At 36.0% G+C, this 72,089-nt stretch overlaps 1 protein-coding gene and 1 long non-coding RNA gene across 2 annotated transcripts; one reads left to right on the top strand and one right to left on the bottom strand.

Annotated features, from left to right (window-relative positions):
- Positions 1–11,820: 11,820 nt before the first annotated feature.
- Positions 11,821–12,919, top strand: LOC125490695. Its single transcript, XR_007267845.1, has 3 exons — positions 11,821–12,007; positions 12,188–12,308; positions 12,755–12,919. It is a non-coding gene; the product is annotated as an uncharacterized LOC125490695 (long non-coding RNA).
- A 13,447-nt stretch (positions 12,920–26,366) lies between these two features.
- Positions 26,367–53,243, bottom strand: LOC105383435 (homeobox protein XHOX-7.1). The gene is made up of 3 exons (XM_048630657.1): positions 52,407–53,243; positions 35,511–35,698; positions 26,367–26,992 (listed from the first exon to the last, which is right to left on the bottom strand). Exons 1-3 carry the CDS (start codon positions 52,759–52,761, stop codon positions 26,744–26,746), a joined length of 792 nt encoding a protein of 263 aa, XP_048486614.1. The 5' UTR covers positions 52,762–53,243; the 3' UTR covers positions 26,367–26,743.
- Between the last annotated feature and the right edge of the window lie 18,846 nt (positions 53,244–72,089).

The raw sequence follows: 72,089 nt of genomic DNA, 5'->3' as shown, positions 1-72,089 counted from the left end.
CTTGATATTCTGAAATTAATTTACAGTTATCCATAATCATTTACTTAAATTCGAATGATTCAGCACCTAGCTAGACTCTTCAACTACCTGTGTGATTTTTTTCAAGGCTGTGGAGCATCATTTACTACATAATTCTATGACAATGCCAACCCTCGATTCCCTATTGCAGACCCTTAAACCGACTTTTCTTACTTTTTAGTGGTTTTTTGAAGTCGGTTTTTAATTTTTTTAATTATTATTTTTTAACCGACTTCAGAAAAGGAGGTTCTCAATTCGTCGGTATATTTTTTTTATGTATGTTCACTGATTACTCCACCATTTAGGGTAACGTAACGTACCTTGGGACGCTTGTACCTCGGGACATTGATTGTATTTTAAAAACCGGCTAAATAAACACATTAAAATTCTACCCTAGGCATAGTATTTTACTCGCTTGGCAAAACTAGTGAGTCTCGTGATCATACCAGCATCGAGTGTGTGGTGAAGACAATATGAAGTTTTTTGGAGTCAAAAGTAGCTTTTTTATAGTTTTTTGTGTTGCTTTATCTCATTGAGGCATGCTCAAAATAAAGACATGGATGTCACGTATAACTTTTCAGTTATTTAATTTTATGACATGGCAATTATCTGAAAGATTCCTATTAATTAAAAATAAAGATATTTAAAATTTTGGTTAAATATTGCTTTTTCGTACCTTGGGACACGATTAAATTTGTACCTTGGGACACTGTTTCCTATGGCTTTGTACTATGGAAAATGCAAACATCTAAATAACGCCTTATATCTCTGTTCTTATTAGTGCCAGAGTGAAACTAGACAGAAGAGATATGCAGTAAATCAATAAGAACGGAGATATAAGGCGTTATTTAGAAGTTTGCATTTTCCATAGTACAAAGCTATAGGAAACAGTGTCCCAAGGTACAAACGTGTAACGTACCTTGGGTCAAAACAAGCATTTTTACTTTTATCTTAATTTAATAAAATCTGGCCACACTAAAGCTTTAGCACAAATACTAGTGATAATAGATTATATATCCTACCGAATAAAGAAAATTTCACATTAATATCTTAGTTGTACGCTGCGATAGCTTCATTCAAAGTTGGGGTAGTCGAAAATGTCCCTAGGTACGTTACGTTACCCTATGGATCGATTTTCAGGGGTGGTCCCATTTTTTTCAGAATTTTATTCTACCCCCAAGGGTGGTAAAGGGTTTCTTATGACCAAAAAAATATGATGGTGACCTTGAGCTGATCTGATGATGGAAACGGAAGGCAGTCAAAGGAACTTCTCAACGGTATATATTATACTCGTGTTTAGGCTTGATTGAATGATTCGTAATGACTAGTAGGACTTATTGGTATCATTTGCATCTTACTTTTGATTGTCAATTATTGCAAATAAAGTAAAAACAATAAGTTAAAAAAATAAAAAAACCGACGTTTGGTTTTTTGAAGTCGGTTTTTTTTATTGTAAAAATCGTCGGCGTGGAAACTGGAAACAAAGTTTACCAATGAGGAACTATTTCTTCTATTGCCATTCCCAAAAATCAAACCGTACACGATCAAAGTGGACAAAAAAAATTGCTGTAAAATTGAAAAAATCATTCACATGTTAAACTACTCAAGGATTTAAGAGAAGACTCTAATGAATGGCAAAATTATTAAAATTTCAAACATGTCTAAAAATGCGCAAGCCGCGCTTTGGGGTCGGCGCGGTATACAGTTTTACCACCCATTCGCACAGTATTCCAAGAGTATTCCATGTACAGTACAAGCCGGCCTGCGCAGGCAAAGCTGTGGTGATACTTACGCTTGGGGTAGGACCTTTAATCAGAGCAATTTCATTCCCCCGACATATTGTGGATGAATAAAATTTAGGTATAAAATGAAACAGTAGCAGAGGATGGGGCCCCTGGAGGCCCGGGGCCCCAAGCACGTGCTTGTCGTGCTTATAGGTTCATCCGCCACTGTTCAAAGCACTACATTTAAGACCAATGTGGTTATTAGGTTTCATTCCACGTCAAATCAACTCTAACGGATCGGATGTAGATATGTTTCTATATGTATTGGTAGCTCTAAGACCCGATTGATTAGGTTTTTACAGCATTGATGATAATGTTGATTGTCAAAAATGGGAGCGATTTTGATGACAGACTATAACAACATAAGAGTATTATTTTTTTTGCTTTCAGTCAGAATTAGCTATGGATTGAATATTATCAGTGAACTATCCAATAGCTTTTCCTACATTTCGTAAGTCGTTCTACTAATAACACTTTGTTATGCTGGCGAGCTACTATCACTACTGACTAATCAGTTTCATAAGTTATTTATTGTGCGTCGGCGTAGAATTTATTAATTTAATTAATTGTCCGGCCGCGGCTCGCCGACACATGTCATGGAGGAACAGATACATATTTGTCATGGGCGCATGCCACGCGTGACAGAGCTATCGAATCGATCACATCAATGTAGTAGGTACGTACACATACATCATCAGCTAATAATAATTTACTGCTGGACATAGGTCTCTCCCACGGAGCGCCACAACACTCGGTCCTCGGCCTTCCTCATCCAACCACTACCGGCTACCTGCCGTCAGTCCAGTGGGCAGGAGGGCGTTCCACGCTGCGTTTGCCTGCGTAAACTTACATATTCGAAGTGCACATATTTTACTAACTCTAGTAAGTATCTACCTTAGCGCCACCGAACATTAGCTCACAAGTCACATGTCTCACAACACCCATTGTATCAGACAGATGTTTGACGGATAAACGATCCTGCCAAATCCTGCTTGCTTGCTTATGTATCGGTGGTACTGGTGGTTGAGCTAGACCCTATAGTACAGGTTTGATAGTTCGTCGAAAACTATAAAAGTTTCAGTTTTCTCACATACAAATTTAAGTAGCATTGCTAGCGGAAACTATTATGGAACTTTCGACAGATAATGTATGCAGGTGACAGAAGAAAACCAAAACATTTTCGTTTACATAAATTGCAAAACTCGTACTAGAGGTTCTTTTGAATGTTTTGTATATGACACCGTTAATTTTAAACCTATTCTAAAGTAACAAAAAGCTCTATTAATTCGGGGGTTAACTTTTTATAAATTTCATAAGCTAGAGAGATGAACGCCTCAAATACCAGTCAGGAGGAGGTACTGTTACTCTGAGTTTGTTTTAGATTCTTTTAGTATGGGGACTTATGGGAGAGGTTATTTTTTTTGCGGTAAGTAGGTATTCCTATTTTTCCGGGCGGGACTATAGATACCTAATAAATGAGATAGCAATTATTATATTACTACTTATAAGTAGAGTTTACATTATTTCCAATCTTTTAGTGGTGGGTAAGTACCTAAGTATTATACTTAATACATAGTACTAATACTTTCAGGTCTTCTTAACTTTAAAAATAGGCTACCTCTCTGAAACTATAAAGGTAAGAAAAGCAGCTCTCAGGTGGGTACTTAAATCCTAACTTAATATTATAAATACGAAAGTAACTGTGTATGTCTGTCTGTTACTCTTTCATGCCAAAACTACTGAACGGATTTGAATGAAATTTGGTACAGATATGGTCTAGAAGAAAAAACATAGGCTTTTTATCCCGGAATTCCCACAGGAAAACTTTTTACGGCGAAGCTAAGCTCGCGGGAACAGCTAGTACCTATAAGTACTATAAACATAACAATAATATATCTTTTAACCTCTCAACAGCGTGTAAGACGGTAGCTTGTTATTGCTTTCAAATCGCTTGAAAGATAGATTTCTGAGTACTTGAACAACCCAAGCAAGATGTGGACCCCCGATAGGGCGCCAAACTTATGTCATATGTCAAAATACACGTTAACAGAGTAGGCAGATGAAACGACTCGATAACGGCACAGAATAATATTATGAGTGGATGTCACAAGGCATGCTACCTGTCATTTTATGACATTGTTTATACACAGATAATGATACGACTCATTTGAATGCGTTGGTGGTCTGTAAAAAAAGCGAAGTTTTATTTCCGTTGCCGTCGTCGTCGCTTGTTTTTATTGTATTTAAGCGTTGTTGGTGTACGATGGTATGTAATAAGTAGTAAGTACCTACCTACCTACTTACATTGTTGTCCAAGGGGTGAAAATACGCTTGTGTGTGCGAGGTTGGTTCGAGAAATGCTACAGGTACGCGTAGGTTATTTCTTAACTACCTTGTTTTTTAAAACGATAAAGTGAGTAAGTACTTACCTAATTAAATGATATTTCAAGAGAACTTTATATACAGGGTGCGTGCCGTATAGCCGGGACGGTGCGTTAGCGTGCCCTTTCAAATTTCAAACTTGGAAGAAAAAAAGGCGGTAACAAAATAATTATGCACGTTCCGTTTCGTAATGGGCGTCGCGCTACCGTTTCGGTTTAATAGCCCGCTTGTTCTCGGAATTTAATTATGCCCAGAGACGCCGAGATTAGCCCGACCCATGCCCAGCCGCGCTTACCGTGTTAATAAGTCTAATAATGGATGACGTACATCGCACTTTTTATTAAAGCTTCGGATGATGATTAGCCATTTGTAGACCGGTAACTTATATCAGTACCTACGAGGTAAAAATCAATAACCCCGCACAAAGGCTCTTTGTTCAATAAAGCACCTTTTGTTACAACAAACATCATATCAATCGGCTGTTACAATATACTTTATCATTATTAATAATTCAGTAACGAGCTCCCAAAAACAAATTGTCTATCCGATAAGACAATGGTCCAACTTTAATAAGAACCGGGTCCAGAGATGAATAAGAAAAAGATAGCCGCCTATTGTTTTTTATCATGTTGTCAATATCGCGCGGCCAAATTTTCAATATTGGAATGCCACGATTCACCAATAAGAAGCGGGAAGGAATTGATTTATTGTCCAATTAGCGTCGGTCAGGTGTGCCAACTGCCAAGATAGCATCAGGCTGGCCAACCTTACTCGGCTGCAGCTACTATTTCTTTTGGCGCGTTCCGTTTAAATGGCATATTGGAATCAAAAAAGAACGTTTACACCGTGCTGCGGTTTCTGGAAGCTGCATTTGAAATTCTGATCGTTTGCGGCAGCCGTTTGCGTAAGTGGAAATTGATTTGAATTAATTGTGGCAACCCAAGTTTTTATCTTTGGAGAACTTTAATTTGATAAGAATTGGTATTGGCTTTGCTGTTTACTGATACAAAATAAAATAAAACGGCCATTATTGAGTGTAGGTGCTGATATAAAATCAATTATTGGCGCCCCAACGCGGGGGAAGTGATATCATTTTAGCGTGTGAACGTTAATAGGTTATTAATGTTCCCAGTATCGAATAACATGCTCTATAATATTATAGTATATACGGCGGATGCGAGTAATATGTGTTTGATTGTTTCCATGAAAGTTACTAAAAGGCCATAAGTAATGCAAACACATAAATTACATTGCATGATTATTATATATTTTTTATTGTACCTACTTATGTCAATTTTTCAGTTGGTTCACCCTGTATATACGTGTCGCAAAAGTGGTATAGTAACCAACCTGAAACCCAGTACCTAGAACCTACCTATAAGAAAGGCTCACTAGCTACCTCAATAGTTTATTAATAACCAGAATATAGAGAGGGTATAGGTATGTATACAATGTTATTTTCAACAGGTCAGAATGTTGAAAATAATACCTTTAGCCTTTAGTGATTACAATTAATTTACAATGAAATACTTAATCCATTCGTTACTCTATAAGTACTTATCTATTTAAGTACTAACCTACTTGGTAAGTACTTAGCTGAAATTTATAAATAGCCTTCACTTGTGAGTCCGAAAGCGGGACCGCAAATGCGCTATTCCAACCCTCTATTAAATAGTAAAGCAACCGGTATGTTAGAAGAGGACAGTGATAGCCACCCCAGCATCCGCGCTCTCAACAAATGTGCGGGAAAGAAAGAGACGTAGTAATAGCCGGAAATTAGCACTCGTCTATCTTTCATTTTACACCCCAAATTTTCTTATTCCAATTTCCTCTCGCTACGAGCTGCCCCATTTTCCGCACCATAACTGCGACGACACGACGCAGTGGAAAACAATCTGTAGCCAGGTCGCATAAAGTTGTTATTCGGATGTATAATTCGTCAGTTTTTGCGACGTTCAGCATTCGGGAGCATTTTAGAACACTCTGTCATTTGAAATGAGTCATTTTCTGATAAGAATGCCCTATTGGGTGAGACGTGTGCGCCTCGGCCGAGTTGCCGATAATGCCATTTCCGAACGAAGATAGCGAATCGCTTTCGGTGTCGGTTTTTGCCGTGGAGTTTTAATAATAAAGCATAGGGGGGGAGCGGCCGAGATATGGAAATGAGCGTATGCAGGAGAGGAAATTTGAATTTATACACCAGCTAGTTTTATTCATGAGGGTTCGGTGCGTTCTGAAACCATTGAAGTGATATTTTCGTTTAGTCGAGTCGGCGTAGGGTTTTTGTTAACCCCGCGAATGTGAAGTTTGGCGTTCAGAAATTAATAGCTCGTAAAAATACACAAAGCGTCAAAAATGTCCATCGGTCAGGTGAGATTCGTTCACAAAAGGTGCCGCGTTTTTAGATCGCGTGGGAAGTGAGTTTCAAGCACCTTGTATCAGACACCGAATGTTAGTGGGTCCTTTTCGTGTCATTTAGCAATTGGACGAATAAAAGTCGTAACAAATTTGAGGCTTTATTAGGTGATGATGCTGAGTGGATGGTGGGAAACTTACGCATGCTACTTAGACATTTATAACAAAATTAAATTAATTTTAGACATTGCCATACGGATAAAAAGTAAACTATCTAACCGGGCTCAGGCAACTCCTTCCAGCGAAAAACCCTTTGAAAGGGTTATGCAAACAATAGTAAGTAGTGTAAGTACATTGTTCGTAGGTATGTTTACTAAACCATGTAGAGTACCCATAATGCCGAAGAAGCGAAATCTTATGAAGTGGAAATTGGAAAAAGATTCATACCATACCTAGCTAGGCATACTAGTGTTTTATGTAAATTAATGGTTTTAACATGCAGTTATAATAATTAACATTGAAGCAACCCAATGTCTATTAAAAATGTTAAAAGGACATAAACTCTCTCAACTCCACTGTTAAACTAATATGATATGTCGTTATATTTTTTTCATAGGATTCCGTAATCGTTATTGTTAATAATAATGTCCATAGTAAAAAGGCTTCCAAGCCCATAAATAATAAACTTCAACAATACAAATTTTTGGAGTCCGAAAACTAGCTTCATTGACACAGGTTGCTTGTAAAAAAGAAAAATAATATTCGTTCATTCATGAATGAAAGGTTTGTGAGTTTCTCAATGAAATAGCAAAAAAAGGTCATTTTGAGGTAACACTTAAATCCATTATTTGTGAGAAGTTAATCTATTACGTCTTCATTCCATTATCCCGTGGGATTTCGTAAAGTGATGATGAATATCGCTTTTATTATTCACGGACAAATAACTGACCATGAAATAGGCGGTCCATATATTTCATTGATCATTTGAATTTTTTATAGAATACCGTGTCTTGTCGCCAAAATGTCTGCGCGGGTGTGAACCGTATCTTTTTTTATTTTATTTTTGTAACTTATCTTGTTGAAGGCTATATAAGATTTTTGTTGTTATATGAACTCATTTTGTAAGTACGCAGCACGTTATTATTCCGTGGTTATAGGTTGGTATAGCGACTTCCATAATAATATACTTACTTAGCTATTATTGTTGATAATAAATTGTAACCCATGTAAAGGCCAAGTAAGTACATAAGAATTCATTTCTTAATACCGCAAAGAAAATTAAGCAAACAGCCAGCTAGAATGCTTGTTTTTAATTTGCCAATAATACGGCACAGGCAGACGTCGGCAGTAATTGATGTAATTATAATTAAACGTGTAATTGCGGCATTATTTGCTGGAAAAAAGCAGTCTGTAATTATAAAGGCGGTCCCGGGAAATGAGCCACCGTGCCCGTTATGAAATTGATATTTATTTTTATGTCACTCCGTATTTGGAGAAACAATTTTATTATTTTGCGACTCTCGTTACAATGTATGGCTACTGGTTGCGTGGAAGTTGAAATAAATTTATTTATAAAAAGGTACTGTAAAACTATTACAGTTTTGACAAAAGTTCTGACTACTATTTAAGGAGCATTAATAACTTTAATCATAAATTTTTTTCCGTACTTAGTTATTTCTAGATTTCAAATGCAATATAAATTAATTTAGATCATCTTGAGTTTCTACTGAAATATGTTCTCTGCAGTGTGCTGAGTGTGCATACCTTCATAGAACAATGAGACACCATTAGCCATAAATTAAGAGTTTTTTGTACTGAACATTTATTTAATAAACCGCTGTGCCATTAAAATATTAGCTGTGTGACTTTTATTGTCTTGAAATTGAATTGAAATGGTAAAAGCAATTAATTAACTGTAACAAACGATACAAAATGCCGCAGATCTGGGGAATTTGCTATTGTACATTGTCGCATTACGTTTTTCTATCAACTTACAGGCATCCATGAAAGTGCATCAAAGTAGAGTCAGCCTACATACTCATTGCCTTGCAAAAAAGGTAAAATTTGGCAATTTCGCTAAGACTTTATCATTGCTCGTTATATAGGTAAGTACTTATAGTTAAAGGTATGTATTTATTTATTTAATTCTTTATTCCACAAACATATAAATGTACTGTAAAATATTATATACCGATTGAAAATCTCTATTTTGATTGTTTAAACTTTACTACTGAGTAAAATACCTAATTAAATTCTAATTCTATAATTTATTTATTTATTAAATGCAATAAAATATTAATAAATAAATATGCAATAAAAATAGTCTCTAAAATAATTATTCTGTTTCCATTTCCGTTATCTACACCTATTTGCTAGAATATTATAAACATGATAACTATGCCTAGTCTAAACTTATATTATATATTTTTGTACATCTAATTTGGTATTTAACATAATATATTTTTTAACTGTGAAAGAAAGCGAAGTGTGTTTTAAATGTACCTAATACAATTAATGACTCTTATTATATTGAGTAAGTATTTTTTTCACTTGTTCCAATAACTGAGCATGGAACCTGCTGAGTAGTATGTTTGTCAGTGCTACTTCATTCACAAGTGTGTAATGTCGGTATGTAAACAGTCTTGATAGTTATACTTAATAAATAAATATGACCTTTATTTAAGAGTTTTATGGAGAATTCCGAGATAAAAATGCTTATGCAGTTCAGGGATAATAATGATGTAGTTTTGAAATCGGTCCATTAGTTAAAGAGTTTATTACAGTAGAGCCTTATCCGGAAACTACAATTATATGTATTATCATGAATAATACCTACATTAAAATTTTGACTACTTCTTAGAAACCTACAAACAGAAGTACATACTTACAACATATTAAATTATAAAGTATCAAGATCGAATCGGCACCAAAGACACAAAAACTATACGGCAACTTTATTCGCGAAACATAAAAATAGCATTTTTTTCAAAAGATTTCACAAACCATGTTTTGACTGGGACTACCCACAGAGTTGCAATGAAATCGCAATAGAATTTTGACTTATGCTTTGCTCCTTTCAATGAGAAAGGTTTTATTCTGTCAGTTTATTAAAATATCTATATTATCCAGAAGAGGTCTATTTGTTATTTATGTCCCAAATTTGTATTTATCAATCTAAAATAGACAATGAATAAGTTTTCAAGAGAACAAAATTAATAACAGTACTGACTGTAATGTTTTACGTGCGTTGTGAAATTAAATGGAATATGCCTTCATAATAATTATCATTACAGCTATCTCTAATAATATTTAAACAATTTGGTTCATATATGCAGTGGTCAAAATCAAAAACTCAATAAGTACACATTTACGTTACACCAAAACATGACACCACCATTCTTTCTCTATCAGAGCGATACTTTCACCACGTGGTCCTTGGTCCATGGCTATTGGTCCGTGGATCTTGGCCCTACCGACCGGGAAACAATAAACCGTTTTGGAATCCCAATTTGAGGGTATTCCGTCTCATTGTCTGGGGGGTAACTCTATATGACGAAAAACTAAGTTTCGTAGCGGTGCTGCGCGAGCCACAAAACTCTATGTCCTTATATTAAACTAGCCGATGGCACGACTTTTGTTCGTTCGTTTTTCGGTAGTATAGAGCAACCCTCCTGAAGCCGGCTGATGGGAGATCACATCCACTTTATTGACCATATTGACGAGCCTTTGTTTGCAAATGTCCTTATAACAATAACGAGTAATAGCTACTTACGATTACGACCTTTATATAGTTATCTTGAGGAGGGGTAATTGTAAATAATGTATTTGTAAGAGCAACTTTAATGTGAGTAGAGAAATGTGGGGCTAAGTTGATGAAAATGCCCATACTATAAGGCCATAGACTAATATTAGTCTATGCTAAGGCTGAAGCTGCTTGAATTTTGTACATATAAGTAGGTATATTTTTTTACTTTACACTACCAAACTACTAAAGTTATAGTAGGTAAGTAAGTACATGAAAAGTATTTTAATGTTATAATTTATAATAATCACCAATGTTTATCCAATTTCGCAGATGGGCAACTCATTAGATTAATAAAAAAAATATGAAGACAGTTTAAAAAGACTAAGTATTGTGTCTAAAAATAAATATTATAAGTTTTTGTGAGTATACAATACAAAAACTCCTCACGATCATCTGCATTGAATTAATGATGTTTTCATTCGAATCCATTCCCGAATCTCGATTGGTGATTTTTTCCCCAAGAGCTCGTATGCAAACGAGAGAATTTGCATCCCAACCACATTCGGCCTAATTTGGGAGACCCGCTATCTGCGCCGAAATCATTAAACGAACGCACGGTAGCAGGAACGGCACAAAACACAAAACAATAAATAAATAACGAGAACAATAAATATAATTAAAAACGACAAAAAGCGTCCATCCGCATGACGCGGGTACAAACGGTTGCGCGTTCGCGACGACTCTATATTAACGATTCCGGTATTCCCATTCATCCAGAATGCATATTACACTCTATTGGGCCGATTTAAGATTCACATTGCGACGTTGTAAATCGAAATCCGTTCAACATTTTGTCACCGGCACGTCACGTTTCCGAACGCTCCTCATTAGAGAGATTTTTATTTTTAAATAGTGGCTGTAGGGTTTAGTATCCAGTGTCTTCAGCTGCGTTTTTTGAATTCGGAATCGGAATTTAAACGAGATGACATTTCTTTATTGCGTCCGCGCTCCTGGACGCGATTCTGTTCACGTCTCCTCATTAATTGGCGCCGATAGAGATGAGAATCGCTTGTTCGTGGAACTCGAATTTGACAGATTCTCAGAGTTTGTTTGTAAGTTTTGTCGATGGTCTATGGCGGTGTTGTTGCGAGAAGGTCGTAAGTGCAGTAGTGGTTTAAGAGTTCAATGGTATCGATTCTGAAGGGCACACTTCCTAATTTTAAAATGAGCTAAAATTTCTAAATTTAACTGACAGCGCTAATTTTTGCTATTCTGAAGGCAACGATTTTAACGGCCAACTAAATTTAATAGGCTGATTTGACGTCTTTAAAATGAGTGTTCCCATACTTAGGACAAATACCAAATGATGGCAGCGAAATATAGATATCATGGAAATATAGTCGTTATTTTATATTTTTAATCTTAATTTACTTTAAATACATAAAAACATGTTAAAAATATATTTTAAAATATACTAAATGCATTTACAGCCTATTATTATCGTGAAAAGCATAACTATTAGTGTTTCCAGTGTGACTCATTATAGGTAATTTAGAAATAAATTACTGGCAACCCCAAAAAAATACATTGACTTTTTCATTGTTTTCTTTCTCCGATTGCCGGGAAAAAATTCGATGGTGATAAATACGATACGAAAGATCTTAAATTATCCGTGATAGCTACTTGCTTACAAAGGTTTTCATTACACAAGTTTTCCTATAAGGTAAGCCATAAACATAGTGAAATGTTTAAGTACATGTAACTTGACGGATTCGTCTTTGGAATTCGTGTTGATTGTTACGAAGATTTTGTTCAAATCCATTATATAAAATGAGAAATTCGCACCTTATTCATATTCTGCATATTCGTGTATATTTGCTTACGAAATATTTTATAATTTCAGATGCAAACATAACCTTAAAACATCAGCCAGCAAGTTATATGAAACACAACACCTGCATCAACAAGTATGAAAGGATCCAGTCGCATTCCCGTTCAGACTATCTAAGTTACCTAAACAGAAGGTTAGTATTTATACTTACTATGTAATAGAGTGAAAAAAAAAGAAAAACCCATGTAAGTACTTACTTACAAAATTAAATGATTGAGTGTTAAAGATACTTAAGTACTTCAATCTCTCTTAGCGGTGAAACGATTCATCATCAGCCCATAATCATCCACTGCTGGACATAGGCCACTCCTAAGGAGTGCCACAACACTCTGTCCTCGGCCTTCCTCATCCAGCCACTACCGGCTACCCGCCTAAGGCTGTCGGTCCAGTGGGCAGGAGACGATTAGCCAGTCTTATTAATTGTCTACCGCTGATTGCATCAAAGTCTATCTTGGTACCAACCTACCTATACATACAGTTTGTTTTATGCAGTGCACTATGTGATGTAGTGAAAAATATTATAAATTATTCAATTTAGTTAATGTTATTCATATACTTATCATATTATTATTGTTACAGAACTAAATTGAAACCCAGGAAGGATTATAAAATCTTGTCTACTCGAAGCGACCTCTTCCAAGACTCGTCAGTGCATATAATAAACAAGATTATTATATTTCATACAAAAGAACTTTGATAGATACATGTGACTATGTTATAAAATGAAATAAAGCTTCTCTAAATTGTGTTACTTTCATTTTCTAGTGGTAATAAAACTTAGTTGGCAGTGAATAAACTTAGTTAGTAAAGCTAACAAACCCCCTCTATTAATTATTTCAAAGATTGACTTTTGGTTACTTTAACAATGCAAAAAGTTTTATTGCTGCCAACATCATAACCATTAATTTGTTTGGATATAGGGGAGATGACCTGATCAGTATAGGTTCCTATTACTTTACTCTTTAGTTCCTATGTTATGATAATCATTATACTTAGGTAAGAATACTCAAATTGAGCCAAGTACATCTACCTGCTTTATTATTAGCTAGTTAGAAAGATATGTACTGATCATAATCATTACAATTATTAAGAATTAGCCCTACTGTTCATCTTATCATAGGCAACAGGATTTTGATAAGAAGTTTTGTAGTAGGTAGGTAAGTAAGTAGGTACTTTTCTTTGAGAAGATATGTAGAGTCCTATGATACTTACATAAGTAATAATAAAAAAACCTACTTACCTAGGTACTCACCTCTATTTCAGTAATCAAGATAGGTAACCTAAACTTAATGATTCCTCCTACTTACATACCTTTTTAAAGTACCTACGTAGCCTGTTGATAGTAAGCAACTTCTTACCTATACTTAGATACATAGTTTAATCCATTTTCAGCTTTATTTTTGGTTTATAACCATATTTTAGGTTAGTAAATAGATTAAATATATTCTACCTGTACACAAGGAATAATTAAGTTTTATTGTACCTACCTAATAAGGTACTTACATAAGGAAGCATCCTATCAACAAGAGCCCTACTTTGGTTGATTTTCGTCACAATTTGTACTCTCAGGGTTGGTAAAAATAACACAAATAAGGGGTAATTTCACATATTTATTTCTCCATAAAACAGTACACTTATATCACTGAAATTTGCTTAACTTACTTAAGGAAGGCCTAAACTCCAGATTAAATCCATATTTATGCACCTACAACAACGATTTCCCATATATTTCACGGTTTTACTTTTAGAAATTTTAGTATAATTTTAAGAGGCACCTTTCCAGACCCCTTTTAAATTTAGGAAGAAAGTTGCTAATTTTACGTTGACATCGCTAAAAATGCGACCTTCAGAATACCAATTCGACCATCTAACCTAAGTTGAATAGTTTTAACGCTGTCAGATTCAAAATTTAAAGTGACGTCTCTAATTTTGGAGATAAACGGTGCCTTCAGAGTGCCAAATAAATTTAGAGGGAATGTAAGCGTTTTTTGACAGCGTTAAAATTAGAATGTGCCCTTCAGAATCGATACCAATGTCATTTTAGTTTTGATGCGCTCTTAAATTTATTGCGCCAATTAGTAAAGTCCACATGAAGGGGTTTATCAGTAACATCGATCGCACTCTATTTGGGAGGTAGATATCGATAAGGAAGAGAGTCCAATTTTAAGAAACGCCTGACCATTGTCGGTTGGTATTTTTAGAGTTCCATACCTCAAAATAAATAAAACGGCACTCTTATAAGTATCATTTCTTTTTTGTCCGTCTGTCCGTTACAATACCTATTATCTAAACAGAGCAATAAGTTTTCACCATTATAATCAAAATAAATGTAGAAGAACTTACATGTACATTTAAAAAAAATCGTTAAAGTAGGTATAAACAAAATAAGCTTAAAAGTTACACAGTTGTGTACATTTTGTAAAAACAACTTTGTGAATACGATTTAATATCTTATATTATACAAATACATTATACCTAAATATTAAGTTTGCTGATAAGATATATTTAAAGAGATAGGTACAATACCTACACACATACTTATCTCCTATGCTAGTCCGACACGCACTTGACCGGTTTTTTCCACAATCCGCTGTCCCATTAGAAATTTTCGGAAGCGAGAATGTTATAAGTTAATTGGGTTGAAATATTTGATCATAGGCGGCAAGCAGAGATAATCTGTGTGCTATGGATATTGCCGAGATCACATTTTAATTAGGATGCCACCGGATTCTATCGGGAGCTACCATCTATTGATAAGATTATTTTAATTACTTACAATTTATTTAAAGATTATAGCTGTTACAATGTTTGAGATTCTTGTTAAATACTGTTATTGGCTGTGAGGTAGGAAAGGTCTTTTTTATTATTTTTAATCCTTAATGACGAGAAGTCTGTTTTGAGGTTAGTGCGCCAACGTACACCTTTTTCTTATACAGGGTGTTGCAAAATTGGTATACTAAGCCAAAACCTACATGTGCAGCATGGTATATCTAAGCCCGAAACTGAAATCTGAATTTGGAAATTCGCGAAAAAAAAAATCATTTCCCATAGTAAAAAGTCACGTGACAATAAAGTTTCTATGGAAAATGAAATATTTTTTTCGCGAATTTTCAAATTCTGATTTCAGTTTCAGGCTTAGATATACCATGCTGCACATGTAGGTTTCGGCTTAGTATACCCTTTTTGCAACACCCTGTAGAGTTTAGTCAGTGCATCAGTGTTTCCAGCCAGACTCGAAAGAGGTTAAAAAGAAATGGCAGAAGGAGGCGACAGCTGCTGCTAAGATCTGGCTGCGGATTTCTAAAAACTGAGACTCAATAAAAACAAACAATACGATTCCACGGAGATGCATTTGTAAATTACAAGTTGTACGGTTTGACCGTTGTGGCTGGATGAGGAAGGCCGAGGACCGAGGATTGTGTTGTGGCGCTCCTTGGGAGCCATGTCCAGCAATAGACGACTAATTACGGGCTAAGGATAAAGTTGTATGGTATTTTTAGGAATATTTAAATTTGTACCCTTCATTAGATAAGTTTCTCAAATAAACGTGTAATTTTATCAATATGGCTTTGTCGGCACCTTGTGAGTATGGAGTAACTTTGTTTCAGAGAAAAATAAATTAAAAGAAACAATTTTAATTTGGGCGTACAGCTTTAAAGTGATACTTTTTCCCGATACGGCAGGTTGGCCTGTTGCAGGCAATTTGTAAGGATTTGTCAATTATGTATAATTATTTCAGATTTCAGTTGCACAGTCAGTGGACCTTAGCACTGGTGCCTGAACAATATTTAAAAATTGAAGTCGTGGACTTTTTAATATAGTGAATTTAGAATGGGTACAACCTATACTAAATATTACTAAATAAGACTGACTCTTACTGTACACCGCAAACTTATAACTACATCCAGGTCCAGACTATCTTAAAAAACACACCCATTAGGTATTTTTATAATTTTTTAATTTGTATTTTTATATACAGGGTGTTGCAAAATTGGTATACTAAGCCGAAACCTACATGTGCAGCATGTTATATCTAAGCCCGAAACTGAAATCAGAATTTGGAAATTCGCGAAAAAAAAAAATTTTTTTCCATAGTAAAAGTCGCGTGACCAACAAAGTTTCTATGGAAAATGTAATTTTTTTTTCGCGAATTTTCAAATTCTGATTTCAGTTTCGGGCTTAGATATAACATGCTGCACATGTAGGTTTCGGCTTAGTATACCCTTTTTGCAACACCCTGTATACATATTTATATTTTGTTACATGATTATCGATGCTTCTGCTTAAAGGGACTAATTGTTTTTGTAGGACCAACTGTGGTTTAAATAGTAGATAGAAAAGTCAGAAAAAGAAACAACCTTGAAAGTCAATCTGTAGAGAAATCTGTGTACTAACAAATTCAATAGATTAAAACATGATCGGTCATCATACCAACCACAGTCTTATCTTTTCCATCCCACCCAACCCAGCATAACAATATCCAAGACATGGCCATTTTCAAAACGAACGACTTTTGATAACAACTACAACATCAACACTGACCAAGATAGTCTTTTTGTCGCGACCGGTCCCGATGCAACCATATCGCATTAACGCGCGGCTCCACGCAGCGGGTTCTCCATACAGGATTTATGTGGTTTGAGACCGACAAGGTGGTATCGGGGCTGAGATGTCGATCTCAAATCAGGTAGCTAAAAGCAATTTGTGAAATTACTTTCGTAGAATCGGAGTCAATTAAGGGGGCATGTACACGCGTCCACTCGCCCGGTTTCACCGACTGTCGTTTGTTCCTTTTTTAAGAGATAAAAGTTTTTAAGCTGCGTCTACACTGAGCGTATAGTTGTTCTACATTTTAGAATTTTGCAGGTTGGCGTAAAGGGTTTGTTAGTTGCTGACTCGCCACTGACTGAATTTGGTCATGACGTGACGTCATAACTTGGTAACTTGTGATTTTAAAACAAAGCACCGTGCGCGTAAGCCTACCGGCTAGTGGTTCTTTGCTTTAATCTAAGCCACCCTGTTAGTACAATGTGCCTGGCAAATATCTGACATTAAAATGTCAGATATCTGCGTGACCGACTGTAGGTTATTGTTACCTATGGTTAAGTTTGGTACGTAATTGAATAATAATTTGGGTTTCATACTCGTAGGTAGATACATGTACGTGATACTAGTAGCTGTAGGTGGCCTTTAAGTTATATAACATAAAAAGCTTATTATAGCCGGTTGGCCAATTACCGAAGAGCATCAGAAACATTAATTAATTAATAATTTAAAATACAGCTGTCGTTTACCAATAAAACATGGAAAAATGTTGAGACTGAGCTTTAATATGGTCATAAAATAGAGGCTGATCAGGTTTTTGTGTGAAAACTCAGAGCTGTGGAGGAAATAATGACTTGTAATGTGAACCGGTAAGAAATAGTCGACAAGTAAGGACGCATACTGACTACAGGGTGTAACATAAGTGTTAGTGTGAAAGGGGTCATTCGGAACAGCTTTTGTTCTGCGTCTTTTTGAAACACGTTTTTGGAACACTCTGTATAACTGAAGTACATCAATAGCATTAACATAAGTACCAAATTTTATTTAATTTTAATAAAAATATGTAATATGTCGGGTACTATTCTAATAAATTGCTGTAATATTTTGATGAACACACAAACATATATAATGTATTTTTCTTACTTGTCGTAGATTTTGAGCAATCTTGAAGTGTCTTTTTATTTGAATTAATTTAAAGACTAAGTTATAAAATAAAACATAATGACAAATGAAATAGGGTAACGTAACGTACCTAGGGACATTTTCGACTACCCCAACTTTGAATGAAGCTATCGCAGCGTACAACTAAGATATTAATGTGAATTTTTCTTTATTCGGTAGGATATATAATCTATTATCACTAGTATTTGTGCTTAAGCTTTAGTGTGGCCAGATTTTATTAAATTAAGATAAAAATAAAAATTCTTGTTTTGACCCAAGGTACGTTACACGTTTGTACCTTGGGACACTGTTTCCTGTAGCTTTGTACTATGGAAAATGCAAACTTCTAAATAACGCCTTATATCTCTGTTCTTATTTATTTACTGCATCTCTCTTCTGTCTAGTTTCACTCTGGCATTAATAAGAACAGAGATATAAGGCGTTATTTAGATGTTTGCATTTTCCATAGACCAAAGCCATAGGAAACAGTGTCCCAAGGTACAAATTTAATCGTGTCCCAAGGTACAAAAAAGCAATATTTAACCAAAATTTAAATATCTTTATTTTTAATTAATTGGAATCTTTCAGATAATTGCCATGTCATAAAATTAAATAACTGAAAAGTTATACGTGACATCCATGTCTTTATTTTGAGCATGCCTCAATGAGATAAAGCAACACAAAAAACTATACAAAAGCTACTTTTGACTCCAAAAAACTTCATACTGTCTTCACCACACACTAGATGCTGGTATGATCACGAGACTCACTAGTTTTGCCAAGCGAGTAAAATACTATGCCTAGGGTAGAATTTTAATGTGTTTATTTAGCCGGTTTTTAAAATACAATTAATGTCCCAAGGTACAAGCGTCCCAAGGTACGTTACGTTACCCTACTTACAAGCAAAAATGATCGATTTCGTAATGAAACCATTTATTTTGGCCGTAGCTTAATTGTTTAATAGTATTTTAATTAAAAAGACACACTAAGTTTGTTTACCATTTTCGACAAATAAGAATGAATACAGTATAGGTATACGCCGTCACATACCAAGAAGTGATTTTATATTTTTTCCATCGAAACAAAATTAACCAATAAAAGATTAATCGCAATCGATCTAAATCGAGAACTTGATTAAAATCCGCGAATCGAAAAACAAATAAGCATAATTCATTTGCGGGACACCGATCGGTATCGGATATTAAAATCGAGAGTGGATTCGATTCGATTAATCGGATCGAAATGATTCAGCGAGTTGGATGCTGTTAATTGCCTTGCGCCGATCTACAGCTCCCCTTGATAACTTACTCTGACCTGCGCGCGCAAAACACACTATGTATAGCTTCCTATGTTTTCATGGTTATTTTTTGTTTCGCAAAGACGCTGGATTTATTGTATGCACTGAAGTATAGGTATAGGAACTCTGACCTCTTTGCAGCTGTGCGAAAATAACCTATTAAAGTCCAGTTTGGTAACCGTACACCAGCACCATGCAGTGCTGTCGATACGTCAAATATGTGCCAGATCCATATAATATGTACCTATGTTATATCAGGTTTGCACGTATTGTAGCTGTCCACGGCTCTTCCAACCGGTGTAGGCTCGTTGGTCCACCTAGGCTGGAGGGTCTCCACCCTTTAGTATCTGCCCTCACTAGAGAGGGAACTTTAGCTGCTTACCTGCGAGTGGAGGCCTGCGGAGTGGGAGTATTAAGATTGAAAAGAAAACGCTAATTTGTATGGCGCGGAAGATTCGCCACTTAGCGGTATAAATGGGCTATCTTCAGCATTATACAAATTCGCGTTTTACTTCTCACTGCTCAAACACTACTAGATTTTTTTGTAAGTACATTTATTCCTGTTTTATGTATCTGCACATAGCAAGTTTTACCCGCGCACATGTGCACTATAAGGTTTCAATTTACCTGCTCATCTGGGAGGCAGCGACATCGGAAAGGCGTAAAACAATCTCCACAGCCCGCGGCGACCGCAGGGCTGACAACCGCTAACTTATTACTTTATTACCGCTAATACGCAATCACTCAATGAGGTTGATGTATTTGATAATATTGAAGCTAAGGGAGTTGTAATCATTGTCTTTTAATAATTCATTCTTGAGACAATCAGTGTAACAATGCAACGGCTTTCTAGCCGTAATAAGGTTCTTACTTCAGGTTGCACTGGTCGAAAGACCATACTCACGCAATTTAAAGTACTTACCATAAATGTATTCTAAAAATGATAAGTAGAATAAATGAATAGGTCTCAGTTAGCAGAGCTTGTGTGAATAATCGAATAAATATTCATTTAAACCTACCTACTTCAATTCATTTAAATTTAATCTGCCTTCTTGTGTTTTATGGAAAAGCTGAAAACAAATTTTCCTAAACAATATATCTAAACTATAATTATGATCATAACAAAATGCTCTTGTACCAGATCTAGTGTTTGCTTGTTATAAATCTATATAATAATATGCAAACTGTTTCAATTTTCTATCGCTGCTTATATCTTTGTAAATTACTGTACTCACTTTTTAAAATCTACATACACGGTGGCAGCCCTGTGCGTCTCACAAAATTTACACTCCGGCTAAGTATCGAAGCCTCGAGGCAAATTAAAACATTAAGCCGAAGCGAAGCCATGTCGCGGCCGACAGCCCATCCCTCATATTTTGTCTTCGGCCGTGGCTCTGGGCTAATCGAACATCACTAGTCATAGCAGGCAAGGGTCAGCTTCGATGGCTATATTAGGAGCTTTGAAATAGAGGTGTAAATACAGATATAAGGATATTTCAATTGAAGTCTAATACTTAGGTACTTAAGTATGGAAATGGTCGCTAAAGAAAAATAATGATGTCGGTATGTATCTAAGTTGAGTTGAATACCTACATGAGCAAATCAAAATTATCGTTTGATTGTATCGTTAATTAAACTTGAAATAAAAGAATTCATCTCATAAAATGAAAATACTTTCTGAAAATATCAATATATCGCCATGAAATCAAATTAAAATAATTATAGGCAATTCATTTCTCACATATTAAAATACGCAATTAAAGACCGCTGATTGCGAGTGACAACCAATTCTATTTTCGAATTCATTTGCGCGCCTCGCTGTAAAAAAAGAAAACAAAATTTCCTCTCTAGCGGCCAGCATCTAGTAATCGATTCAGCAGGCGTCTCGCATCGCGATTCGCGCCCATACATAAGGGATATTGACAAATTAATCGAGACTTGGATGGAAATGGGCGGGACGGGTTACTTATCGGTGGCACTTGGCAATTATTGCGGCGCGCCCACTCATAACTGAATTTATAATTAACTAAGACTCATTCGCTGAGGTACTATGGGTTCTCGATACAGAGTCTAATATGTGTTCAGTGTATTTAAGCCTACAATCTAATCTAGTACTTTATATAGGTACTTGCCGCTGCCACTGGCGCATGAGATTTCCTACATAATTTGAAAAAGGTCAAAGAATTTTCCACCATTTAGGTACAATTTCAGGAGAAGAGCAATTCCTATAAATAAACAAATAAAAAGTTTCAGGAGGTTACGTTCAGTCATTGAGACTGAAGTATTGTATAATTTTTTTTAGATTAACACCCGAATCCTTATTATTTAAATCATTCATCATTTAAAGACGTAATTCTATCGTTGTACGCGAACTGCTCTTACTGATAGAATCATATTATAAGAGTTTAATTCGCATATAATAATATTCGAATGAAACTCGATTCGATTCCGTTTTTCATTAGTAGCCATTTCTACTTGCGTTCTGTTTAACAATTAATTGAGATAGCGATGGGCCGTGGGCGCTCGTGATTTAGTGCTTAATCGTTTTAATTTGAGCCGCAGACCAATTTGGACCTCTGAGATTGGGGAATGAATAATAAACCGACCATATGCATGCCTTTTTTTTTTCAAGACCTAACTTTAACTCTATCTTTTATCTGTGATTTGGATGAAGATTTGGTTAGAGGCAATGTAATATAAGGGTATGTAAGCACCCTCGGATTCCCTGTACCGACCTGTACCGGGTACCCTGATTATGCGAAAGCACTCATGATAAATTAAAAATCCGGGAAATGTTCCGTGAGTAAGCGCTTTCGCATAATCAGGTTACCGGTACAGGTAGATACAGGGAACCCGATTCTCTATGTAATCACCGTAAGTAATGTACACTTACCTAAAACACTGAAAATGATTCTTTATTTTTTTTCTTCTTCTTTCTTTAACAACTCGGTTGCTGAAAAGGCCGCTATGAAATTGACCTACAACACGCATATGCTTTGATTTGTATCTTCCTTTACGCGTTTTTTTTACATTTTATTAACTTCACTAAATCTAATAGATTACCATCTACACCCCGGTGGTCAATTGACGAAGAAATGTAAGTTAAAAAAAGTAGTTATTCTTGTAATATAACCCTTATTATAAATGAATGAAGAACTATTGAAGTTGGTGAGATCCCTGGAATACCATAGAATGCAAGGGTTGCGTCTGGTATGTAATGAAGAATAATTAATTATGCTTAATTTACTAACCAGATTTCGTGAGTAATTAACTAATTATTTGTCTTTGTGTATAGTGGTGGAAGTGGACTTGAAGTCCCTGTGGTCCGAGGTTTGATCCACGGGTTGGTTTATAAATTTATGAATATCATCACGACCCATTACGTCCCCACTGCTGGGGCACGGGTCTACTTCCAATGAAGGAAGGGTTTAGGCCTAGTCCTAAATCTCTAAATTTATGAATATACAAAATGATTTAAGTTTGTTTAGGACATAAAAAACCTAATCTGTCTGTTTTATTTACACTGAAATCCTTTACTCTTTCAATCTTCTGTAACGAAATTTAATTATACGAAAAGAAAGACGAACTATAGCAGAGAGAGTAGACAGTCCGCTGCTACGATCTTTGATGTGTGCACATGTTATGCCATGTAAATGGGCGGCTAAATAATTTACCAATTTAATTATTATATTTCATTTTAATTTAATTTAATTTAATACCATTACTAACATAATTTTTAAGTTCATTGTTACTAACAAAATATGGATCAATCCGAAATAAATGATTTATTATTATTATTAATGCATTTCTATAAACGGAAATTTTGAAAAGTTTGCGTTTTCGAACTGTAGCTCATAGATTTTAGTTCATAATGGAAAATTGTACAACGTACTAAACTTTTACGTTATCCATACCTTACCTACATTATGTACCTAATTATTACACTCACAAGGAATACAAAGTTCTATCCACTAGGTATGTTTCTATATATCTGAAACTTTTTCATTGCTCGCGTACAAAAATGTATTTAATCAATTAAATCTAATGAGTTGGTAGCACGAATTTAATGTACAAAATTAATTACGACAAATTAAAGTATTTTAGCCAAGGCACTTACAACTTTTAATGAGTTTAACTAATTACGAAGCCGCCATAAGTTCACACCGGATGTGGACCGCTTCTGAGCAGATGGTCACAGGTTCAAATCCTGCAACGCCGTCAGGATTGAATATAAAGAATTTTGGAATAGAAGTTAATATTAAGTTATTTTTTAAATAAACGAGAATCATAAACCGTGGGTCTTAGCCGGTATACTAACCACTGTAAAATTTCTGTTCAATCCAAAGGTTGTCTTGTACAGATTGCTATAAGCAATAAGGCCACCTTTTTACTGTTTATCTTTTTTGTGTTTCTTTGTTTTTGGTGCCAATAAAGACTATTGTAATAATTCCATTGTAAAGGACAATCTGTAATTAAACTACTACTAAAAAACCTTCGAAGTACACTGAAAAATAAATTTATCTCTTTTTATGTTTAAGTATCTATATGTGTGTAGTGTGTTCCATGAGGTAAATCACATCGCCAGCGCAAGCGGTATCGGTATCAGACCAATTCCCCGATAGTACATAGATAGAATATTCTTTATTTGTACACAAGAACAGATTTCATAATCTTATGTACAAACACATAGGTACAAAAATTTATAGACATACATAAAAGCGTTCTACATCTTGGACTATAAAGAGATCAATAGCCACTCTTAACACTAACAACTAGTGTAGGATGACCTGTAGATACCTCACAGGTATAAACTACCGCGATACCACCCAACACTGGTCAATACCGACCACATAACTTTGTCAATAAGCCAGCACGTGAATAAGTAAGCCAATTACATTAACTTACTGGACAGCTAAAGCAATGAAATCACCATTTTGGTGGGTAAATAAAAGTATATAAATGAGTAATTAGAGCCTCGCGCCGCTTCCGTTGCGGACGGTACCGCATACGAATCTGTGCATTACCATCGCTATGGGGCTCGGTGTCCGGTTTTTATTTGCTGTCGCTACCAATTAGTGGAGGGTTGCCGTAGTGACACTGACAACGACGAAATAATTGCACTTTTTCGCATCTTTTTTGTTGGTAGCGTCAGCATAATCATTGTGAGCTGCCAATTACTGCGGCATTCAGGGCTCCAGTAGACTATGTTAACCATATAAATACGTATCATAATATTAATGCCGTGTACAGTATACTGTAGGTACTCACTTTTCGCGTTTAGCTTTATCTTAGTGTCCCATGAAATCAGAGGTATTGAGAAATTATTTAATGGTTTTCTAACGCATTTAAAAAAACCTAACCTAACCATAAATATCATACTGCGTACCAATACAGGGTTGACCTACTCTTATATCGCGAAAAATTTAACTGTTTTATAAATGTTATTCAAGAGGCTTATCCCACAGGTAGACATTATCTAATGCAGCCATTATGAAACAAAATCCTGTAATGAAATTAATAACAAAGGTAAAAACTAAAAGCTAAAAATATAAAAGCGCTTTTTTAAGACCTCCCGTTGAATTCTTTTATATGAAAAAAAATAACACCTATGCCTATTTTTTATATCAACTTTGTATATAAAAACTTTAAGTCTTTTTCAATTAATTATATTATTAATTTAATATTAAAATCTGAAACCATTGTTTTACTCACTGTTTTCTATGGCACGTTGCCCGGTAGGTATACATTGCTATTTATAAGCAATAAGCTGATATTCAGTTTTGAATTTATTTAAGGTAACATACATAAATAAAACGAGTTCATGGTACTAGTAACGAATTGTAATTCTAGTCATCATAAGTTACAAATGCTTCGAGTTGCACCTTCTCATTTACACAGCATTATACAGACAATGGTGTGAATTATACATATATTGATACAATAAGGCCCGTTATGTATCATAATATAAATATACTATACTCGCGAGCAATAAAAAAGTTCCACCCAATTCAGAATTATATTAGTCATATTTAAATGAAATAGTATTGTATGTAAAGCCTAGGTTCTGCCGCTTCTTTTAAGCTTACATTCGTTCAGATATGTATCATAGTTTTACCAGGGCATTGAAATGAAGGGACGAAAACATTTTTTGGCTCTCCTGAACGTTTTGTCCAATGGCTCTTGCTATGTTTTAAAATGGCACAGCCGTTCTGATGCCCAGTTAAACGTACTCCAATATTGCAGATGGCGCTAGCCTAGCCTTTTCCGCTTAGTATTAAGTTGGTTTGGTGCTTTATGATTGATTGAACTTTTTCATTGCATCTTGAGATTTTCAGGTTTGTATGCTTGGTTTTTGGGAACCATTCAGAGGTAATCTAATGAATTTTATTTAAAAAAAACTGTTTGTAAGTACAATGTATACCTACATTTTATTATAGTCAAAGGATTCTAGTTTCATAAAGCGAAATCATGAATAATTATAATATTAAATTATGTATTTGATCATATCGGATCGAATCGTCTTGTATTGTAACACCCTGTTCATATCAAATGAATATTTTGCCTTATAATTATAATTATTTACACTATTTTGATATACTTATCATAGAAAATGTGATCTACATAATTTTAAGAGTTTTTATTGTAAAATAAGTAGAGTTTATACAATTATGTATGTAAAATTGAAATGGGCCTGGAGTAATTTCCAGGGGTATAACGCATTTTAATATTCAGGCATTTTGTAAAAAAAGAATAGTTTACAACTAATCGAAAAATCATAAATGAATTCATTATTCATTATAATTATACATCCTTTCCACAGATAAAAAATGAATTAAATATTTAAGTTAGTGTATTTAAAAATAAAATAAAATAAATTGGATGATATTGAATTTGATTTATACCTCCATAGATATTTACATAAAAGCAATAGTTTTTCAATGTTCAACTTATTTTTATTTTATAATTATGTCCATATACGCTATGTAAGTAATAGAATAAGTTAAAACTATTATGTACATTTTATTGACCAATAAGTGAGTAGTTTTATGAACTGTAATGAGCACGACTGTTCATAAAATGACAAATATCCACTTAAACGGCGGATATAAAAATTAAGAAACTCATAAAATTTTGTTATTTTGCTGCCGTGTAGCTAACACAAGCCACAGGCTTAGGGGGGTAACAAGAAACGACATTATATAAAACCTTATAGACTTTAAAGTACAGCTGTCACTGAAAATAAATAATTTAAATTAAATTACAACCTAACTTGTATGCAGCTTGTATGGTATAAACTTCATATCTATTGACTTTCTACATATTATACTTATGTAAAATAACCTACTATGTAATCATTACGACCAACGGAAACCGTAGAACAATCCATCTCAAATCCGCATTTAACATTACCATAAATCTAAGAAATTGCACTTAAAGATGACTCCACAAAGTTTCTCACTTAAATTCCGAACTGCTTTTTAAAAGTCATTCGATGCGTTTCAAATTTGGAACGTTTTCTACGACGGCGGTTGCTCGAAAGGAGGTGGTCGCACGGAGTCCAACCGTCAGTGCGGCTGCAAGGAGTTGAGGATGTTCATGTTGATGGCGTGCTGGTGGCTCGGGGGGCCGCCGAGGAAGCTGAGCTGCGGGCGGGTGGCGGCGGCCATGGCGGCGAACAGGGGGGGCGCGCCCCCGCCCCCAAACAGGGCGAAGGAGGGGGGTAACAGGGGGCGCGCGGAGAGCCGAAGCTTCTCGATCTCGGCCTCTTGCAGTCGCTTTGCTTTCGCGCGCCGGTTCTGGAACCAGATCTTCACCTGCAAGGAATACATTGAGTATGTGAAAAAACTGTATTTGTAAATGCAACAATCAACATGCATAAGTATTGAGAGTGACAAGACTTACTAAGCAACGAAATTTCTAGGTTCGGTAACCATGGACTTGGACTTGGCAGATATGCTCAGCACAGTTCTTAGGTCCATTACCTACAAACAGTAAATTGGGGCTCCGGCGATACGTGCCTTCATCAATATCTCTACCCCACAAGGTCATCGTCATCGTCATTCGTTGCCCAGGATATAATTATATATTAAGGCTGTCACTAAAGCTAGAAGAAAATCAGAATCTGTCAAATCTAGTGAGGGGGGTTGAGGTATGCGGGGCGTTCTCCGGACAATGACATGAAATTTTAACATAGTACTCGAAAACATTAAAGTGAAGACATGCCACTTTGTTAAACATATACTAAGTAAGTAATATTGTTTTGTAAGTGATACGAAAATATTTATTTTTATTTGAAAGTATTTTTAATATTTAATCATTAATTATAAAAAGTCGTGCCCGTGCCGATATTTATACAGGTTGTTGCAAAAAGGGTATACTAAACTAAGCCGAAACCTACGTGTGCAGCATGTTATTGATGTTATGTCTAAAACCCTGGAAATGAAATCAGAATGTAAAAATTCGCGTTTTTTTTTTCGCGAATAAAGTATAGCCTCACTTGGGGGCAGATTTTAATATAAGAGGGACTACAGGGTGTTGTATTAAAAAAAGTATAGTTAGCCGAAAGGGCGTTACTCTGAATAACTTTTATCCTACGTATTTTTTTATATTGGTGAAAAAAAAAACGCTTCTCCATATATTTTTTTTTGGTCACGTGACCTTTTAGTTAGACGACCTGTTTTATTTTGGTGTTTTAAAAGCAGAACAGTAGTTTGCAGAACTCTGCATATACAGGGTGTCGCAAAAGGTTACGTAGCTGGCAAAGGTGGTGATATGGGGTGGTCTGGGTGAGGTATAATATGTACTTAAGTATGTGTATTTTGGATATGATAGAAATAATATTTTTGTTTCTTAAAACCAAAAAAAAATAAAACCTTGTTGCGCTCTTTTGCTCACTGTAAGTACCTACAAATATTGCTGTATTAAAAAAATTGCGGTTTTGTAATAACGATTATAAAAAAAGTTATTTTCAAGTCAAGGAGTCAGTACCTAGTTAATTACAATTTCAGTCAACACCAGGTGAACTGAAAAAAAATAGATAGTTCTAATTATTCTATCATCACTTTAGATCGCAAACATTGTAACTCCACTTTTCTCGGCGAAAAGTCAATTAGTGTCAGTTGGTGTCAATTAGGGCATGCAATACCGGAATAATTTTCAATACCGGTATTGAGTTTCGGTATTACTACTTCGGGATTCCGGTACTAATACCGGTATTAGACTTTCTTGTTGTCATAAATGGCAAATATTGTGTTTAAAGGACTATAGGCCAAAATTAAACAAGAAAAGGCAATCAAATTCTGTAATTATAGATATAGATTTCTACGACAATTGAGTATTAGAGTTAAAATGATAGATTTGAAAAAAAAAATTTGGTGTCGGTTTACGCATGGGCAACAGTAGATTTCCAACGGCCAAAAACTACATTAAACTATTGGAAACAAGTGCGCTTTCATAGTATATAAGAACACAAGGCTAACTATACCTTAATCGCTTTATTTATAGCCTAAAAAGTCCGATTCCGGTATTACTTCAATACCGGTATTAACTTTCAATACTGGTATTGAAAAATACTTATTTTTTTTCCGGGTTCCCGGTATTGCGGTATTGTATGCCCTAGTGTCAAAAGAAACGTTTTTTGAATTTACATGTTTTGTTTTACTCTTTATTCGAAAATAAAACTGTATTCCGCATTTTACAATTTGTTTTCCTCTAAACCAGAAACCGTGATTTTTAAACAAGAAAATTTAGTAATTCCCTCTATTCCCATATACAACGTGCGATGTAGGCGAGCGTGAACGAAAACTATGCAATAAGCCTTTCTTTTTATTACTACTTTACTAAAATAAAATAACATACTCAACAATGTTAATATTTTTTTTTTGCAATATTGTAAAATAAAATCTAATTATTAACATGAATTTCAACTTTTTTTTGCATCTATGCGTCGAATGACGGCATGACGGCTGCTGCAGCTACGTGCTGTCCAGACCTCCAACCAATCCCACCAGTACTGCAGGTTGCGTCGAATACGAGCCATTCTCTTCGACTTGACAAAACAGGTGCTCCTGGAAGGGCCATAAATCGCACGGCACCCGTACCGTATAGAGCAGCGATGCACAGACCGCGGCCCGCGGGCCGCATGCGGCCCGCCGGTCGGATACTGGTGGCCCGCCGACAGCAAAAATAATACTCTGGTACATTCGAAAAATATTTAATTCAAAAAAAAACTTCGGTCATAAAAAAATATGTTTGAAAAGTACTCAATCACAGGCAATTCAAACAATTCCTTGATCACTTCGAAAGCGAATATAGGGATTTATTGTATTACCTGTACAGAAATAAGGTGGCTAAAGTCGTGGATTGACACTGGAACGATTTCTTAATTTCGAAATTCAAAACGACCGAATGGCGTATTGTTTAGTGACCCTGACTACTGAGCCGAAGGTCCCGGGTTCGATTTCCGGCTGGGGCAGATATTTGTTTAAACACAGATATTTGTTCTCGGGTCTTGGATGTGCCCGTAAAATGGCAATAGGCCCGCCCCCTATTACATTGGGATTTAAACAACACTGGCGAAAAGTGGGTGCAGCAATGCACCTCTGCCTACCCCGCAAGGGAGTACATTAGTACAAGGCGTGAGAGTGTATGTATGTGTGTATATATGTAGATAAAGTCGCACTTAACCGCTTTTTTTGCAAAGCTTCTTAAATACCTTCATAGATTTAAAAAAATATGTACATTTTAGTTCTTCAATTTTTAAAAGTACTTATACTTTTGAACACCCTTTAGTGTACAGACTACCACATCTTAAAATATATATTATAAAAAATTACGGTTTTTGGTTTCAAATAATACAAATTGAGAACTTAATTTTCAACACCCTGTATATTGTGTAGCTTACCTAGCATACACAACCGTTAAAATAAAATAAAGTTAAATTATTACCCCTCAGAATATAAACAGGCTCGCGCTTTGGCATACTGTATTGACCGTATAGTTCTTATTCGGAGAATCTAATAAGTGTCATTATGTGTAATGTTTACCTTTATCTATGCATCTGTAACTCTATAGTAAAAAATGTAAACAAATCGAAAAGGCGAAATGTTTTCTAAGAATTTTCGGCTTTTCTCCATCTAAAATGTTTAGAAAATTAACTTTTCATAGCAAATGCATATGTATTATAATATTTGCAGTCATCATTTGTTGATTTAATCAGTTTTTGTGAAATATTTGATTAAAAATAAAATGGCGTGGGTATCGCTCCTAACAGGCCGCCACCAGGGCGACGACTGAAGAAATCTGAAATCTGTCACGGTGTCATCATTTTTAAACCGGAATTTATTAGTTTTTTGCAAAAAAAGTTGACTTCTGGTCCATTAAATCCAACTCTTTAAGGTAACTTTGTTAAGAATTTAATTACCTACACATACATATAAGATTCCATGAAAATGGGCCCTCTGATTTCGAGGGTTTTTTCATAATAAGTTGAAAAATGGCAAAAGACATGGTCTGTTTGCAATTTTTTTTAACATACTTATTATAATCCTGCACCAATTTCTAAGCAAATATCATGTTGAGTATACCCTCTGCTACAATATATATTTTTCTCAAAGTGATAGAAGCTACCGTTTTTCCAATCTAATCAAGTATATCAAACCGACTTTAGCATTTTAGGTTTCGTAATCCCCTTAAGGGGATCCCTAAAGCTAAAATGCTAAAGTCGGCTTGATATACTTGATTAGATTGGAAAAACGGTAGCTTCTATCACATTGATAAAAATATATATTGTAGCAGAGGGTATACTGAACATGTTAGTTGCTTAGAAATTGGTGCAGGATTATAATAAGTATGTTAAAAAAAATTGCAAACACACCATGTCTTTTGCCATTTTTTGACTTATTATGAAAAAACCCTCGAAATCAGAGGGCCCATTTTCATGGAATCTTATATGTATGAGTAGGTAATTAAATTCTTAACAAAGTTACCTTAAAGAGTTGGATTTAATGGACCAGAAGTCAACTTTTTTTGCAAAAAACTAATAAATTCCGGTTTAAAAATGATGACACCGTGACAGATTTCAGATTTCTTCAGTCGTCGCCCTGGTGGCGGCCTGTTAGGAGCGATACCCACGCCATTTTATTTTTTATCAAATATTTCACAAAAACTGATTAAATCAACAAATTATGACTACAAGTATTATAATACATATGCATTTGCTATGGAAAGTTAATTTTCTAATCATTTTAGATGCAGAAAAGCCGAAAATTCTTAGAAAACATTTCGCCTTTTCGATTTGTTTACATTTTTTACTATAGAGTTACAGATGCATAGATAAAGGTAAACATTGCACATAATGACACTTATTAGATTCTCCGAATAAGAACTATACGGTCAATGCAGTATGCCAAAGCGCGAGCCTGTTTATATTCTGAGGGGTAATTTATTTTATTTTAACGGTTGTGTATGGTAGGTAAGCTACACAATATACAGGGTGTTGAAAAGTAAGTTCATAATTTGTTTTATTTGAAACCAAAAACCGTAGTTAATTAAAAATATATATGTTTTAAGATGTGGTAGTCTGTACACTACAGGTTGTTAAAAATAAGTAAGTATTTTTAAAAATTGAAGATCTAAAATTTACATAATTTTTTTAAATCTATTTAACAAGCTTTGCAAAAAAGCGGTTAAGTGCGACTGTATCTCGCCATGAAAAAAATGAAATGTTTACTGTAGCTATGAATTTTATGCGTTACAAGTGGAATAAAATACCCCATAATATTATGTACAACTATGTAAGAGCCTAGTTTTAAAAAAAAAACTCATAAGAAAATATTAAATACACAGGTTTTTTAACCCCTGAAGGAAATAGAGGGGTGTTATAAGTTTAAAGTAATTTTTAATGATTTTTTCAAATAGATAAATGATATACCATTTTTAAATTGCCATAAAATTACCTATAGTTATAGTTATAGAAAAGGGCAGGGCTACCAGTGCCCATTCGCCACTGCAACCTAAAAGATCTATAAATTATGACTCCCCATGCCGAGTCTCACTCTACAGGCCCAAGTCTTTTATAAACCTGATATTACCTATACAGGATGTTGCAAAAAGGGTATACTGTGCCGAAAGGGTTTGACTCAGGGGTTATTCTGAACAACTTTTGTTCTCCAAGTTTTGGAAATTCTCGAAAAATAAATTCGGTCTCTATAGTAAAAAGTCACGTGATCGAATAAGTTTCTATGTAAAAGGTTTTGCTACGTGAATTTTCAAAATTGTAGAAGAAAAGTGGATCAGAATGGCACCTAAATCCACTTTTGGCTAAGCTTTATACCCTTTTTTCAATACCTTGTATAAAATATCGTCAGCGTCACCTTAGATCGTAATCATCGTAACTCCTCGTGACCAAATTTTAGAGGAGACAAAAATACTGTTTTATTTGTAGTTCTAGTTGGCATACTACCCACCTAAAGTTTTTTTTAACTAGCCTAAAAATGATTTGTTTAGACAGTCTATCTTCCTGTTCAACCGCAGCCTGAGTGCCAGTGACTCAATGACTGAAAGGAGGCCATTAGTGCTCCTAAATAAATAAAGCAGGCCTGTAGATTATCTTTCAGTGTACCGACACATCTGATTGCTGTAAGAGCCTGATAAGCTCTTCGAACGAGTCATACCTCTGTGGTGGTACGGTTTCGACCTTTCGGACAGTCAGTTTGGCATCCGAAATGCGGATTCGAATAGTGGGTACAATACTTTGCGTTCGTTCACTGTCGGAGCAGGATAAGAACCACGGGCGAGTTGTTGCGCTGGCTGTTTGCTTAAAAATAGTAACCGCGTTCAACTCTATCCCCTAGAGGGCGAACCTTTAGGGCGGCTCTTGTATACCATCACTTGTCTTCTCTATCTCGTCATCTGCAGAAAATTGACAGAGGTCATACGTGTCTAACAAGTACATTAAGGATGCGAAAAGAGAGGGTTTGTTTTCACTGAAGAAGTTCAGTTGCGGAGTTCCACAGCGGTAGGTCTTGGACCCCTCTGCTGTGGAACTTGGCATACAACGCGGTCCTGCAAATCAAGCTCGCAAACGGCGTTAGCACAGTGCATTTTTCTAATGTCACACAGGTCGTGAGGTAGGCTGAGAGCCTCCTTCGGGGATGACATCCCAATGATTCATTACGAAAAAATTGCTGCAGCTGTGCTCGCCATGCAGTGCATGGGCTACTTCCGAATCTGGGGGGCTGTTGCAAAGGAGTCCGTTGCCTCTATACGGTACGGGTTCCGTGCGATCTATGATCCTTCCGGGAGCACCTGTCTTGTCAAGTCGAAGAGAATGGCTCGTATTCGACGCAACCTGCAGTACTGGTGGGATTGGTTGGAGGACAGGACAGCAGGAAGCTGCAGCAGCCGTCATGCTGTGATTCGACGCATAGATGCAAAAAAAAGTTGAAAGTAACTTCATGTTAATAAAATATTAGATCTTAATTTAACAACATAACATTGCAAAAAAAAATTAACATTGTTGAGTATGTTATTGTAATTTACTAAAGTAGTAATAAAAACAAAGGCTTATTGCATAGTTTTCGTTCACGTTCGCCTACATCGCACGTTGTATATGAGAATAAAGGGTATAATTACTAAGTTTTATTGTTTAAAAAACACGGTTTGGGGTTTAGAGGAAAACAAATGGTAAAATGCGGAATACAGTTTTTTTTTTCGAATAAAGAGGAAAACATGTGAATTCAAAAAACGTTTCTATTGACACCAAAGAGTACTTTTCGCCGAGAAAAGTGGAGTTACAATGTTTGCGATCTAAAGTGATGATAGAACTAGAACTTATTTTTTCAGTTCACCTGCTGTTGAGTGAAATCGTAATTAGGTAAATGACTCCTTGACATGAAAATAACTTTTTTTTTATAATCGTTATAACAAAACCGTTTTTTTTAATACAGCAATATTTGTAGGTGTACTTAAAGTGAGCAAAAGAGCGCAGCAAGGTGTAAATTTTTTGGTTTTTAAGAAACAAAAATATTATTTCTATCATATCCCAAATACACATAAGTACTTAAAAAAAAATACACACTCTCGCCTTGTACTAATGTACTCCCTTGCGGGGGTACTTACATGTTATTATTTTTCTGGTGACCTCCCCATATCCCTTTGCCAGCTACGTAACCTTTTGTGACACCCTGTATATGCAGAGTTCTGCAAACTACTGTTCTGCTTTTGAAACACCAAAAAAAAACAGGTCGTCTAACTAAAAGGTCACGTGACCAAAAAAAAATTATATGAAGAAGCGTTTTTTCATGAATATAAAAAATTACGTAGGATAAAAGTTTTTCAGAGTGACGCCTGAGTAACGCCCTTTCGGCTAACTATACTTTTTTTATTACACGGGGGCAGAGTTTAATACAACACCCTGAACTATTAAACTCTGATAATATTTTCGCGATTTTTTTACATTCTGATTTCATTTCCTGGCTTAGAAATAACATCAATAACATGCTGCACACGTAGGTTTCGGCATAGTATTAAACCCTTTTTGCAACAACCTGTATAAATATCGGCACGGGTACGACTTTATATATAATTAATTATTAAATATTAAAAATACTTTCAAATAAAAATAAATATTTTCGTATCACAAAACAATATTACTTACTTAGTATATTTTTAACAAAGTGGCATGTCTTCACTTTTATGTTTTCGAGTACTATGTTAAAATTTCATGTCATTGTCCGTAGAACGCCCCGCATACCTCAACCCCCCCTCACTAGATTTGACAGATTCTGATTTTCTTCCAGCTTTAGTGACAGCCTTAAGTACAGCTGTTGATACATCACTACACTAGTAGTGCAATCCCCTAGTTATGTATGTACAATACTGCAATAGTAACTAACAAACCTGAGTCTTAGTAAGTCTCAGTGACGACGAGAACTCGGCCCGCTCAGCGATGCTCAGATACTGCTTGTCTCTGAACTTCTTCTCCAGAGCCAGGAGCTGCTGCGTGGTGAAGGGAGTCCTCGGCTAGTGGTTCGGCTTGTGCTATATTTTGTGCCTTATGTGATACCTATTTTAGTATCTTCTCTGCGGAAGTATTACTTACTGCTCTTAAGGTCTAAACTGTCTTCCTAAGGTTGGACCAATTTCCATAACGCTGATCCACGGCTAGTTGCTGGGTTGACATATTCTCTTGATATGCAGGTTTTCACTCACCGTTAGAATACATGTTAGAATTTGACCCAACGTCCTCTCGAATGATAGGAAGAGATCTTACCCTTTAAGCCACCATGCAACGCTGCTATTAAGGTCCTAAAATAATTACAAAACCCCTACCTGAGTCTCAGTAAGTCTCAGTGACGACGAGAACTCGGCCCTCTCAGCGATGCTCAGGTACTGCTTGTCTCTGAACTTCTTCTCCAACGCTAGTAGTTGCTGCGTGGTGAAGGGCGTCCTCGGCTTGCGGTTCGGCTTATGTTTGCGGAGCTGGCACCGCACTACTGGCGGCCCGCTCGGCGCGCCGGCTGTGGGAGAGAGACGGGTATAGGTGGGTTGGTTCTGCTTGAAATGATAGAGGTGATGAAAGCTTAGGGACAGAAACAAAAGAAAACGCCAAAAAAACAAGGGCCACAATTTTTAATTTCGAAAACATGAGTTGAGAAAGTACTTGGTTACTAATTTAGCAAGTCTATATCCAAATCTAAATACAATATAAATGGTAGAAGGTAATCAGCGTTATCAATTCAATACGCTAAGTACCAGTTAAGCTAAGTAAAAATATATGCACATAGCAACCTACCTAAATCCCTCCCTACCTCGTTACAATTTCCTCGCATAATAAGGAAGCAGTTACCCTATTAGAACTTCTGAACGCACAACAGTTCTAATGGTGACTAAAATTAGGGCAGTAAGGAGCGTGTAACAGTCGAGAGACGTGCTGTGAACAAACCGACGTCTTTCTCTACGCGTTTTACACCTAGTAACGGTGTTATTCACGCTATTGGGTGGCCCAAGGGGTTATGTCTAATGAAGTATGGTTTTAAAGACGTCTATATTTTATTATGTGTAATTTTAAGTACCTGACTCTCTCGAATGAAACCTTTGTGCATAAGTATCTCCAAGGTGTAAACTCCCTTTCTAAGCTTGGATCATTTCTCCATAATTATCTAGATACTTGCGAACTTAGTTTAAAACCTTAATTTCTTTGTTTAAAATTCGACTCTGATTGTTTCCGTAAATGACATTTTATGCTAGCACATTTTTTAGTTTGACAGTGTTAAAATTAGAATTTCTGCCTTCAGAATCGACATCATTATCTACATAATATTTGTTTCAGGTTAACCACTAATAAAAATACATTCTTCATGTATTGGAAACAAACATTTGCATTCACTCAAATACCGAAATAAATTTGGTAACAACGTACTTAATTGTATTCGTAAAAACCAGCACCGAAACAAATTAAAAATATATGTCGCACTCAGACAAAGGGCAATGTAGACGGACAAATCTATTTAAATGTTTAATTAAGTATTTGTCGGAATTAAAAATCAATAGTCTGCCGATGGCAGGTCGTTCAACTGAGCCAGAGGGACAATGAAGCGCTATTATAACTCTATTATAGTGCTATTATGCAGCTGATGAAACGCGTAATCTCTGCCTATTAGTTGAAAACGGGTAATGTTCATCTAAAAGTACCTATGTAAGTTAAAGGTCTTATGTACATCTTGGAATATTGACCGTAATCTAGCCAAAGTTATAACAGATATACTTAACTTCAAAAATACATTTTCAAGAAAGGCTCATATCTTTTTGATATGTGAGGATATTTCATATACGGCCATCCGACTCCAAACTACCCAAGACCTGAGTACAAATATCTGTCTTTAAGCAAATATCCGCCCCGTCCAGGAATCGAACGCGGGACGGGAGCTTTGACATAACTATCATGGTCACTTACCACTGGATCATTCGGTCACTAACCACCACACTATTCGGTCGTCACGATTTTAGTTTTCCAATTTGACTTTGCAAGATTTGTGTTATTTATTTTTCTGGTGATGATAACTCATAATTATATATATATATTATAAATTTTACCTATTCCTGCGTAATGAATGAATCAAGAACTTATTTTAACCGGATAATCTTTTAGTGCTGAGCATTGACCTAACCTTTGTTTATTTCTATTGTCTAAACGGTAATTCAATCTATATGTTAATTCTTTAATTTCCTTTGAGAAAGTGGTCGAACTTAATTATCATTGTATTGATCGTCACTTCTGATTATTACTGACCTTATATTTACATACAAAATGTCGTTGTCCCGATTTCCGAATTGATTAATTTTAGATTTAATTAATCCAATTTCATGAATATTGAATGAAAACAGTTTTTATAGACTGATAAATGAAAATAAAAAGAAACAAACCACGTTTTAATTGTTCTAAAGTTGTATGGAACTTATTATTATAATTTATAATGCCTCATTTTACTTAAAAATATACACTGGTGGCGGTAATATTCTGATAGTATTCAGTATTGCATACGGCGTTTTCCGTTTAGAAGTAATTTAGTGCTATGCCACTGGAACTTTTTCATTGCTCACGAGTGTATATTAGGTAAGAATGTATAATTATGTCCACTAGACGTCAGACACTCTAAAAACTATGTGCAAAAGTAATTGTGAAGTTGTGAATGGGAACCATTAATCCTATCGTTAATCGATCCTAAGTAGGTACCTGGGTATAGTGGTTCATAGATCACAGCACTGGAGGGATATTCTAGCTTCCCAAAAAACGAACGAACGGCCGGTGTCATGCAATCGGCACGTTTATTAACGATCGATTTACATAAGTACATCAAACGAACAGAGCTAGAGCTAGAACAAGAGCATTCTTTCAACGTTGTAAATAGAATCTTCACTTACCTATAGTTACAAGGTTTATTTTTGCATTTGAACCTATTGATGAAAGAATACTCTACGCTTAAAGAATTTTATACAGTGGATAGAATGAGATTAAATCAATGTTAATACAAGATAGAGTCGTGGTTAGCACAGCAGTGTTTCGAAACTTAAAAGTTATTCGTTGGCTAGAGTGACCCCTCTGAATTATCCCCAAACAGATGGATTCACGTAATAAACATTCCGCGAGCCAGCGATGAATGGGTGACGACTCTCCTCGACCATAGACTAGGAGCCACAGACTAGGAGACAATCCAAAAAGGCCGCGAGAACCTTTCTCTGGGCCGTGATAAAATACAACAATTTCAATGGTCCCACCTGCCGACGTATCAATGCTGTGCTTCGCTAATGAAGATATAATATCCATCTCGGAACGTATTTATCCCGCGCGTCGCGCCGGTTGCATCCGCCATTTTGTAAACTCTGACAGTCCATAGACAATTTTGTGCGTAATGGCCGCCAATTAAGGGGCTTTGCAACGTAATAGGATTTAGTTGTCAATGTCACTGTTTAATTGGATTATTGTAATCTTTTGATATTTCGATTGTGGTGTATTGTTTGAGAGCTGTTTGATGTACGGAAGTTAATGGTTTTAATGTTCATAATTTAAACCGGATTATTTGTAGGGGATTTGCATTTTGCTACCTATTCATGCTGCATATTTGTAAGCTTTGTCTTGACCTTATAATTAGGTAAAATGGGTAAATTATTTATAAGTAATGGTAATATTTAACTGCAACTGCAATCCTTCTACTTGATCAAAATTGTATTAGCTAGGCACAATAGCCAACGACGCAAATATACTAAAATTACACAAAAAGAACCTAACCTATACACATTAGGAACCCCTTTTAGAAGTTAATTATTTCTCGGTGGGTATATAGGTAAGTACCTACCTAACATACATCGAAACTACTGAACTGAAAAGTAATAAAAAGTTAAGTACTATTTTAATTGTCCCTCGATTAGCTCCGGCGAGACGTCTTTCGAAGAAAATTCCATCATTTTCATAATTATGTCGATATATAAATGCCATGCCAGCTACTATTAATTAGTTGCGTGTTTTGGCCTTAAGTTTTTCTTCACTATAGTTTTCTTATTTGGGACATACACTTTCAGCTTCAACAATTAGGTAAGTAGTTTTATTTATTTTTAGGAATTAGCTTTAGAATTAAAATTTATAGCAAACTAGCTGTTCCCGCGAGCTTCGCTTCGCCTTAAAAAGTTTTCCCGTGAGAATTCCGGGATAAAAAGTAGCCTATGTTCTTTCTCAGGTTCTAGACCACATGTTTACCAAAATTCATTCAAATCCGTTCAGTAGTAGTTTTGGTGTGAAAGAGTAACAGACAGATACAGACCGACAAATTATCTTAAGTAAACACCCAATATGTAGAGATTAATTATAATTACATACTGACCAAGCACGAGCGACCATACGTATGATGGAATCATCTTAACTGAAATGAGGTAACAAAAACTTAGTGGACTCTAGCTGCACAGCACATGTCACCGCGGCACTAAACTTGTCGATTTTTTCCAGTAATTTCCATGGAACAAACTCACTCATGGCAGTATGGGCATGACAGCCGATCTATTAGACCATAGATAATTGTTATTTACCGGAAAATGGCCACACATCGCGTTCCCGACTGTAATTAAAGAATCGAGGCGTTTACTGCTCATTCACTCTAAGATACACCCGTTGAGTGGCACATTATCAAGTGAAAATAGGCTGTATTCTTTTAAAGATAAAGTTTCTGTCGTATAAATTTCAGGGACAAACAAATGTAGACTGAACAGATAGTGGTAATTAAGCATGCGCGGTTTGTACGTGATCGGCATTCGATTAATGTGAAATCTGTAATCGTTTAGAAATTAGACGCTTGATATTTCCTGTGGGTGGTTCTTGCACACTTTTCTTGGATCGTCTGTCTTGTAGAGACCGCTGCCAGTTTCCGAATTGAGCCAGTCAAAGCAGAACTTGAGTTCTGTTAAATACCGGCTGTTTTAGCTGAATTGTTGTTCTTCTTTATAGCGTGTCTATGAAAAACATATCTAGTGTTTGGTTTGGTTATCGCTTATCACCGTGGAGATAGGATTCACGATTCAAATTCATGTTAGTCATAGAAATAGAAAACCTAATAAAACTTATTATACTTATCTATATTAGGTATCTGTCGTCTAAATTTAATCTAATAAATAATATTTAAACTGCACGTTACGGTTAAAACGAGTTTGTTTTTCAAACAAAAAAAGTCCTCAAAATTCAATGTAATCCATTGAAAAAAATTCTACAAATAATCTTCGTATTAATAGGTACTTGCACTCATTTAAATGGTAATTATGTGTCTCTACAATTTGTGACTGAAAATACGCAGGCATTCTCGTACTTAACAAAACCATCACAAGTTATAGCGTGTATGTAGGTATAAATAGTTAAGTACTTAACTTTTTTAAAATTCAAGAAGCTCTTAAAACTAATTATTTGCAACGGACATCCATCAATTATGTAAAAAAACTCAAGCAATAACATTTGTATGCGAAAAATATTAATTATAATTCATTGCTTGGTTATTGTTTGTTAATCACTAGTTTGGATGCAGAAGTTATTATATGGCTTGAAATATTTTTATTCGTCCATCATAACTTCATAACCGAAGTTAATTAAGACATAAAATGGACTTCTGAACTTTATCAATATCTTTGCACTTTTTATGCTTCCCTTTGATGAATATTTTTAAATTTCTTTCTTTTGGACAGCTTTTACTGCTGGTGCTGCTGTTGAAAGAAAGGTTTTAAGTTTATAAATTTCTAAAAACTGTAATTACTCAAAAACTGTATGATAAAAAATAAAAAGACATTGCATTATCAGACAAATAACACCCAATGATGCCAATGTTGCAAACGACACACAGAATCTTCAGATAAGTACCTACTGCTTTGACTTTAGATTCTTGTAAAATTTTGATTTACTACATAAAAAATCAATAGAGCCAATTTTGGTTTTTAGGTACTTTTATTGTATTTTAATACCAAGAGTTGGTGATGTGATTCTGTAGCTAAACTCTCGCCTTGGCGTCGCCAACATTACCTACGCTACAATTTCACAATTTGTCCGCTTGGTTTTTGCGCGGCGCGGTAATTGGCGCTCACCTGCTGCCGCGCGGTTGGCAGCCCTGCGGCGACCAAATATGGCCGCCGGCGACCGTTCGGACATTTCGCTTTTTAGGACTATGTGACAAATGTGTAATTATTTATTTAATATCGTCCCAGCAAACGCATTTGGGCACAATTCGCATTCCACTTTTTGCGAATTTCGATTGGCGCTGCGCGTTTCCACTTTAAGGTCAGGCTTGTAGTTTTAAAGAGGATATTATGTGAAACAAGTTTCACTTTATTGCCTTTTCGGTAGTAGATGGGTCGGCGTACTCAGTAGAACATTATTGGACACCCATTAGAGCTGGGAAAAAGGTTGTAGGGCCTCGCTAAAAGCCGAGTTTCAAAATGACACCACTCCTCGTTAAAGAGAATGAAGTCATTGAGGTTAATGTAGGAGATTTGATTATGTACTTACTTATAAGTTTATCAGGATTGTTCAGGACGACCCCCTGAGTCACTCTCTTTCAGCTTACTATACTAATTTTGCAACACTCTGTATAGGAGCGTGGCGCTGCCAGTGGGTCGCGAAAGTAGCAACTCGTTTGTAGAGACATCCATAATTGCTGCTCGGTTGGGAATACCTCGTGCAAGTATTAAGCAAGCTTGCATGCTGATATGTTGACAAATAAGGTTTTTTCATCTTTTTGATTAACTTTCTCATAAGCTAATGGGGAATGGTATTTAAATGTAGGAGGTAAACTATTTACGTATATTTTACAAGTCATGTTGTTATACAATGAAATACTTAATGTAACGGATTGCTCGAACTCTTCTTCTTTTTAGTGAGGCAGTGACAGACACTAGCTATAGCTTGGTTTGGTTGGGTTTGTCACCGTGGTGAAAGGATTAGTCAAATTAGAGTGCTGAGTCTCTGCCTAGGGTCCGCCGAACCAACGCGGCAACGTATACCTACATACTAATCTTTCATCTTTATAATAAACGTATGATAATAATAATAACAATTACTTATATCCTATCCCGTTTGATATATTATTATATTTATGCAATAGTAGGGCATATCATAAATCATAATTATATTTATTTACATACGCATCGACAGTATCGTATAATTATTTTTATACTTTATGAAGGTACACACGGATGGTATAATTGAATAAATGTAGAGTAAGACCAGAGTGCCATTTACCATAATTTTCCTAGAAAGAAAAAAATATTTTTATCTGATGTTGAAAATTATGCGAGCCCGTTATTTAGTGCGATCATAATCAACTTTCTGGAATGAAGTTGATACTTCATTTTTTAAAATATTATGAGAAGTTAGTTGCAAATTCGTATTATAAAACAAATTTATGCAATCAGGGTAACATTTTGATCTAAAATTTAAAAAAAATTGCAATTATAAAATGTTGTTTTTCCATATAAAATTTGTTAGGCAAGTGATTTTTTACGATGGGGAGTAGATTTTTTTCGCGAATTTCCAAAAGTCGGATTTCTAAAGTTCTTCAGGGTTAGTAAGTAGTGTTAGTTCTGTAGACCCATTTTCAGCTTACTGTATTACTTTTGCATCACCCTGTATACACGTAATTTAATTTGTTTTTATACATTTCGTCGTGCTTTTCTGAATGTGGTATAGACATAGGTCCTTTGGAGCTAAAGAATGTTAAATTAAATTAGCTTACTTACTTCGTAATCAACATAATATTATTATTAGTTTTGTGTAAGTGACTTTTTGGGGATAAACTTTTGCAAATTAGTGACATTGCTTTTCAATTTATGCGCTCGTTACTTAGCATATTTTTATTTATAGTTTTTAGTATTACAATATAGTTTAATGGACCTATTCTCGTAATTATCCGCCCACGGTTGGGTTGAATTTCATATTATGTATCATTAATTAATTAAATAGGTTGCCGCTGCCGCTGGTTTTACCCATCATACCTACTTAGTTTCTTTACTTTAAATTTATGAATCAATTAATTTGACCAAATGTGTTGTGTTGCCAAAAGTAATGTGTTTTTAATAGCTGTCAACGATGTAAATTAGGAAGAGATTCATTATTTCCGGAAAACAGTTTTATTGGTAATTTAGTTTATAATAAGTAGCTATTTAAATTATAGCTGTCAATGGAATATGTTCTAAGTATGGTAGGATTAGGTAGGTACATACATGAATAATCTAGTTTCCGTAAGTTCACATTTCTAGGAAATTTAAGTGATCAGAGTCACGAACACAAGTTCGAACCTCCGTTAACGTTGCGTATCGTCAACTGTCACTGTCAAAATGTAAGGCAAAGTTAGTTCTAAAAGTGACATTTGTTTTTTCCATATGTTAGGAGGAATTTCACCAAACGCTAAACGTATTTAGAAGCCTGTCATACGTCTGTCAGTTAGTAAAAAATGTATTTAAAATTTGATTTAAATACGTTTAGTGTGTGGTAAAAGTGACCCTTCGTGTAGATTCGAAAATAGTATCCGATACGAATCCGGTACTCGCTGCACAGGTACCGTACCTCGACCACCACATTACGCTTGAGCCCCAGTTTCACCATACTCGGATAGATCATAACAAGGGATTACGGAGAAGACGTATAACTGATGATATTACAATATAACAGGAGTGTTAATGATCTAACAGACTATGGTGAAACTGAAAGGCATTAGTGCCAATTTCTCCATTCTAGGTTAGAGCATAACCAGGGAGTAGTGGTTAACTTTTGACACATGTGTCATGAATTTTATAAATCAATCCCTGTCGGTTAGATAACCGACAATGGAGAAATTGGCACTAAGTCTAACAAACATCCGTCAGATCTGTACTAATTACGTCAGATTTGACTTGAAGAATTGACAATTTCTAATGTTCGGTGGTGAACCCCGTAGATAGCTAAAATACATAACCATACACTATGTATAACTTGATTAGATAGTTTTACAGTTAAGAAGTTGTGTGTGGGCAGATAATTTATTTCACTGGGCTCTTCTATGCATAGTTATGCAGGAAGTACGTACCTATTCGTACAATAAATTTACTTGACACACTTGAACTTGAATGAATCGTTTCAATGGTGGTGTGTTTCAAAATTATTATTAACAGTAGATCAGCTACTACAGCAGAAAGTGTACTTCTTAAACACACGCGTAGGTTGCTACGGCAGTGACAGTATTTTCAGGAGCTAATTACAATTCAATTAAGGCACACGCCTTGAACAGTTATTTCTAGAAACGTTTCAACTGATCATTCATACCTCATACTATACTCCGGATATCACTGCATCCATCAACGTTATAACTATTATCAAGTTATTTTCTTGAAAGCATCACAAGAAGCAACAAACCACTGTCTATTTCTGTACCACATGAATGGGAATGTCAGTGACAGAACTCATAAACGCTCTTAACAAGAAAATAACGAGTGTATTGCATTATTGATGTCCACCACTATTATTGAGGTATCCTAGGGATCGATAAGAGAAATACTTATTTCTTTAGAGAAAAAACGTAACAATGTAAGAAGACCGGAGGTAGTTAAGTTTTCTTGTTAGTTATAAAAGGCTGGAACGTTGTATGAAGAGTGGAAATTACGCATATTTTACTTTACGGGTATGCAATGAATATTCAGACAGTTAATTTAAAGTCTCGATAAAAATAGGTTATACCCAACCTTTACTAGGGGTAACTTAGACTGCTCAGTAGGGGTTGGGTTTTAGATAGTTATACAATATACAATTATTGGTTTTTTGAATTCGTTTATGTTCTATCTTGGTTAATAGGTACCTACCTAGATAATATTTTATTATGTCGTGCTGACCGCAGATTTATAAAATTCCCTAATAGATTATGGTAGTGAAATTTACCCATCAACTTCAACATATTATTTTTGGTATCATTGATCAGTTCTATTCTATACCATAAATATATAGGTATTTTTATTTATATTTGTAGAAAACAAATAAATCTATAAATCACATATGGGGTCACCCCTTTAAAATTTCATTTTTTTGTGACACGTTGTTTTATGTACGGTGGCCTGCGCCTAAAAGTATACAGGCGGAGTTTTTAAAATAGCGATCTCAAGCTCACATGCTGATCAAGCACATCCACATAAACACCACTGCTACACACATCACACACAACACGTCCCCGGATTTATAACAGATGTACCTAGCTGGTCCCTTCATCATCAGGGAGCTATTTTAAAAACTCTGCCTGTATACTTTTAGGCGCAGGCCACCGTACCTACACCTATAAGATTACTACTCAGTTACAAAAAAATCAACTGTATATTTTTATCCGAGACCTAAAATAAAGGTAAGTAATAAAAACGGTACCAAAGCGAATTACAATGTAATCGGTTTCAATATTGTATTGGGTTGGCACTGGTTCGCTACGAATCAAATAATTGCCTCGCATTGATTCGATACAATTTACGCATTATTTGAAGTTATCGATTTATATTGGAGAAATTTTATTAATATTTTTGATAGTTTTATTATGGTTCATGCTAGTGATGAAAATCATATTTGGCTTTAATATCATAAAGCATAAGTAACACAATTTTAGCTTATTAAGTTATGGTTCAAATGACTCCATATTAAATATATTAATTGATAATTATTTAGCAATAAAAAAGGTGCTAAACTTATTAATAATGTCAATAAATCAATAGTCACGTTAAAAATAGATTAATTATTTACCTTTCGACAACATCAACTACCGACGTTAATGGTAGACCAGGTAAATAATTAATAACAAATCCAACTTTTTCTACCAAAAACAATATTTCTTGTCACCAGTTGCCAACTGGCAACACTTGCTAATGGTTGATGGACAAAAAGATGTTTTGTGCTATTTGTTAATTAATATAGTGATAAATGGTGTGTTGTCAACGCCATCTAGTGAGCACTGGCGATCGTTATTAATGACAGTTGAAGTTCTGTCACGGATGCTCAGGCGCAAGAATCTTGCTTGTTTCTAATTATTCCACTAACATTTTGTAAACATGTGTTTTCCGCCAAATTCTCTGTAACTCTAAACCTTTACAAATGAGGATATGTTAATTATTGTAGAGATATTAGATTTGATGGTTATTCTGGTGTGCAGAAAAATAGAAAAATAGAAAAATATTGTTATGGGTTTTGTTCCATGAGGAGCGGTGGTAGCTCAGTCAGGTGAGCGCCCGCTTCTCAAGCAAGAGATGCGGGTTCGAATCCCGGCGCTGGCATGTACCAATGAGTTCTTTTAACTTAAGTACAATGTATACCATCGCTCTTACGGTGAAGGTAAACATCGTGAGGAAACCTGCATATCTAGATTTAGCACATCTAGATATGTGAACCCACCAACCCGCAGTGGACCAGCGTGGTGGGAAATGGTCCAAGCTTAGGAAGGCAGTTTAGACCTTGGGGATATGCACAAAGGTTCCACTCGAGAGAGCCAGGTGCAGGTACTTACACCCCCACAGAGAATAGAATAGAATAGAATAGTTCCATACAGGGTCTCCCAGGGTAAAGTGTAGTGTACATCCCAATGATAGTGACACAAATCACCATTCTAAACAACTTTTGTCTAAGTCTTTAAAAAATGAGTCACGTGAAGTTTTTACTATGGTGAGTAGATTTTGAGTCTGTCAGTAATGCGTTACTCGAGGAAGCTCCTTTCGCCCCAGTGTGGTAAAGCCTATGGCCAGCTAGCAGTTTTAGTAAAAGTCATCATCTGCGTCGATACGACTGCTAGGTGATTCTGTAAACAAATCATCATATTCGCCGACTCCAAGGCTCATTCTGAATAGCGTTTGATCTAGATTAACGAATTTTAAAATTAAAAAAAGGTTGTTGCTCCATTGAAATTTTCTTGTTCACGTCACTTTTTTATTATGAGGATGAAATATTTTTTTTCGCAAATTTTCAATAACTTTTTAGGATGACGCCTTTAATCTTCCATTTTCGGCCCACTATAAATTTTCAACACCCTGTATAGCTGAAAGACTGCGCGCTGGTCATGATACTCATGATCTATTTATACCTATACATGGTGCTAAAAACCTCTACATTTTGGTTTGCAAACAATAAATAAATATCCAATTAGCAAACAAAGGCAATTGACCTTACATACCTAATGTAGTGTCGAATTTTGGACACTAAAGACCAACAAATTGTGGGAGACATTGAGAGCATTGACCTTTTCTGAACCTAGAGTTATGTTGTCTTACGCAGCAGTTTACTTAACCTAGATCTTACATAGTTAGATCAGTCGTCACTTACAACTGAACCATTACAGTCCATCTTCCTGTAATACTTATTTAATATATTTTGTGAACTAAACTCCTCACTGACTTTACTGATTGGAGTCGACGGGTACCTCGCATCGGCCCCTACATGTTTATGGTCCTTCGAGCCGGATTATTGTTGTTTAGCAACGTCATCACTATGCACTCGCCGGCGCTTGTAGCTGCGGTGTCTGCACCTTTTGTCACAGTGCAAGTTTGTCGTAGGTCATGATCAGTTGAGTATGATTCATCGGTCTTTAAGTTGTCTGGACTCCATTTTTTCAGCCACTGTGGACCATTCCACCAGATTTTTTCTTCAACTAGCTGTTTCGGTGATAAACCGCGAGTTGCACAGTCAGCAGGGTTTTCTTTAGTATTCACATAACTCCACTTTGATGCCGGTACTAAGTTAGTTATCAGTATGCTTCGGTTAGCAACATATCTATCCCATCTTGTTTTATCTCCCTGAAGCCACGCTAAGACCACTTGTGAGTCAGTCCAGCAGTAGGTTTCCAGTTGAAGGTCAGTTAATGCCATCTGACATTTGTTCATCAGTTTAGCCAGTAATTGCGCACCACAAAGCTCTAATCTCGGTAATGTAGTTTTCTTTTTCGTAGGCGCGACTTTAGTTTTTGCTGTCATTAGTGTAATAACGGCTTCTCCGGTATCATTCGTCGCTTTACTGTATATGACGCAGGCGAACGCCTTTTCGCTTGCGTCGCAAAATCCATGCAACTCGGTCACATTGTTATAACAGCTGATCCACCTCGGTATTGTTACATCATTTATGTTTATTATTTCGCTTCTTATCAGTTCCCACTCTTTCGACGAGCTTTCGGAAACGTTTTCATCCCAGTTCAGTCTATCTAACCAAAGTTTTTGGAAGATTAGTTTTGCTTTGACGGTCATAGGTGATAACCATCCTAGCGGATCGTAGATTTTGCTGATGTTTGACAGTAGTACTCGTTTAGTGAGCCTTGACTTTTGCTGAGGTAATTGCCAATTGAATTTTGTCAATAGCATTCCATTTCGTTTTTAGACGTTTCTTTGCCGATAAGTACGCAGAAGACATACAAAAGCTGCAAATGAACGATGACTACCAAGTAGAATTGATGAGGAATCAAACACTTATAATTGAAGCGGAGAATTCACTTATCAAGAGCCATGAGAAGTTTATCAACAGCCAATTCCAAACCATCAATAAATACATAAATGAAACTGAATCGGATTTTTCAAAGATTGAAAACCGATTACTTCAACTAGCAGTAATGAATGAGTTAAATGCTGAATCACTGACGGCGAACTTATTAATAGCAGACTTGAAACAACAGCAAGAAATGCTTACCAACGCACTTACTGACGTACTCCGAGGACACTTGGATATGAGACTGTTTACACCCAGTCAGCTGATTGATCAACTGAGTCATATTTCATCCACATTACAGAAAAGACTCTCCTTTCCGGTCAAAGACCTACGGAAAGACATAAACAACCTTTACAAGTTGATCTACGTCAAAGCGAGAATAACAAACTACATGCTATTTGAACTGCACATACCACTAATAAGCGATGACGAATATGTCTTATATCGCACTATACCGGTACCAATGAAAATTGGACAGAGTCAACTAACGATAAGGCGGTCCATGGATTACATTGCTACTAATTTTGTGAAAAACACTTACATAGCCATGGATGAATTAGAAGTGCAGCAATGTATAACAACAGACGATAACAATATATTATGTCACGCGCGGCACCCAATATACAACTTATACAATAAAGCGGCTCCGTGCGAAGCTAAATTGTTAAGTCAGGGAAATGCCTTACAATGCAACTACACTCAAGACACATGTTCGGAAAAATGGATCAAATTGCACAAACCGAATCACTGGATATTTGTTTGTTGTGATTCATATTTACTACGCATAATGTGCGGGGGTCAGGTGAAAACCAGTACAACATTGAATAACACCGGAATGATTGTGATTGGACAGGATTGCGTAATGCAGAAGGAGGATGAAATTATTTACGCATACAACACCTATGGAAACAATAGAGTGGATGTAGATACCGGGATACAAGTTCCTACTATAGACTCTACTAACAACCTGGTCACCGTCAATTTGAAGCATGTGGATAAAAACTTACAAATACTAAATTTGACTGAGAATCATCGTGAACTTGAGGAGCGAATTCTAGAGCAGAAGCAGCACGAGGTGACATTGAACTCGATATCCGTGCATGAGATAGGCAACTACGCGGTGTCGTCAATACTACTGGTGATAGCAGCCACAGCCGGATGCTGGTGGTGGATGCGAGCGCGCTGCGGCAGGAGGCCGGCGGCACGCGGCGGCGGCGGCGGCGCGGGTCGACACACTCACTCCAACCAAGGAATGGAGTTACAGGAGATTATGCACCAGAGAGCTATTCCTATTGAGTCGCAGAAGCAAGCGAACTCAAAAGGATTTAATTTTGATTTTTAGTTTTGATTATTTTACTTAATTTTTTGCTTTGTAAACTGATATGGTTCAGAGTTTTATTGTTAATTTTGTAATTAGCTAGGTAATATAATAACTTAACTTATATACACTTACTTACTAGAGATTTTTAAAACTTAAGGTACTTTAATTTTTTTTCCTTTTTTGTGCCCTTGGGAGCATGTACAGGCTACAGCCTTTTCACATACCTAGAGTTATGTTGTCTTACGCAGCAGTTTACTTAACCTAGATCTTACATAGTTAGATCAGTCGTCACTTACAACTGAACCATTACAGTCCATCTTCCTGTAATACTTATTTAATATATTTTGTGAACTAAACTCCTCACTGACTTTACTGATTGGAGTCGACGGGTACCTCGCATCGGCCCCTACAATTAGTTTTTATTATATTGAATCTATTGTTTTCGTAGGGATACGCTATAATAAAAATAAATCCCGATGATTTTTTATTTTATTTAGAAACGCCTGAAAAATATTGATAGTAACCTATGAAGTGCATGTTTATTATAAGTGCTATTTTTTTTTGTAGGTAGGTAGGTACCTCATCCTAACTAATATTATAAATGCGAAAGTAACTGTGTCTGTCTGTCTGTCTGTCTGTCTGTCTGTTACTCTTTCACGCCAAAACTACTGAACGGATTTGAATGAAATTTGGTATACATACGGTGTAGACCCTGGGAAAGAACATAGGCTACTTTTTATCCCGGAATTCCCGCGGGAAAACTTTTTAAGGCGAAGCGAAGCGCGCGGGAACAGCTATTCAATATAAAATAAAACCAACACGAATACCATGTACCTACTATTACGGTGACATATGATATGAAATCAAGGAACGTATTAGATTCTCAAAGAAATATTTGCATTTATTATATATTATGTTGGTACTGTACCTATGTATTTGTACCTATGCATTAAATATGTTTCATTTCCTACGGAACTTTTACCCAATATTGTATGATAAATTTCATAAATTATTTATTTATAAAAATTTAGTCGATAATGACTACACGTGTCTCTCTTGAGGTTTTAGTGTTCATGAAATTCAAGGTGGTTGTAGTTTGAACACCTTTATCAGGTAATTAACTTGTATAACTAGGGCCGTTAAGCTATAGCCTTATTTTCCAAAAGTGAAATCTGGCCTAAAGGTAATAAAGTAATGAACAATCATTGATTTCAGGATTAACTACGGCAGTCGTTTTTTAGCAAAATGTGTATTTCACACATTTAACAAATATGTACAATCATTGTATGAATATATTTCATGCAATAGAATAATTCATCAAAGTTTATGTGGGACCCTTTATATAAATAATTATAGGTACTATTTTAGTTTATGTTAATTAGTTTTAGAGCTCATTATTTCGATTTCTGTTTTATTTAATAAATCAACTCCTTTTTAATGGACAATTATTACGCCTACAAGTTTTGGTTATTAGATTGACTTATATACCTATTATTTTTGAAATAATTGGGCTATTGGGATAATTTACATCAGTAAGATGACCATGCGCCCAAAATTTTTGAATTCACTGAAAAAAACCTTTGAATGCCTACCGGCGCGGGGCGGCGGTTAGCGGCGGGCCAAATGTATTTATATATTATATGACGGTCGAATGGCGTAGTGGTTAGTGACCCTGACTGCTATGCCGAAGGTCCCGGGTTCGATTCCCGGCTGGGGCAGATATCTGTTTAAAGACAAATATTTGTACTCGGGTCTTGGGTGTTGATATTTATATTTAATATAGTATCTATCTATGTATTTGTGTAGATATATCAGCTGTCCGATACCCATAACACAGGCTCTGCCTAGCTTGGGGTCGGATGGCCGTGTGTGAAGATGTCCCCACATATTATATAAGCTAAGTACTGTAGGTAAATACATGTAATGTTAAATGTATCATCATCAATAATATTTATCAGATCAATATACTACCAACGCTACTTATTTATTTTTCTAAAACTTAATATCGTATTTGTACTGTTATTTTATCTACTTAACTCTTTATAGTACCTACCTACATAAGTGCACAAAATGGTGACTTAAGGTTCAAAAGAGTTTATTTTAACAGATGTGAGAGTTAACAACTCATTGTAAAAATATATCTACTTACCTAGGCTCACCGAAAATTGAAGTATTGGAACGAACTGTAATCAAACCCGCAATCTAATAAGAATACGAATTAAGTTTGCCAATTTACTCGTTTTACTGTAATAAATAAAAATGTAATTCTGCGATGCTCATGTCTACTCATGGTATACTTCGGGTTATAAGTATTACTAAGTATCTGATGCTCTTTGGGCGCGTCCTACCTTTTCTGAGATGCTCATGGTACAGAGACTGCTGAGTTACAAGTATGTATAACTATCTGACGCCGACTTACTGTTAGGCGAGCCGGTCCGGAACATCGGATTGGGCGCCATCCAGGGGAAGCCGGCGAAGGGCCAGGCGGGCGGCGCGTGGCCCGGGTACAGGCGCGGCAGCAGCGGCTGCGGCACCACCACCCCGCGCGCCTCCTCACCCCCCCCCTCGTCGCCCAGCGTCGACTCCACATCCTCGATATCAACATCGCTCTCATCACTCTCCAGCGCCGCATCAGTACTTTCCGCGTCGTTGCTCCCCGCGTCAGGCGCCTCCACGCGGGACCCTAGTAAAGAGTCCACGCTGAAGGATATCTTCCCTTTAGGACTGTCCTCCGCCCGGTCTTCTAGCGACGTCTTCATCTCATCTGACTTCATGGCTGCGGAGCGCAGCCCGACGGTCAGGCGTCCGCATGCAAATCGCCGTGACTCATCTAATTGCTAGTCTAATTGATTAAGTTATTTATTTTAATTTTATTATAAGTGCGTTCGCGCTTGATGCGCGTAAGAATTAATTACGGTCAGTCTGTGAGTCATGATTTGAAAATGATGCGGAAAGTCATGTTTGGCTTCCCAGACTCGTACGTATTAATTTGGTGTTTGATTCACAAACATACTAATTGAATTACACTGAACACGCCAACGAACAGTTCTATCCAAATCCGGAATATACAGTCACAGCCACTGCGAACTAATTAGCACAGCACTGTTTCTACTCGTTCGAATTTGGAACGTGTCGTTTGGAAACGCACTCGCAGCGGCAGCGTTCGGAAACGGTCCGCGAACGGTTCGCGTGGAAGCGCGGAGAAAATCGCGCTAACATTGGGAGCGCGAAGCAACCCGCCTCTGCCGCGAGCGGGACGCAGCTACCGACCAAGGAATTTTAATAAGCGGCGCGGAGTGAGCGAGAAGACATTACAAGCAGACATGTGTGTAAACGCGATACCGGGTGGGCGGGGCCGTCGCGCTCAAATTGATACTCTCAGTGGAATACGCCTTATAAATTAATTCGCTCGCGCGCGTTTATCAGCTCAAACGTGCTATGGTAAAGTCGCTTTTCGTTTGATGTAGCGGTGTGATACAGGATGTTTCGCAGGCGCGCGGGTCGGATTGCAGCGGCTATTGTGTTGAATGAAAAAGGAGTAAATAAACGGGTGCTGTAGGCGGCGTAGAGGGGACTTTACGATTTAATTATTCGCGAATGCGGAGGCATTTTGTAGCGAGCTAATGCCTCATTGTCTCATTAATATCGCGACTCCTCGGCCATATTTGATTTGTTTATGACAGGGCCGGGTAGGTGAGGTGTGTGTCGGAGTTGTTGTAGTTATCAGACACGGGGGTAGTCGGAAATTGAGATTGAAAACGGTCTCGCTGGGAGCCTTTGTTCAAGATGTTCAGGATTGTCGCTTTGTTGGAGCGAGGCTGTGTAGTGTGAGGAGATAGGTGCCGCCACAGCGAAGCTCGACTTTGCATTTGACGGGTGATTTATGACGAGATCTGGTGAAGTTGCGGGAATTTGTAACACGTCTCAAGATGATTGCGGAATTAACACCGGGTGAAGCTCTAGGATTATGTTGTTTAAGTTTTAATACAAGACGATAGGTAAAACACTTTGGGTTCAATAAATATTACGAAATGCACTGTTCGGTTTTCGTTGCTTTTTCTGGTGATCTCTGTGTTTTTTCTTCTGCGTCTCTGTGGAATGTATACAATGTACAAGATACTTTTATTCTTGTTGATCAATCGAGATACCTACCTACCTTAGTCGACCATGTTTCATAAGATTCAGTTTAGCTAACATTATCAAATTAACCGTTATCTAAGCAATTTACGTTAACTACCTATACTATTAACTACATTACATACATTAAACTTAACAAACGATCTACATTATTAGCTTTTAGCATAATACGCATTTAATTTCAATCAACAGGGCAAACTCACAGCAAAAATAAATTGAGCGAACATAACATAAACCAACTAAATCAAACAGTCAACAATAGCACGTCACTTAGCACACCATCTAATCACATTTACACAGCCGAATATTATCAAAACTTTCGCATGCCAATAGCGGTCTTAACCCTTCGGGGATAAGAGTGAGGGTGGGGTGGGGTGAGAGGGTGCGATTGGCGATGCGACCCTCGCAATTACTGTAATTTAATCGCTCGAGGGATCGCGGGTTTAATTGAAAGAGTGTAATGCCGGCGTAATGACGAACCAACAGCTTAACTGGGAAGCGTATTTGGGAAATCCGAAATAGATCCGGGGATCTGTCAGCTGTGAGTTCGTTTCCAGATGGCCCGATGTTATGTCATAATTATTTCTTTGTAAAAGGCAATTAATAAGTTCGTTTGTATTTTTAAGTGGCTGTCTGTGACTAAATTATCTCGAATTTTTATACCAACATAAATAGAGAGATATTGATTGATTTGCACAAACACATAGAAATTACTTACAAAAAGAAAAACACAACATAGACAGTAAAATTTGCGCTATTATTAGGTACTTACTAAGAGTAATTTCTTCCAGACTAACTCGGTGGAGAGAAATAATAAAGGGTAAAGTACAAAAAATTACAAACGGAACAAAGAAAAATTATAATCTAAACCTCAGATATAAATCTACACGCACTGAAAATGCACCAAATTACTCCTAAACGGAAAAGGCTAGAATAATGACTTTAATTACGCCGTCTGCAACATTGAAGTACATATCACACAGCATCAGGATATAGCCAATAAGTACGGGAAAATTTTGTTTAAATTTTAAATGAAATGTTTGAAAAAATTGGGGTCGTTTGAAGTGGCCATTTTGTGAGTGGAACTATTTTATTGCCCGTGAGTGTATTAAAAAATCTGCCGGCCATTTTATTTAGTAGGGTAAATCGTGGTATAACTGGCATGCGTCAGTAACTGGCACTATGACTATAAAAGTAAATATATTAAGCTTTTGGATATAGTAAGGCCATCTTTGATGTGTCTACAGCAATCTCCAATCATTCATTGATATTACAGTTTAATTTTACGCTGCTAGGTGGGTATTTTCCGGCGCTAGAAATTATCTCAGTCAAAGCGGCGAAGATCGCCAAAAAAATGCTCGTGTGTTAAGTTTTCATTAAAGAGACACCAACATTTGTATGGCCTGTTTTTATGAAAATAAATAAGTTTTTTATAAAGTGACAATAATAAGGAAGAAGGGAAAGGTCTAAACAATATCATAATAGCCCGATTCACTGTGATTTTGGTTGCTTTCGAGTTATATTTGAGGGTGCTAGTTACTGAAATGTAATTTATATCTTCACTTAGTAACTGGCACCCCCCTGCCAGTTACTAAAATTTTGGGTTTTGTAATTTTAAGCTATTTTATGCCTTCTATGGACAGAAAATACGATTTAAAGTGCACTGTAAAAACCCCCAGTGTCTAGTTAGCTTTGTTTCAATAACTGGCACGGGGCTGCCAGTTACTTATTTGCATAGATTTTTCTATCGCACCAGTAACTGGCACTTACTTTTATTTCATGTTTCTTTTCAGAAAAATCACTAAAATCAAGGCAATCATCATCAGCAGTCTGTAATTTTCCACTGCTGGACCTCTCCCAAGCAGTGACACTGCACTCTGTCCTTGATCTTCTTCATCTAGCCACCGGCCAGCTGTACGAGTATAAGGTCGTTGCTCCAGCTAAAGGTATCCCCCACTACGCTAGCCTGTTCGTGATCTCCACTCTAGAGCTGGTTTGCCCCACTGGTCATCGGTTCTTCAGCAGCTATGGCCGGCCCACTGCCACTTGAGCATACTGATTCTAAGAGCCATATCGGTCACTCGAGTTTTCTTACGGATTACCTCATTTCTGATATGGTCCTTCAAAGAACCACCAAGCTTAGGTCTTTCTAATGCCCACTGATCGGTTTTGAATCGGTGGACCAATCCAACCACGTCTTACCAGTAAGACGCACTGACTGAAGACCTTAGCCTTCAGGTTTTGATGTGAAAATTTGTCAAAACTTGCCCTATCATATCAGTCCAATCCAGTAACATGTTGAATGCACCTTGCAGCTTAGACGAATAGTTTGTCCAATGTAGACATAATAATATTGTTGCTGCACTAAGGCCACAAAGCATTTTACTGAGTTTCTGCAGATTGCCACTGTGATAACATGAAATGGCGATGTGAAAGGTGTTGAAGACATTTCCAATGCATTGGTAAACAGCTTCGGGATATAATTTAACACCCCCCTGTCTCCTCTTGTTTTGTGGTCCTGGACTTGGAAGGCATCTCATCCCAACACCTAGATATAACGAGGGGATTCCAGAACTGCCCAGGTTTCGATGTAATCAAAGGCTTTCTCATAGTCCTTGAAGAACTTGATAGAAAGACGGTTCGTGATGACCTTATTCAATAACTTATACATGACTTATAAACAAAATCGGTCTATTCTTCTTTAATAAGGTCTTATCATCCATATTGAAGAACAACACCAAGTTCTTGCTCCACGCCTCCAGTGTTGTGCCAGTATGAAAAAGCGTATTGAAGAGCTTCTGAGGCTGTTCAAGGATAGTAATAGCTTTCAAAAGCGCTGTACTATCTATGTCTTTACCCAGAGCTTTGTCCTTTTTGAGCTGTTTGAGGACTATCTTAATCTTACCTCTGTCGACGTCTAGGAAATCGTTAGTGTGGTGACGTGTTAATGGAGCTCTGTAATCAGTGAGCAAGTGAAGCTAAAAGCCGTAGAAACCTTCAATTTCCCCATGAAATTTCAGATTACAGGCAATTATACTACCGTCAGCAGTCTTCAACTTAGCCAGGTCACTTCTCCCAAGCTGCTGAATGAACACATCAAGGTCAACAAGCATTTGCTGTCTCCATTTCCGTTTCCAAATCCAAGGGTTTCTCGATTTGTTGCATCCATATGGACCCACGATTCGTCGCATACTTGTACTGTCATTTTGTCGTAGAAGTCGACCATTACACCGGTGATTTTGAGACTTACCGGTACAGAACCTAGACAGGTAGTTGTACATTACCTAATATCAAATATATTATTGATTTTAGAGTACTTATTGAACTAATTGCATGATTTTATAAAAGGTGCCAGTTACTGAAACATCATGTGACAGTTACTAATTTTTACTGCCAGTTACTAGGTTTTTTGGGGGTAGTGGATATAAACTTCATTAAAATCGAATATTAATCTTATATATTTACAATTTATGCCTATAATTGTTCGTCGTCTTATTGCCAGTAATTCAAGCCTACCAGAGCTTAACTCAGGCCAATACTTTATTTTTAAAAGATTTTTTTGTGTTGCAAATCGCTTAAAGTGCCAGTTACTAGTACTTTTACCCTACTATCTTTTTACTAAAACCTACTATTCCAACATTTGGAAATACGCAGCCCAGATGACAATATCGCCTAGCTTTTCATAACAAAATGAACTCTAAAATTTAACTACTAAAGCTCACTTCAGCTAGAGTATTACGTTAAATGGGATGACATCTAGACGGCGTCTGAACTGGCTTATCTGTGCAATTGTAGGGTGGCCATGGATTTAATGACGTAAGAGGACTTTAGATTTGCTCACTTTGATAACTTTGATAAGGAAGTTTGAAATAATTAGTACGGTGGGGATGCTAGTGGACGGTTTTTATCCGATGGCAATTATTTTATTCTGTTATGTTTATACGTTCCTACGTAATCATCATCACGAGTCACGACCCATCATGTCCCGACTGCTAGGGCACGGGTCTCCTTCCAATGAAGGAAGGGTTTTAGGCCTAGTCCACCACGCTGGCCAAGTGCGGGTTGGTGGACCCCAACACAAGCAAGCTTGTGCTGAGAGAGTTGTCGGGTAAGTGGGCAACCCGACTGTCAGATGTTTTCAAGCTGCTCAAAGGCCTCTGACTAGGCTTAACGACTACGTAATAGACCGTATTATATTTTTGCTACTTGCTTTTTCACGGGATTAGTATGGAAAGAGAAGTCATTAGATCGAAACCTGTACCTGTACCATCTTACTTACCTAGCCCAGCGAAAAAGCAAACAAAAATTACGAAAAGTGTGTAGATCACTTGCCAGACTCCTTCAATGTTATATGGGTAGGTATATCATTGACCAAATTATTTTTTTAGTTCATTGATTTCTCTTCATTCTTCTTAGCTCTATAGGTTTAAGTCATTCGAGGTCATTCATACTTTTCATACAGTTTCAGAGTATCCAGAAGGCATAACATTAAATCTAATAAAATATTCAAAATAAAGATGAAATGTTGAACACCAATATTATTGTCACAAAACAAAACTTGTATTATTTCTTAGAAAATACGAACTGCATAAGTAGATATCGATTAACAAACAGCTTGTTCGTTTGATCTTTCAAAACGGTCTCGTGTGAGTTCATAATATATCATTTATTTATCGACAAGGGGAACTTATCAATACAGGCTATTGTACCTAAATGGTATTTAATAGCTGGGGAGTGGCGAATTATTACCAACTATAATATTTACTGGAAGAAATATGTTTTTAGTTCAGACACTATTTTGTTATGGAGTTCAGTAGTTAGTAACACTTACGTTTTGCTGAAGATCCGAGGTTTGAATCCTGCCGATACTTTTTACTTTAAGTCATTTAGGTACTCTTGTATGTTTGTCTTCGAGAACAGGCTAGTTATTTATGAAAGCTACCGTACCTACAGATTTTGGAATGTATTTCATAAAAAAAAATTGAAAATGGCGGAAACAACGCTGAACTCTTAATTAACGTTTTACTAATGAAAGCTTTCTACTCGACCTTTAATTTTTCTTAACGACCCCCAATAAAACAAACAGAGGAGGCACTTAAAGTATGAATTCAAAAAGCTTCTGCAATCCTAGAACGGGGCAATAAAAGTGAAGATACGGCCTTTTATTAGAGCCGTGTCGAGTGGCCCTCCAGAGGAAAGGGCTTAACTGAAATTTATTCTGAAATAATGCGGCGGAGGGCGATTCTTTTAAATAACGACTTTCATATTCCCCAAGTGCGGCGGACAATTTAGCGGAGATGAGAGATTTTTTTCCTCTTTTTTATTAAAAAATCACGGGATGATAATAAGTTGGGCGATTGTCCGCCCGCCCATTACTTGGGGCGGAATGAGCTTTCTGTAAGCGACTTTTTCAAGATAAACAGGATGATTTTTTCTAGCTTCCTAAAAAGATTTTCAATTCGATTTTAATTGTATGTTACGTATCTATACACATTACAGATACAGTCAATAATCAATCAATTACTGCTACTTTATAATATAACCGTACCTACATTATTTATTCTTATGACATAATATTGATCTTGAGATGAGAGATTGCATGTAACAGGCAGAGTGATGATGAAATCATTAGTTCATCCCACACCAAACCGGAAGCGTCCATATTAGTCAAGTGCTTCCACATCAAATCATCATCATGATAAAATAAACCACTGTCCTCCTCATCTAGCCTCTTGTCTAAGGTCGTAGCTCCAGCAGGCCGGATGGCGTCCCACGCTACGCTTGTCAGTTGGTAGTCTCTACTCGGGAACTGTAGATATTATTTGTACTCGGTTCTTAGGTGTCAATATGACATGTATCTATTTACCTATCTGTATATCCGGTGTTCGATACCCATATTGCAGGGTCTGCCTAGCTTGGGGTCGGATGGCGCAGAATGAGATGTCCCCACATATTGTAAATAATAAAAAATAAATAATCAAAAATTAAATTAAAATTTAACTATTTCAGAAAAATTGTGTACAATTATATTAAGTAGGCACTATCGTAATTACATAAGTGCATAATACATAAAAATGTAGTGCGTGTTTGGAGCACCCTGTAGCTGGAGGGAGGAAAAGCGGTAAAATAATAAAACCCGCGTCACCGCCCGCTCTGTCATCGTAAAAACATTTCAACACTCAAAATGGCGTAATTGCCACTATACATCGTTTCTTATGCTAATTTATATTATTTGTTACAAAAAAAAGTAATTAAGACGATATATTTTCACAGGTTTCTCAAGTGGAAACACAACACACTTGACAAAACACACAAAGGCCTAGTATAGATGCCTAATCATAAAAATTTGTTCACAAAAAACTTAAAAGAAGAATACCGAATCTTTAGTAATAAAGCTAAATCTTAAAAGGCCGCGACTCAGCAGATGCGTACCGCCATGCTTCTCCTTTGCCGTAAATAATTTGATTAGTGCCGAATTTATCAACATAAAAACCATAGCTTGGAAAAACGTCACCCATTCATACAACCTTTTCACCAGAACGTCAGGTAAGCGTACCAAATAGGGAATGTATGGGAAACGGCCATACAACACTTTAGAAGCCACTAATGTTATCTAACAATCTCTTCAGAGAATAAGACGTCATTTTTGATGTGTCTCCTTTAATTTTATTGTGCTTTATTGCCACTTTTTTCTACTTCGACCTTTGTTAAGCGTTTGATATCAAAGGTGTAGATTTCCATTGAAATGGTACAAAGGAGTTTTTCTGAAAGGAGTTTTTGCACGTGTTTTCGAGCACGCGTTTAAAATTGACTTTGTCGTTTTTTTGTGTGCATAATATGCGTTTTTGCTGCATCAAATACTTATTTATAGCTTTATATGTGTTTTGATATGGTATAAAATAATAATGTCGGTACCTACTACATACGTAAGTAAGTACACATTTGGTTGGACCACACACATAGTTTCCTTAAAAGCAAGCCAGTAAAAGGTGTTAACGCGAAAAGATCACACAGTTCCATTTTTAAAATGCAAACAGTCGAACTGGCCATGTATAAAACGCTATAATCTGTTCAAACTTTGAGTACTACGCGTTTGATATGGGTTTGCCCGTTTAATCCTGTATTAAAAAAAAAAACCTTTAAATCTTTCGTCTGCTTATACAAAACATTAAAAGTACGGGATATAAGTTTTTGTTTTCCTAGGTATGTATTTTCTCGAAATAATTTATACATATAAGGTTCCTACTTAAGTACTTACCTAATTATTAATGTGTGTCTATATCAGTGTCGTTAAATAAATTACTATTTGCATTCAAAAAGCTTTTCTTAGTGGTTTTTTTAATGTAAATAGTAATATATTAAGCTTTATGAATTATATTGTGGGCAAACTCTTATAATACGAGTAGTACCGAGCGTGTTCCTGCTGCTGGCTGGTGATGGCGCCTCGTCTGTTTGCAATTCGAAATTCGAACTCGTTACATTTGGACTCTTTAGTCAAAAACTGTTACTTCTTCTACGTTTAAAAATATTTGCTCAGCGAGTAACGCGACCATTTTATATAGAACCCCAACCAAATGTTAAATATTCAACAAAGGAGACCTCTTGAGTTGGTACCGTTTTAGTGATGTGCTTAAGTGGAAGTTAACTGCTTAGTTGTTTTAGGACGTTGTTTGTTTTCGGTTTTCAACACGATTCGTCGTTAACAAGAGTTGAAAGGGTTGTTTTTTTTACAATAAACGTCTTAAGTTAAGTGATAATTGTTTGTGTAAAGATTACTTGAGAAATGTGCTAATACCAGCACGTTTGGAAATAAATAATATTGGCGGTGTTTTGTTAAAATCACTTGTGTTTTTGTTTGTCTTGCTTACGAGTAACTTAAAGTCAATGTACTGATAAGTATCTAACATAATATATATCAACATAAATAATATTATAAGAATTAAGTACTAATATATTGGGAAAGGCAATCTTAGTATCATTCAGACGTTTAACCTCTATAGGTTGAACTACGAGTACCGTTACGGCCCATCTTCATATATTTTCCACTCTGTATAGTTATATGTACAATATTATACATGAACTTATATTAACAATTCAGTAAACGCTCCAGTTTTCACCTCATTAACCCAAAGTTAAGGGTCCTATTATGTACTTTATGTATTCCTAAATTACACATTACTTAATAGGATAGGGGAGGGTATGCCACCCTGTGCCCAAAATTGAAAGACCCACGTCACCTCAGATCACGTCATACAAATATTCGATGAACAAGGCAGTTCAGGTGGGTTTAGAGCTCAATTTAGACTGGTCTCGCTAATAACCATTATCTGTTACTGTTCAAACGAAAATAGCTCTTATTCCAACAGCTATTTAGCTTTAAGCGCTGGGATTTTAAAGTGAAACCGTGGTATAGCGTTAGAGGTGGTTTTTAAGTGTTTGCTCATCTTGTTAGAATTAAGGGTGTTATAAAGTGCTTGTGTGATTATTGGGCTGTTCAAATTTAATGCTGCTTCTTGTTCGAGCTTATTCGTTTATCGTTTAGTTTAAATTTAGTTAATATTGTGCATGAGAGAACGGAAATGGGCGATAAGGGTGGGTAGTATTCTCGTGAAATAGGGCTATTTAAAGGTATTATTTGATTTTACTGTTAGGTGATTTTGTAAGGGTTCGTGTTCATGTTCGTAAAGGATATTTAAATAATAAATACTTAAGTATGTCATATATTTTAATTAGCTAATTCATTCACGTGTAAACTATTAAAATTAACGTAGTTTTTTTATATTTTGCCATTGCTGAGGCTAAACATATTTCGATCAGTTTAATATTGTTGTTTTTGTTTATTGTTCATTTATTTATAATATTTCTTAATTATACAAACAGTGCTCTTAAACCTAGTAAGGTTATTAACCTATTAAATTTAATAAACAAGGCACGTAGAAACGATATGTGTACGAATCATAGAACAACGCGGAGTCGGGTGTACCCTCGTACGAATCAAATAATTTACAATAAGTATAAAATTTTATGATCTGCTATGTATAAAAAAAACAATTTCCCCAACGCACCCAATCTAATCAGATTTGAATTTGGAATGCGTTCGAAAACCATCCCCTGTCCTGTTAGCCAATGTTTAATGTAGCAGAAGTGAGCAAATTCGTTTTTAAACGGCTATCAGCCGGTCATTAAAACGGCTGTGAATGGCGCGATTTCTAAACGCACTCTCTGATCGTTTTTGTGTGTAGGGCGACCATAGTAAAGTAAAATGTTTATTTATTTGCACATAAAACACATAACAAGTACAATTGCAATCTTATTTTACAAAACAAAAAGTATTTTTGCGCCCATCTTTCATTTAAAATCACAAAATGAACAGGGGCCCCCGAACTAGGCTTTGCCCGTATCTCGGCGTACCATTAGGCAGTCATAGTCTGAGACATGCTGGTATTTTTTATACTGGTGAAAGATATTTATCCTCAGACTTTTGGCAATTGTCTAGGAGAGTACTTGACAAAGCTTTCCGAATACCGCTGCAGGTAGTTGGGTTTGACTTGCAGCTTCTCAATTTATCAAAATCTGTCTCGCAATTTATTAATCAAATTTTTATCATTATTAAACGCCAAATAATTTAACGTGACATTTTCAGTATCTCGTGTACTCATAGAACTCATGGCCACCCTACAGCCTCTAGTTCATTGAGAAGTCAATAATAGGCCGTCGGGACAATGGCACGTTTGTCACCCTACACAATGCACCCGCGGGAAGAAGCCGCCATTGTGGGACATCTGGGAGTCCCACATCGATCCTGAAGTGGGGACACATTAATAAATATGTTTGTCATACTTGCGAGAATCGCTGCTACGTCATTTAGCCTGTTTAAGCTGAGGTTGAGGTGTTTCATTGATACATCGCTCATTGATATGTGATACAGATGATACAGCACATGGCTCAATGGTGCGTAAGTCAATCAGCCCCAGTTTTTACAGGTAGTACACATTTATGGATGCTAAAATATTGAGCTCCGTAATAGTTACATATATTCGGCGAAAAATGTAATACTAACCTCCTGACCCCGAGAGGTATAAATGTATACACTGTTATTTAAATTAAAAAATAAATAAAAAAAAATACTACTGAACTGTTTTGTCACTTTTTCAAAGAACAAATTGTTTAAGGAATAGGTACTTTATAAAACTTTAAAGGAATAACAGGGATACTCCATAAAACTTTTAATATAGGTATTTTTAAACTATATATTATATTTTTTTTCAATGTCCTACTCATAGCACGCCAGGTGTCAGGAGGCTAATAGAGAAATCCGACCATCATGTTAACGATGATGAAAGTTCGATGATGGTACGGTAGCTGATGACAGACCGGTGACCATGTACTCACAAGTGCGTAGGTATCTACAACATAATGCGTACTACGCATGCTGATAAATTATGTCAAACAAAACTAAAAGCCTAATTAAGATAACATTCTTCCTCAATTATAAATTTACAACCACTATTTATTGCACTAAATATATGAGTCATAATTTATAACACAAGGCAATTAAAACCTAATAAAACAGAACAATATTGTAGTTAAATTATTGCTATTATTAGTTATCCTGTTTGTCATTAACAGTAATATAATTGTTAAAACAATTACTCTGATCAAGGTACAGAACGCTAAATAGCTACTACACTCACGGGCAATGAAACAGTTCCACTTTCGAAATGCTGACACCAAATGACCCCATGTTTTATACCATTTAATTTAGATTTTTTTCAAAATATTTACGTTTTTAGTTGGCAATAGGTACCTATATTAACATGCATTCACTCAGACACGAAATTAGAAGAAGAAGTTGGCAATATTCTGATGCGCTGTTAAATGTACTTCAATAATGCCTTTCCGTTTAGGATCAATTAGGTGCTTTTGTCACTGAAACTTTTCATTGCTCGTGAGTGTAGTTAGGAAATTGTATAGTTGATCAATTAATTAGTCAGAGTATTAGCCAATAAATAAATAAAATATAACACCGTTCACAAAACAGGAAATTTTAATAAACTATTATAAAAATGATTAACTCTAGCATATTATTTATGTTTTTTCCTTGTGAAGGAGGCGACTGACATGGAATACCTATTCGCATGACTATTCGGGCTGTACTATAGTGTCTTGGGCCAGAAAACGTTCAGGAGCTTCTGTATAAGGAGATGTGGGATGTTGGAATTACTTGGTTCGATGCAAAGCCGACTGCTGTCGACAGACGGGGAACGGGGATGGAAAACTGTTGTCTGCCCGCTGCTTCACTGGGGGGCCATAGGATACCAAGAAGAAGAAGAAACGTGCACATATTGACGAATACTCAATGTCAGTCGACACCTTAAGGAAAAATATCTACAGTAAAGTTGTGTATTATGATCTTTTATCATCAATAAGATGATTCGTTTAAAAACGTATCCTATTCGAATGTAGTCGGTACTCGAATCATAATGGGGGCTGTTTTGGGCCCTCATAGATCACCCTTACCATTATTCGAGAATAATTATTAAGATTAAACTTTGAAGTATTTTAAGCAGCCGCGGGCTGTTTAAAGTATTTCTTTTACAGTTTTAACCAGACATCTGGTTATTGGTTTCAAAATAGACCACAAGTAGTGTAATGGCATGATAAAAGATGCCTTCAAGATGATACATCAGCTTTTAGCGTTAGAAAACCACTGGGACGTACTGTTAACCAGTTGTCTGTATAAAATAATATGTTTCAGCCATTCAACAGCAAAAAACGTTATAAAACACTAACTATGAACTCGTATGCAGCCCACAGCTTAATAACGTATTTTAGATGAACCTTTTACCAACCATTAAGTTATTAACTTATTTCAAAGCTTTATAACAGCTTATTGAAGGTACGAACACCATTAAACATCTTATATAACACTTTTACACTTAAATAAGAGGCAGGTTCGACATCAAATCAGCCAGTGTGCTACCTGGGAACCCGCACTTCTATGCACTGATTATAAACTCAAACTATCAACCTTATTCCATGTCACCTACGAGTTACTTTAGTGTAGACCTATTTTTGTAAGTCAAAGTTTTATAAACTAACATTGGTACAATAAAAGCGATGTAAGTGAATGATTCGACAATTACGTTTGACTGTAAATTTATTGAATTGTATTGTAGTAGTGGCATCGAGTGGATTGCTAAACGGTAGGGTTGGGGTGCAAACGCCGCCATTTTGCGGTGTGAATCGGATTTTCGTGTTTGGCATATTGCGAGTGGCGAGATTGTTGGACAGGGTTTATATCGAAGGTATATAGCCTTTACTAGAGCGAAATGACCACATCACACTGATCTACTTTCGAGTAGGTAGGTACTGAAAGTTCCAGTGGCATAAGGAACGTCAATGGCAGGTGGAACTTTTTCATTGCATGTTTTAATGGCGAAAGTTTGTAATGTGTGAGTATGTAAGTTACTATTTTACTGGATAAACTCTGAAAAAATGGTCATGATATTTGATAGGAAGCTGATAGCTTCTATAAACATAATATACGCATTTCAGTGTAAAGCGACGCTTACGGTGCGGGCAAAGTTAGTATTTTATAAGTTTTCTAATATTCAACCATAACAAAATATTTAGGCTTCCTCTGAAGGATCATATCATATCAGAAATTTGGTAATTGGTAAGTGAACTTTAGTATCTTGAGGGCATCAAGCGTGGGACACCCTCCAGCCCGCTGGACCGACAACCTTTAGACAGGTGGCCTGTAGTGTAGAGGCTGGATGAGGAAGACCGAATACAGAGTTTTGTGGCACTCCTTGAGAGAGGCCCATATCCAGTAGTGGACGAATTATGGTCTTATGTTAGAGAGAGAGAGAACGAGAGAGAATTATGAAAGAAAGATACAGAGACAAATAATCAAAGTAAACTATCATGTTGTAGGCAAGATTGATAGCATTTAAAGTGGCTCTATGTAAATGTGTGTCAGATGACATATTTTAATAACCGGGGTGCGGGTTCGAATCCCGGCGCGCCTGTGCGGTATTAAATTTGATATTTTTCCATATGATTGTGTGTGGGGTGTAATGTAATCTCAGCTAGGGTTTAGGGGGATGGTTTCATGTGAGAGAGAGACAACTTTGTGTGTGTTCTAGAGTTCTACTATTGCATCAGACCTAGCATTATATATTTATGCAGGTATATTGTAACGTTTTCGAAGAAAAGTATGTAAGCTAAATTGACTTCTCCTATAATATTAATATTTGTTAAAATGATAATTTTAATTTGATATTAAAGTTTTTTTTGAATAGCCTTTAATGATAATGTTTATACCGTATGGCCATAATTATATTAAGGAAAGATAAAGAAAAAACCTGTCACCCTTTTGCATGAATTTGCCCTAAACTACGATCGGGGTTGAACCCCTCGGTTAACTTCGGTTTAACGGTATTAAGTTAACTTAACTTCGGTTTAACGGTGTTAAGTTAACTGAGCCAATAAACATGAAGGGGAAGCCATACTTGCCTACTGTTCTCTATTTGAATCTATTGGGGCGTTCCTGTACGGTCACTATACCTATGTCCATATTCATATTTTAATGATATAAATTTTCTTAAAATATTAATGGAGTACTTACTGAAAATTCAGTTATTCATTGAATTAGCATTTATGTGAATGAATGAACTTCACACAATAATTTGAAATTAGACCTGAGCTTTTTATGAAATAAAAATAATAGAATTTATTATTATAAAATGTACAATTCTTGTCAAAGACAAGTATCTAACAGTTATTATGTTTTTTAAATGATAAGAAAAATATGACCGAGAGCCATATACAAATAAGGAAAAGCCCTAAAGCTGAATTCATATTATTTGAACGTATTAATGCACTTTGTCATAAAATCGTTATGTTATTGTGTAGCTTTAATATTGTTTGCTTATTGTTTAGGGAGGGGGATCAAAATGGAAATATGATTTTATTTCATTTCAGAGACTTAATTTCCGGGTGTTGTATAAAAACTGATAAGGGATATAATTATTTAATAAGTTATGCAATATAAATAATAGGTTAGTTAGTAACTACATACATTCAAATTTGAATTACCTAGTACTCTAGTACCTACCCACAATTGCAAACTGCCTCTGTGGTCTAGTGGTAGAAGCTTCGCTTCATGGCCCAGAGGTCCCGGGTTCGATTTCCGGGTGGGACCGTCAATTTCTGTTTCTAATTTGTGGTTCTAAGTTTGGTTAGGACATAGAAGGCTGATCACCTGATGTCCGAAACAGTGAAACGATCCATGCTGTCGGATGGGCATGTAAAGCAGTCGGTCCTGCGCCTAGCTCTCTCCAGTCGTGTCGGTCAATCCGCCCCATTGGGCTATGAGAGTGATGGAACAGAGAGTGCTCCTGTGTACTGCGCACACACTTGGGCACTATAATCTACTCCTGCTCAAAATGAGATTGGTCGCCTTAGTCGAAATTCGGCTAGGAGGACATTATTATTACAATTGCAAATTGTATGCTCATAGTATTTTATTACAGCCTTGTAGGTAAAAGCTAAAATTTTGTTACCAAAAAGAATTGTACTACTAATTTTGCAAATGTGAAAAAAACTATTGCTCTTATTACTATTTAAACATACACGAATCACAAGTAAACTGACTACGAATTAAACGTGAAATTTATGAATGAGTCAGAAAAAAGCCATGACTCGACCGAATCTTCTGCTAACCCGTTTTTGAAAGACAACACGACACCATCACTCTTCAACTCAGCCGAAAGCCTTTGACAAGAATCCTCGCATTTCACCGAAAATGCATTCAAAAGTACTCATCACCGAAAAATTCGTTTCACAATTAATCTTTCTACGGACATAATTGCATTATTTACTGTAGACGAACGCGTTACTTCATATTCTCTCCCTTTAACTCTCATTTCGATGATTGATGATGGAAAGAGAGGGATGATAAATGATGTGAGCGATGAATAGATGTTAGAGGAGCATATGTTTGTATTCTGGCCGGCGTCGGTTCTTCGTCAGATGTTGGAGTTCTTACAGAATTCTGACCATTCATAAGTTCGAAATAGTTTACAGAATGGATTCTAATAGATTTCCATTTAATGGATTTGATAAAGGCTGCTACTTAAGTATACTTTTTTCGTTACTAAAGAAATGAACACTGTATAGGTAGGTAATGTACGTTGTAGAGTATACAATATGACTTGTATAGTACAGGTATTATGAAATTTACTGAATTACAGGAAAAAGACCCAATACAAAACTAACCATCGCAACAAAAACATATCAATGTAAGCTGTGACGTGACATACAGTCCAACTATAAAGTCGTGAAAACGGAAGTGGATCCCAAAAGATCGTATTTTTTAATCGATCTGTTTGTATATTATTTATTAAAAGACAAATCTGTTAAAAATCCTATATCAATCAGTATTTTATTTTTAAAATTCATCTAAAACTAAGTAAATAACTTATGATCATAAAAAGTCTTAGCAAAATCGCTCTCTTTGATGTCAGGACTTTATAGTTTGACTGTACCTGGTTAGAAATGCTGAAGGGCTCAAATAATAATAATCTTCAGAAACAAGTAAAAGTAGAAAAAAATATACTTATATCTATTTCTGACGAAATTATTTCGTTTTTATATTGTTTATAATTATATAAATTTATCTGTCCATTCTGATAAAAGTATATTTTTCATCTGGCCGTAAAATACTTTCTAAAACCCGATAATAACCCCGATGTGAACGTGGGATAGCTTGTTTCCGAAGTCTAGAGCTAACAGAAGATGTCATAAAATAAACCATCCGTTTATGTTACGGATAAACTCGGGACCGTCACGGACAGTCAAGTCGCCGTGCAGACGCGAAACACTGCGGTAGAGAATATCAAAACTGTATAAAGCCGAGTTGTACGGTAGCACAATGGTAGCTCTATAAATATTGTCGTTTAGTGTAGTATACCGGAAGATTTGAGATAAATAGTAAGTATTTTATTATCAATCGAAATTGAAATAAATTAGGAGATGATTATGTGGATATTAATTTAGGACGATGTAAGAAAGACTTCATAAATCATTTCATGTATTATCCATAATTATATTACCATGATATTGGTAAGTTTGTGAGTAGATATGGATGGATGTAGAGGTTATTATTTGATAGGGAAAATGGCTGGACCAAATTTTATGAAATTTGGCATGTAGTGAGTTAACCATGGACCTACCCCGGAATTCCCAGGGATAAATGTTTTGAGGCGAAGCAATGCTCGCGTAAAATCATAAATAATTATAGGTACTTAATCATAAACTTATTTTATTGATGATTTATCCCACTTTATGTAGATAGAGAGTCTCCTATGTGGAATTTAGGCATTTATCTACAAAATAAATAAATCAGGATTTCATATACTTTATTAATAAAACACGAAAATGTTTCATCTGCTTCTCACGTATGCTTCCCAACAGATGTTTAGATAGCTCGTATAAAAAACCAACAATAGCACTAAGTAGTCAGTTACTGAATAATAAAGTTTAAACGACACCTTATTAAGGATTTATTTGTTGCTCTCTCTCGAATTATTGTATAATTTATTACAAATAACAGTACTGTGCTATTGTACTATAGATTTTGGGATTTGACGGTCGGGACATAAAGTTTGGACCCAGAGTTGTGAGTATTCTACATAAGTATATAAAATATGAGTTGGTATTAAAATAGGTATTAAAATGACATATAGTAAGGTGGGGTAAGACAGTCACCGGGGGAAGACTATCAATGTGTAATTACTAGGTATAAGTACTAGTGGTAACCACCACCAGTGGACCACTTTATCAGCGTGACAAACTAGAGAATGAAGCTGCTTATACCTAGTAATTACTCATTGATAGTCTTTCCCCGTTGACTGTCTTACCCCACCTTACCTTAGTTACTTTTGTAGACTGGATGGCGCAGTGGTTAGTGGCTCTGCTTGTTGTGCCGAGGGTACCGGGTTCGATCCACGGCAGGGGCAGATCTTTTCGAGATTATTACAAATCAAAAGCCGTTATTTAAATCATCAAATCAAATTAAATGTATGTTACACAAACCCATAGTTACCTACATTTAAATGCTTAACCATACTCGTATATTACTAAAATATATATATTTTTTGGGTAAAATTATTATGTTCTAACGGGTTATATCCGGTTTTTATTACATTTTCATATACATTTGCTGTGGATCAGGATTTAATGATCTATTCATGACCTAAAGCACTTAAAATATTGGGTAATTTTTAATAGGTTTACCTTTTATGAGCTAAAAAAAGTTGTTACATTACTTTAACTATTATGCTCCCGTAATATGGTAAATTATGTTCAAAATGGAATAGTTATAAATTTAACACAATATTTACGTTTTTAGTTGGTAATATTCTGACGCGCTGTTAAATTAGTGCAATCATAGACACATTAGTGTATAAGTCTATGGTGCAATATTGCAGACGGCGGCGGGATTAAGACTTAACTTTTTTTATTACACGCGAATGTAAGTATATTTGTAGTTAAATTCATAGTAACGGTAATGTCCCGCAATTATTTATTTGTATTGTATACAGTTTAGTACAGATAAATTTGTGGGCAGTTTTTATTAAGTATCTCTACAAAAACCACCCAATTTTAAGTATGGTGTAAAATGGCCCATTTGCCATGTAGCCAGAGTCTCGATCTCATATTGCTCATAATTACTGAACCCATAAATTTTAAATATGACAGGGCAGTGGAATAAAAAAATGCATTTAAACATCCCAAATGTGTCCCGAAGCTAATCACCCATCGTCTCTTAACACTTACCAACTAATTTCCATATGAAACTAACAGAATGACACGGTCGTAAAAAATGGTTAAGAGCAAATCGGATTGGAGGGTTCTACTCGTATCTATTCTTGAACCCCAGGTCAGTTTATCTTGT

The sequence above is a fragment of the Plutella xylostella genome, chromosome 26, assembly GCF_932276165.1.
Source record: "Plutella xylostella chromosome 26, ilPluXylo3.1, whole genome shotgun sequence".
Classification (NCBI taxonomy): domain Eukaryota; kingdom Metazoa; phylum Arthropoda; class Insecta; order Lepidoptera; family Plutellidae; genus Plutella; species Plutella xylostella.
The sequence above is the reverse complement of the archived record's forward strand: the minus strand, read 5'-3'. Positions and strand labels throughout refer to the sequence as shown.

Coding starts and splice junctions, on each gene's coding strand:
- LOC105383435 (XM_048630657.1), bottom strand. CDS start 52,761: ATGAAGTCAGATGAGATGAAGACGTCGCTAGAAGACCGGGCGGAGGAC. Junction 35,699..52,406: donor CCGGACCGGCTCGCCTAACA/GTAAGTCGGCGT, acceptor TCTCTCCCACAG/CCGGCGCGCCGAGCGGGCCG. Junction 26,993..35,510: donor TGAGACTTACTGAGACTCAG/GTAGGGGTTTTG, acceptor TATTCCTTGCAG/GTGAAGATCTGGTTCCAGAA.